This window comes from Castanea sativa, chromosome 4 (assembly GCF_040712315.1).
Source record: "Castanea sativa cultivar Marrone di Chiusa Pesio chromosome 4, ASM4071231v1".
Classification (NCBI taxonomy): Eukaryota; Viridiplantae; Streptophyta; class Magnoliopsida; order Fagales; family Fagaceae; genus Castanea; species Castanea sativa.
The window spans coordinates 9,523,598-9,595,686 of NC_134016.1; the positions used below are offsets into that span (position 1 = coordinate 9,523,598).

The following is a 72,089-nucleotide window of genomic DNA, read 5'->3' on the forward strand; positions in this document are numbered from 1 at the left end:
GATGGTACACGACAAAGACATTCATAAATTTGTGTACTATTACATACTAAATATGAAATGCTAATACTCACATCTATCCATAAACGTTAGACGTTGTTGTTAATGTCTACGCATTGTGTACAATACAGAATGTTGTTGTTGTTAATGTCTGACAAATGATGATTATGTATGTTCAACTTTTACAAATCTAAAGATTAACTGTTCATTAGTTTTAGCAAATCTAAAGATTTTTATTTTTTATCAATAAAATTTACACCACCAAAGACCCAATATAAACCAATGTACACCCATAACACTCATTGAAGAAAATACCAAAGCACAAGTAATACAAATTATCAAACGAAAATTTTCCTCTAACAAACACATAAATTATGGATGATAAACTTTTGTAATGTCTAAAACTACTCTTTACCTACACCATAAAATTATCTATGTACTTCAAAAAAGAAAATCAATTTCTCACCTGAGATGATAGAGACAAAACACCAACTTCCGGGGGGAGGTTCTGAAAATGAGGAGAAGCTGATCTGAAAATGAGGAGATTTTATTCTGTGTAATAGAAGTATAACTCGATTATTCCAGAGTTGAGTATTGGTTAATAAACTCGATCTTTCCTTCATCGGGTTAAGCACACGACAAGAACACTTCATGTGCAAACAGGAAATTTGAATTCTCTCAGTAACTTGGTTTCCTCATTGCTGATTTTGAGGAAATATTTTATTGCCCAAAAGCCATGTTGGATCACCACCATGGCAAGAACCTGCCCAGAATTCAACTTTCTAATAGTCAAGTTATTTAAGTAACTCAATTTTATGGAGATCAAGTATCAAAACAGAGACATGCCCCTAAATAGTTTTGAAATAGGGACATATTGCCAAATATTTTGCTCATTAGGGGCAAAAGGCTAGAATCTCCCTCATTTTTATAAGCATTTGTGATTGACTATTTCTCATTTTTACATAGAATCCATCTATACTGAACGTCAGCCACATCTTTAAAGATATTTACTTTAGTTCTATAATTTTTCATTTACTTTAAGTTAAAATATCTCTAAAGTAAATATCAAAATATTGATTTTCTTCTTCGGAATGATATTTCTCGCCCTCTATTAACATTGTTAGCAGTAGGACTTGTTGGTTTTTGTTTTTTCGTGGGTTTAGGGAAACACTTTCTTTCTATTTCTTTTATTCCTTTCTCCATCACTTCTATCCTAGCCTCTCTAGCCTGACTATGGAAGAAGTACTTAGTGAGTGGAAAAAACTATCCCTCACTGTCGAGGAAGACAAAAAACTTAGTCTGACAAAATCCAAGAACCTTAGGAAAAAAGAATATGTTCTGGCAGCGAAGTTTCTAACACAATGTGCCCTGAATGTGGACGCAATTAAGAGGACCTTTAAACCCTTATGGAGGGCCAGGAAACGAGTTTAAGATTAGAGAAGTAGGAGACCACGTTCTTCTATTTGTTTTTGAACTTGAGACAGATGCAGAACGAATATTAGCTCAAGAACCTTGGTCTTTTGATAAGCATCTCGTTCTTCTCCAACGATATGAATACTCTATACAAGCCAAACATTTATGTTTCACAAAGATCATGTTCTGGGTGCGAATACATGGTCTACCCTTAAGAATGTTAGACCCCGAGATAGCCATTGAATTAGGAGAAACCCTTGGAGAAGTATCAACTGAAGAAGCAGAGAAGGAGATGGTAGGGGGTGACTTCATAAGGGTTAGAGTGAGAAAAGATGTCTCCAAACCATTGTGCCGAGGTCGAAGAGTTATGTTGGACAAAGACACTGAGATTTGGGCTTTTTCAGATATGAAAAGCTCACCAATTTCTGTTACTGGTGCAACTTGGTGTCTCATGATGAGAAAGAGTGCAAAAAATGGCTTGCTGGGAAAGATTTGAATACTCAAGTGAAGTAGGAATATGGGGCATGGTTGAGGGCTATTTCATTCAATCCGAGAAAGTCTCTGTACACGATGGTGTCAGGCCTTGGAGATGGGCTTGGAGGGGGCACTACGCAGACTTCAGGAAACAAGAACAAGGTGACAGAGGAGTTACCGCCGGTGAGCTCGCAAGGCAGACCAGTGCTGGAAGAAATCAGTAATGCTCCTTCCAACGGGGATTTCCCTCAATCTTCTCATATGGATAATGTGTATTTCATGGAGGATTTGGTGCAAATTTCATGCCCAACATTATCTCCAATTAAACGAGCAATAAATTCCATTCCAAACTCTTCTCCCCCTCATACCTGGTCACAAGATTTTGAAATTCAAATAGAGGAGACTGACCTGGCGATGAAGAAGTTTGACTCCCATACACCCCCAAATATTAATTAGGAAACTATCAAGTATCAATCCCACTCAATCAAATCCTGTTGGAGACCAATCAGGGATAATAACCAATATTTTAGGAGATGAGGTACAAATCAACCCCCCTCACGTGATCAATCAAAACATCCCACATGATACCATTGCTCTTCGCACGTGGAAGAGGTTAGCACAAAATAACTTACCCCCAGAGAACCCTATGCTTCACCCTGTAGCACACAAAAGAAATAGAGAACTTGAAGAGGGAACCCATCCAGAGTTACTAGCAAAAAAGGTTTTGGTTTCTAAAGAAGATGATATGAATATTTTATGGGTGGAGGCTGCAATGCAGCCCCACCAAGAACCATGAGCATTATAGTTTGGAACTGCCATAGGCTTGGGTGTAGGAAAAAACAGGTTTTGTATCTCGTACAAAACACATAGCGGAAGCAACAAAAAAGGATCTAGTTCAATCATGATTGATAACATGCACTATGTAAATTTCAGAATTTAAGAACAAGATAGCGTACCTTGGTGCGGAGAAATTCAAAACAAATATTGGAAGCACTTGGGAACACTTTTAATCTTCACTCCAATTCCACTTTACGCCCAAGATATGTGGTCTCTTAATCAGTTTTCAAAGGGAGAATGAAAGTGTGTCTCACTCTCACATACACACCGTTTCTTATTCCCTAATAAAAATTATGTATATTTTTCCCTTTATAACTAACTGATTATCTAATTGGGCTGGCCTATTGGGCCTTTCCAATTGCGCTTTAGTGTGTGGCTTGGAGTGGGACCAAAAGGGACCAATAAGACACTAGTTCCAATGGGCTTTGGGCTTTTTCGTCAACTCTTGACAAGTCCAAAATTACCATTAATTATATTTAATACCACTATATAAATATAATTGCACTCTAGGCCTTATTAATAAATTATAACCTCAGACTTTATTATACATCCAACTCCTTCATTAAAATATTCGTAGTAATACAAAGTCATGAATATAGACTGCCACTTTGAAGATTACTACATCTTAATCCTTGAGTACCCAGTTTAATCATTTATGTTATTCATCATATATTTATGAAATCCAATTTCATAAATATATAATTTAGTAACTCCTTACTAAAGTGGTTGGGCCCAACACTCTGAATAACTAAACCCATTAAACTTATCTCAAGGCAATATTTTGTATCTCCGTTAAGAGACTATGAATTCCATCTTGAGAATATATGTTCCATCAACACTAAATGCGGGTGCCCAACGTACTGAGGTTTTGACCGTAACTAATAAATTTCACTCCTGATATATCAAAGCAACCTACATCTCATGATCAGGTCCATTATTCTCTCAGAATTTAGAGATGATGTTAATAGAAGTCGTGAGATTTATTATTCAATTGACAGTCGTTAGGAGAATAATAAATCTCACAGCGGTCCAGTTCAATATGTCTTAACTTCTTAAAACATATCAACATACCAACTAGAAGTCTTCACTTCCATGATCAAAACAAATCATCTTAGTTGATATATTATAGTCTTCGCAGATGAAAGGCCCAATTTCATCACCGACTACGAACTACATTTTGAGTTTACAAGGAACTTGTGATTTACATCGAACTTGTGATTTACATCTTCTATGACTAAATCACATACAATGCATCTCATGAACTATGATAATATCCCATTAGTTCATTTATAGATAGTCTCATATAATTAAAATTTTTAATTATTTATGACATGCCAATAAATTGGATTTTAGAGCATAAACCCCAACAATCTCCCACTTGCACTCAAAGACAATTTACTATATATCCAAAACTTATCTCCCTTTAGAGTAATTCATAGTCACTTTAAGGCAAGTTTTGAAAACAAGTTTCAACCAAATTTATTGCATAAATTATCTTTTATACTACTACTTAAGTACTCATATCTCTCTAATGAGATAATACCTACATTTAATGTGTATGTTCACCACCTAGGATGCACACATATCTTGAAGTCCAACTTCATGAAACACAATCAAGCTACAAGTCAGTATTTGTACATCCAGTAACTATCAAAAGCTTACTTTTGTGGACAATCATATAATCCCTCATTCTCCTAAGATGTTTGAGTATATTCTTTACTCCCACTAAATTAAGTGAGCTTTGATTCAAATGATATTTGCTTACCATGCCCACCGCAAAATAGATATTTAGCCTAGTATTTAGCATAGCATAAAGACTTTCTATTAGTATAGTATTAGGAACCGTCTTAATATGTTCTTCCTTTTATATGTCTTAGGACCACAGTTCTATATATAAAGGAATTTCAAACTTAAAAGGAAAGAATTATTTCTTGAAGTATTATATGCTATACTTGGCTATAATCTAATCATTTAAGCAGATTGAGATAGACTCAACATCCTAATTTCTGAATTATAACAAAGTTAAATTCTTAGGATAACTAGTCTTTCCAAAGTACTTTATATCAATCTGGATTAGACAACAAAAATTCTATTGATGACAATAACTCTATTGATGACAATGTCATCAACATACATTAAGAAATTTATTATTCTATATAGCTTTTACACATAAGGTCTTTTAATACTTGATCAAAATCAAACAATTTGATTTCTTGATCAAAGATGATATTTTATGATTAATATGCTTGCTTTAGTCCATAAATGGAATTTAAGCAATTTACAAACTAAACACTACTGGTTCTTTGTTATGTACAAGTCTAGTTACATCATATAGATGTCTTTCTCAAGATTGCTACTAAAAGAAGCTTTCTTAACATCCATTGCCATATTACATCCAAATGAAATATAATGGATAAGAGAATCTAGATAGTGTCAAACTTGACTATTAGTGAAAAAATCTTTTCATGGTCGAACTATTTCTTTCTGAATAAATGTTTTCGCCATTAGTCTTGACTTTGAAGGTTTGCACCTTCAAATCTATCAATCTCAATTTTTCTTGTGGACCTATTTGAGAATAATAGACTTAATGCCATTAAGCTCCTCTACAAGTTCTAGACTTTAAATAGAATCTAATTCTATTTACATAACCTTGATCCAGTAATCCATAATTATATCATCTATTGCCTCTACGTAGGACCGAGGATCAAATTCATATCCTTGTGGAATGACTTCAAAAGTTTATTCCAAAAGTATGAATTTATTTGATAATTGATAATACTCCCACTACGATATTGTATCGGTGTATTAGCTATATATCTAGAATAATTCCTTGTGATGTATCTAATACAACCATCTCATTTCTAAATGTATTTCATAGTTCTCTTACAACAAATTCTGACATTTTTCTTCTAGAACGATTCTATGCATAGCTTTAAGATTATTCATATAGTCATCATCAGGAACTTTGTATTTGTACTTTACAAACATCTTATCTTCTTTATGACTACCAAAATAATCTTTTGAAATTCCTTTTGGATACCCAACATAAACACACATTTTTCTACATTTTGATTTCAATTTGTTAGACTTCCTTTCTAGCACAAGTGTTGGACATCCCTAAAAGTGGAAGTATCATATACTAGGTTTTCACCCAATTCACAATTTGACAAATGTCCTAGGAACAAACTTTTGAAATCAATTTTAGAAAATGTATAGTAATGCATAGAGTATATCTCCAAAAGAAATAAGCAAAGGGAAATACTTATCATGCACTTTACTATTTCTAAAAGAGTCTTATTCCTCCTTCATGTATGCGTTGGCTTAAAGAAGTCATTGAAACTATATTCCTTTACAATAAAGGAACCCTAGATCATATTATCCTCTTAAATAGAATTCATAGATTGAGAATTTAACAAATAATGGTTCTAAAAGCCCATCTTTCACCAATCTTGAATACCATTTAGATTAATACGATCTAGACATAAGTGCCAAACATACAATACCAAAGGTCGGAAATTTCGTATTTAAAAAGTAAAACATGTAAATCTCCATCTAGAAAACAATCATGGACAAATCTTAGCATTACCAAACCAGAAACACTTTCCTTTGGTAATACTTTTGAGTCTAATTTCCTTTTGGCAACTACTAGGGCAAATAGCTTGCCTAACTGTTTGGTATTTTAATTCATCTTCTTACCACCTTTTCCTTTCAGTCTAGACTAAGAATTTGAATTAAATCATATTGATCTTAGCCTTAGCTTTTAGGATGTCTTCCGCTGTGTAGAACTTACTCATCAATTCAGATAATATAAAAGAAATTTATTTTCAAAACAATCTGAATTGGTCAAATGATTCTAACATGGACTTATGGATCATATCCATATGAGATTAACATTTAATCTCTACATCCAAGAATTCCAATTCATTTTAAAAATATAAAACATTCTTATAAATGATATAGAATTGGAACTCCTTAAGCCTTTCTTAGCACTCAATATGATTCATACCAAACATCTCATTTAGACTTAATATGAAGTCTAAAACTAGTACTAAATCTTGCATCTCATGCTGTAGCACATTTGAGATAAAAGCCAATGTAACATATTAGCATTTCAATGGAGATTATGATCATATCATAGGCTATCTTCCATTAATGCATCATGCGTAGGAAATCATGACAATGCTAAATGGAAACATAAATACGTACTTCAGTTCCTTTAAGTACCATGTCCAAAATTATATCTTGGTTAATGTGATTCAATAAAAATAGTAGCTAGAGAACAAAATTATGACAACTTTATTTTGAGACTATGAACATAATTACAGCGACATTATATTTTGCATCCATAACTATATAGTATAAAACCCGAAAAACATACTATACTAGGTGCAACGACAATCCAATCCCGCAATTAATATTCCTCAGCATAGAGTGAATACCAACCACTATGATCAGGCGAGAAATATTTTCATTATTAATGCTATCATGGTAACTCTTACCAAACAAAAATAATTTGATTCTTTTCCTTTAGCCTCTAAGTAATAATAGTAAAAACTCAACATAAAGGATACTATCAAACTTAGTCTAGTGTATACCATTGTCTAGAATCATGTGTAGCCACATTTCATCCCTTTAACAGGCTTATTGTGTAGTGTCATGATACAAAACACCCTCCGCATGGAATGCAAAGCTCGAGGCTAAGACAAGGTGTTTGATCAAACTACTATAAACCAAGAAATTCAATCCTGTATTACCATGAAATAAATACTTTCTGCATGGAATGCTAAGCTCGAAGTAATGACAAAGTCTATATTTCACACTACTATGAACCAACAATGGAGGCCATGAGATCCAACCCTTATATCTCTCTCCCACTAGAAATTTTAAAACAAGTGGATTGTTTTGAAATCATTGTGATCTAATCACAATTTTAACCTTACACATCAAATGTGTTTAATTGTTTAAGTTCAATGTGATGTAACTAAGTCACGTGACAATAGCATAACGAACTTTTGCGCAGTCACAAAGAAGTTTAACCTTGTAACTCGTGAAGCAAATACCCTCCGCATGGAATGCAAGACTCAAAGTCAAGACAAGGTATCTATTCACGTTACAATAAACTTAACAAAAGAGTTATTTCAGAACTCCCACTCGTTATTTGGGTTTTTCTTAAATAATAGTGATCCCATCATAACTAATAACCTTGCACTTGTTCATGACTCTAATCTCATTAGAATTACTAACTAAAATGGAAGTCCTAAACTATTTAGGATTCCTTAAACACTAATGAATCAAAAATTAGTTATATAGAACTCTATCCTTAATTTATTAGATAAAGTATTCTAACCTCATTAGAAACTATATAACTTTAATTAGAATTTTAATCTCATTAAAAACCTCTAATTAAAATAAATTAAGGACTTTATCATACAACAATTTAGGACTAAGAGTTCTATTTAACTAATATCTTTGATCTCATTAGGTCTTTTAGTTAGATAATGATTTATAAATATCCTTAACTTTTAAGGACTATAAAATTAATCACATAGCCTTGCTTTTAATCAAAGTTTTAATATTTAGTCAAAAACAAGTGAAAATTCAAAATTCAGTGCCTTCGATCGGTCAAAAGGAATTCTCGATAGATAGAAACTCGCAAAACTGATTTTTTTCAGAATTTTCGGGTAACCGTTTTTGGCATCTTCATTGTTCTTCCATCAAAAACACTTTTGATTTTATCAACTAAGATTTACAGATCAAACTTTAAGGTTTTCAAGATCATTATCAAGAACCCTAATAATGCTAGACACTTTGAAAACATAATCTTAATCTCATTAGGAATAAATTTCATTAAACTAGCATTAACATATATAAAAATATATATAATGTAATTAAAACCCTTATTACATATAAAAATCCATATTATATTATACATAATATAATATACAAATTAATATATGTAATATATAATTATTACATTATATATATATATATATATATATATATATATATATAAAACTTACAGCTATCAAGAGCCATAATATGAGAACTACATGCCATATAATACACGGCCAAACCATGCAATAATAGTCCAAGCCATGAAAGAAATTCCAGCGAATCACGTTCAAGCCATGCAAACCATGCATGAAGTCCAAGCCGTGCATTGATGATTCACAAAAATGGAAGTTACAAAACAGTTATTTGAACAATCAATAACTACCATAAACAATGCAATCCGTACAGATTCATGGCAATCTATGATATAACATTCAATGATATATCATTGATGAATAACTACCAAAAAGCATTGCAATCCGTGGGCCATGAAACAAAAAACTTCCAAATCCGAAACAATGACTTTACAAACAATTGCATTGTAAACTCATATATATTTATACACAGATTGGATGAAGCTTTATAATTTCCATTCAATCCCATTTGCAATATATATATATATATATATATAAAAACTAATATATATTACAAACTAAGGTTTCCATTCCATCCGTGCACTCTTGGTGTATTGCAAAACAATATATCGCATATATTGATCAATGCACGCAAGGTTTATGGAACAGTATCTTTATGCAGAAATTTGAAAACACAAAGATAACGGTTTTCTGAAATTCTAAAATTTAATCACACGCTATACAATCATGATATGAAAACCTAGCTCTGATACCAATTGTAGGAAAAAACTAGTTTTGTATCTCATATAAAACACATAACGGAAGCAACAAATAAGGATCTATTTCATTCATGATTGATAATATGCACTATGTAAATTTCAGAATTTAAGAACAAGATAGCATACCTTGGTGCGGAGAAATTCAAAACAAAGATTAGAAGCACTTGAGAACACTTTTAATCTTCACTCCAATTCCACTTTACGCCCAAGATGTGTGGTTTCTCAATCAGTTTTCAAAGGGAGAATGAAAGTGTGTCTCACTCTCACATACACACCGTTTCTTATTTTCTAATAAAAATTATGTATGTTTCTCCCTTTATAACTAACTGATTATCTAATTGGGCTGGCCTATTGGGCCTTTCCAATTGGGTTTTAGTGTGTGGCTTGGAGTGGGACCAAAAGGGACCAATAAGACACTAGCTGCAATGGGTCTTGGGCTTTTCCGTCAACTCTTAACAAGTTCAAAATTACCATTAATTATATTTAATACCACTATATAAATATAAATGTACTCTAAGCCTTATTAATAAATTATATCCCAAGACTTTATTATACATCCAACCCCTTCATTAAAATATTCGTAGTAATACAAAGTCATGAATATAGACTGTCACTTTAAAGATTACTACATCTTAATCCTTGAGTACCCAGTTTAATCCTTTATGTTATTCATCATATATTTATAAAATCCAATTTTATAAATATAGACTTTAGTAACTCTTTACTAAAGCGGTTGGGCTCAACACTCTGAATAACTAAATTCATTAAACTTATCTCAAGGGAATATTTTGTATCTCCGTTAAGAGACTATCAACTCCATCTTGAGAATATATGTTCCATCAACACTAAATGCGACTGCCCAACATACTGAGGTTTTGACCGTAACTAATAGATCTCACTCCTGATATATCAAAGTAACCTACATCTCATGATCAAATCCATTATTCTCTCAGAATTTAGAGTTGAAGTTAATAGAAGTCGTGAGATTTATTATTCAATTGACAGTCGTTAGGAGAATAATAAATCTCACAGCGGTCCAGTTCAATATGTCTTAACTTCTTAAAACATATCAACATACCAATTACAAGTCTCCACCTCTATGATCAAGACAAATCATCTTAGTTGATATGTTATAGTCTTCGTAGATGAAACGCCCAATTTCATCACCGACTACGAACTACATTTTGAGTTTATAAGGAACTTGTGATTTACATCTTCTGTGACTAAATCACATAAATCACATACAATGCATATCATGGACTATGATAATGTCTCATTAGTTCATTTATAGATAGTCTCATATAATTAAAAATTTTAATTATTTATAACATGCCAATAAATTAGATTTTAGGGCGTAAACCCCAACATTGGGAACCTGTGAACAAGAAAAGAGCTTGAAGTAGTGGTTTGAGCAAAAGTTCCCTCCGTCATGTTTATAGCCGAAATGTGGGTGAATGAAGCAAGGCTACAAGAGATCAAACGCAAAATTGAATTTGATAATTTATTTTTTGTTGAGAGAAATAATAAGGGTGGGGGTCTAGCACTCTTTTGGCGAAATTCGATCGACTTGCACGTTGATTCTTTCTCTCCAAATCATATAGACTCAATCATCAATAAAGAGAAGGAGGGGGTGTGGAGATTCACAGGTGTTTATGGCGAACCAATGACGCATAAAAAAATTGAGACATGGAATAAGCTTCGATACCTTAATAACAAATTTAATCTCCCTTGGCTGTGTGCCGGGGATTTTAACGAGATCATGAGAAGCTCTGAGAAATTGGGAGGAAGTAGTAGAAGCCAAACACAGATGCAATTATTCTAGGATGTAGTGGATGAGTGTGGATTCATCAATCTTGGCTTCTCAGCCCCCTGGTATACATGGCAGAAATAATTCTCTACGGGTCACTTGATATGGGAGAGACTTGATCGTGGCCTGGTTACTAAGATTGGCTATTGAGATTTGCAGGTACAAAGGTGCACCACCTCAAGTCAGAATCTTTGGACCACAGCCCACTATGGATTGATACGGTGGGGTTAGAAATTCAAGCCATCTCCAAGCCATTTAGGTTCGAAGAGGTTTGGTTGTCTGGCCACATATGTTTAGAAATTGTTGAAGCTATACGGGAAGCAAAGGAAGTGGATGACCCAGCAACTAAAGTCATTTGGAAAATTGATAAATGTGGCTAAGAATTGAAAAGATGGGAGAGGGATCATTTCAGAAATATAAGGAAAACGTTGAAGGAAAAGAGGAAAGAGTTGGCTGACGCTGAAATGAAGGCACTGTGCACTGGACAAAATTTCAAAATACAGTAACTTAAGAAGGAGATTTTGGTCTTGGTGGACAAGGAGTACAGATTAAGGTTTCAAAGATCAAAGGTGCTTTGGGCTACACAGGGTGATCGAAACTCTAAGTATTTTCACAGCCGAGCTATGCAACGATAGCAAAAGAATACCATTCAGAGACTTCAGTCAGCAAGTGGACAATGGAGTGCTAGTAATGATGAGGTAGCTGAAATACTCACAGGTTATTTCCAGGAGCTGTACACTTCAGCCAAGCAACCTCCATGTGATGAAGCTACAATGTCCATTGAAAAAGTCCTTAGTCTAGAATTAAACAACTAGCTTGCACAGGAATTTGCTGCATGGGAGGTTTAGAAAGCAATAAAAGAAATGGCCCCTCTCAAAGCCCCAGGACCGGACAAAATGCCTCCATTGTTTTACCAACATTATTGGGGCACAATCGGTAACGATGTAACTCAATCTATTTTACATTTCCTTAATTCAACAACTCTTCCTGAAAATTTGAACCACACTTTCATTACCCTCATTCCCAAAAAATATTCTCCAGAATATGCTTCAGATTTTAGACCCATCAGCCTTTGTAATGTTTGATATAAAATATTTTCAAAGGTCCTGGCGAATAGAATTAAGAAAATTCTCCCAAAGATTATCTCTGAACACCAAAGTGCATTTACTAAAAGTAGATTAATTTTTGATAATATTTTAGTTGCTTCCGAATCTCTCCATAGCATGCAGAAACATGTGGGCAAGGAAGCTTACATGGCCATCAAACTAGACATGAGCAAAGCATATGACGGGGTACAATGGTCATATCTTGAATCAGTAATGAGACGTGTGGGATTTACTGAAAAATGGATAAAACTATTGATGCTATGTGTCAAGACAATATCTTATTCTGTATTGGTGAATGGAGAGCTCAAAGGGAAGATATATCCTACCCGAGGTATCCGTCAAGGATATTTATTGTCACCGTTCCTATTCCTACTCTATACGGAAGGATTAAATGGTCTCATCAATAAAGCAGCAGAGAAAGGCGATATTAAGGACTATACCCTATGTAAAAATAGCCCCAAACTAACCCATCTTTTTTTTGCAGATGATAGTCTCTTATTTTACAGGGCAACAATCTAGGAATGCCAACAAGTTTTGAATGTACTAAAGACTTATGGTAGATGCTCAGGTTAGCAAATCAACAAAGCAAAAACCACCATCTTTTTCAACAAGTCCACCTCAAAGGAAGTCAAAAACCACATCAAATCTGCATTGGATGTGCCAGTGATTTTGCAATATGAGAAGTACTTGGGGTTACCATCCTTGGTGGGGAAAAATAAAAAGACCAGCTTCAATTACCTTCAGGAGAAAGTCTAGAAAAAGATCCAAGGGTGGAATGAAAAACTTCTATCTCAAGCAGGTAGAGAAATCCTTATCAAGGCTGTAGCTCAAGCAATCCCAACCTACACAATGAGCTGCTTTAAGCTCCCCTTGGGACTTTGTGGAGATATCGAGAGTCTCATAAGAAAATTTTGGTGGGATCAAAAAGGTAACCAAAGAAAGGTACATTGGATAAAGTGGGACACCCTTTGTAAACTCAAGTCGGAAGGGGGCATGGGGTTTAAAGACTTGGCCAATTTCAATGATGCTTTCCTAGCCAAGCAAGCATGGCGATTACTTCACCAAAAAAATTCTCTATTTTATAGTGTTTAAAGCGAAGTTTTTTCCAAATTGCTCTATCCGAGAAGCTCCTTATTCCAGTTCGGGGTCATATGCATGGCATAGCATATTGAAGGGGCGAGATCTACTGTTGAAGGGAGTCCGATGGAGAGCGGGATGTGGTGATGCCATAAGTGTGTGGAACGATGCTTGGCTGCCATCAAATGCTCATCCGAGAATTGAATCTCAAGTGGTTCTGGGTTTTGAGGATATGAGAGTTTCTGCCCTCATAGACCCAACCACAAAGAAGTGGGACTTCAACATGCTGAATGGACTCTTTACTACCCAGGAGGCAGAGTTGATTTCAAGCATTCCACTATGCCCAAATGTAGTGGAGGATGTTATGGTTTGACCTTTTACCCCATCAGGTACTTACAAGGTGAGATTAGGTACAAGATTCCTCACCTCAACCCGACCTCCATGTCAACCCATTGTGTCAGCCCCGCCCGATAATGAAGTGTGGAAGATAATATGGAGTCTCAAGGTGCCAAGCAAGGTACGAAATTTCTTATGGAGGTCCTGCCACAATGCTTTACCGGTGAAACAGAATTTAAGACGAAGGCATATATTAAATGAAGATATCTGTGAGCTTTGTAAGCTTGAGACCGAATCAGTACTCCATGCTCTCTGGGGATGATCGCAGCTCACACAGGTTTGGAGCTCAATTCCATCATTTTCGTTCCGACAAACAAAGGTGTTTCTTCCATTCAAGAAGTACTCACCTACACAAACAATGAGCAGAGAAATCCGGAGTTGCTGGCTTCAATTATGTGGACCTTGTGGCACCGCAGAAACCAGGTTCGGACCTCAACTAAGGACTATCCTCTCACGCAGTTGGCTCCAACAGCGCTTCAAGCACTGACAGACTTTCAGCAGGCTAACGCCACTGATGCAGCACGAAACAGAGGCCCTACTAAATGTAGGAGTAGGTGGTCACCACCGGCGGATGGAAATTTTAAAGTTAATTTTGATGGAGCTCAATTCAGTGATATGGGCAAAGCAGGATTGGGAGTTATTATCCGAGACAGTAAGGGACAAGCAATTGCCTCTCTATCCGAGCAAGCAAGTCTCCCTTTCTCTCCAGAAATCGTTGAAGCTATGGCAGCAGCTAGAGCAATTTCTTTTGCACAGGGGCTTGGCTTTACATCCTTCATACTTGAGGGGGACTCAACAAATATTATAGAAGCTCTAAAGTCGATGATGAATCTCTTTCCCCATTTGGTCATATCATAAGCTCGGCAAAATCCATGGTGGTGGCAGGCAGCGGCATAAGATATTCTCATGTTGGTAGAATGGGTAATATTGTAGCACATAACCTAGCTCAACATGCTAGACATGTTAGAGGTTTTTCGGTGTGGACAGAAAATGTTCCTTCACATCTTTCTCATGTACTTTGTGCCGATCACGGCTGATTTTTTAATGAAATTTCAAGGTCTTGGTTCTCAAAAAAAATTAAAGAAAAAGGGTATGATCAATTTATTTCGTTGTGTATACTCCATATGGATTTTTTAGTATGGACTAATAATTTTGATTTGTGTAGCCAAGATTTTTATGATATTGTGGCACTGTTCAACTACGTCCTCAAGGGAATCATCCCTCACTTGTTAAAAAGAGATTAAAAAGAGAGAGGAAAAAGTACTGCCTTGGTGTCTATGTTTTGAGCGTGAAAGTTAAGTTAGAAAGATACATGTGACAATGTGAACATCAGAAATTTGGTTTATCACTCGGATAAATTTGCAATGTACGATTCTGCTGATTGCATTTACATGAACGAAGACCTTGTCAGAACTTAATTATAAGAGACTTTGAAGACTCAAGAGTCAAGACATTTCAGCGTCTGTAATGGTTCATGGTCTGGAATTTTTTTGGGAATTAAATTTGTTACATTGGTGTTGGCTTGCTTCTTGCCGTCTTCCCATTAATGGCGGTCTTGGACTTCAATCAAGGACCATCACACTTAATTCCAGTAGCTTGATAATTTTACCTTTATGGCTTCACTAGTTACTTTCTATATATACAAAGGAAATGAATTGAAGTCTCCAAGAAATGTAGGGACAAGCTAGTGATAACAAAGAAATTAAAAGCTCTCAATAAATGCCTTAAATTTATAAGGGCAATCTTTTAAAAATTCCAAGATGAACAAATCCATTATCAAATAGAAGTTAAAAGATTGAATAACTCTATTCTTCGTAAACTTAACTACAATTAACAAATTGAGCTCTAAAATCCGAAGTTTGTGATATGCATGTGTTCTAAACATGAACCTCCCATCTATCAATCCTACACCACCTTTGAAGGTTTGCTCTAACATAGACCTCCAATCTGCTATTTCAATATCACACTTGAAGGTTTAGATCCAACACTCTCTTGATGATTGGTTTGCAATAACTTTAGATTTATCGGTTTAAATTGTATGTAAATTGATTTTCAGTAGTGACTTTGAAAGGAGAAGGAACATAACTTTTTAGATCTCAAAAACAAGCTCCAAGGTCTTAAAGAAAACGAGTTTTATGGTTTCCTTTATATACTAAGTGAATAGATCTTAAACCCTAATCACTTGATGGGTTGGCGGGTTGAAAATCTGTTTTAGTGAAAACGCATTTCCATTGGTTGAGGTTAATTTTGTTCAGTCAAAAATGTACATTCTTGGTCAGTTGAAATGAATCAAATTTATGTTCTTGCACACTGAAGACCAAAACCTTGAGCACTTGTCTTGACATTCCTAGTGACTCTAAAGACTATAACAAAACAAGTTTTTCGTTACGTGCTTGTCAACAAAAACCTAGATATTTAAATCCTAACAAGAGCTTTAAGAAATTAAAGTGCACATTGTCATAAAAAAAAAGGTAATATTATCTTACAAAGCTCATTGTTAATTAATAAGACATTTGAGAAATGAATCTAAATGGAGAAGATTATAATCCATATGGTGATTGATTAGTTAGTTAGCCCAACTGATAAAAGAAAATTTACATGAATTGGCATATTATTTTGTTGTGCAAAAAATTTACACAAATTTCTTTCTACCCCTCAAATTGTTCAGACTTTAGACGCCACTCAGTTAGCATGATACTGAGGTGAAATACAAAACAGAAATATAGGTTAGAATTCAACTATCTCCTCCTTTATGGTTTGTCCCGCCATTCAACCAGTTCTTTCTTCCATGATTTTACATTTCCACTCATAGCCATGGTTGTTAAACCCGGACCAGACCGTACAGTCCGACTGGGTTAACCAAGAACTGTTCATCAAGAGGGTTCTTTAAACTCCAAGAACCGGCCTATGCAAAAAAGTCAGTGAATCGTGCCAACCGCAGTTGAACCTTCCAGGTTTCAAAATCATAAATAGTTCTTACTAGTCAGACTGTTAAGAGTTTTTTTCTGAAAAAATTTTGGTACTTACAGGCTTACCGCCATTGTTGAAGGCTGAAACTTCAACCACTGAGAGACGCTATCAGACTTGAGATCGCACCCCCATCTTCCTGTTCTTCTTTCTGCTCTCTCCCTCTGTGTTTTTGACAATACTGTTTCAGCCTTTTTCCCACTAGAGTCTTCTTCTTTTTTGGTAAATGGAGTCTCCTTTTTTGCTGCTTTCAACTCAGCCCCTAATATCTGCTTTACTGTCAACCACCAATGCTTTATTGTCAAGCACTTCTAGCTTTTGTATTTAACCCATTTTTAAATAGGCAGGCATCCTACAGGATTCCTATAGTTTCTTTTTTTCTTTTTCTTTTTTTTTTTTAATTCATAAATGGTTGACTATTCAAATGGGCTTAGGCATAAAAAAAAATTTTGATTAGGTTGTCAAATAGGCTTGGCCATGGGCAGACAGACCAATTTCTCTCTTAACCATTTTATGGGTCTCATAAAATTAAAAATAAAAATTATTGGGTACTCAAATGAGATTTGTCATGACTTAAGAGCTCCAACAAAAATGTTAAGTTTATATACATATAAATTTATTTCTCTTTATTTTAGTTAAAATTTCAATTTTTACTAATTTAATATGTTTGTTTATTTTTTAAATAATTATTTAAATTAATTATAACGTCATCATGGTTCAACCTCAGTCCAACTTTAAAAACCTTGAATCTCTTCTTTTTACAGTTCATTAAACGATCCGGGTTTCAAAACAATGCTCACAGCTTGAACCGGTTCACCTTAGAAGGCTCTAGTTTAGCTCTTCTTTTATTAGTCAACTTTTGTTTTTGTTTTTGTTTTTTTCTAAAAAGAGATTTATTAATCAACTCAAGCCTTGTGATCTTAAATTCCAATAAGCAAAGTTGAGTTCACAACACATATATCAATATCACAATTGCTAGGCCCAATAGAGAAAAGAAATTTTACATGAATTGGGCTATTATTTTGTTGAGCTGAAACTTTAGCCCATTATCTCTATGCATCTTCATTTCTTTCTTCCCCAAGTTGTTCAGCCGCCACTCGGTTAGCACGATTCAGTGGGTGAAATTCAACTATCTCTTCCTTTACGGTTTGTCCCACCATTCAACCCCTTGTTTTCTTTCTTTTGATTAATGGCCTGAATGAAATTCCTTACCATGGCATTTCTGCTTTACTTCATGGCAACTCTATTTGTCTATTTCGATTGCCCTTTTGGTCATACTTCAAATAAGTAAATATTTATTACTTATATTGTTAGCTTGATGTTCTTCAATACGGCTAATTTGGAGTATCAATATTGTTAGCTTGAGAAAGGTTTTTCATTTACTTTAAGTTAAACCATTTCTAAAGTAAATATCAAGATATTGATTTTCTTGTCAAAATACTTGAACGAAAAGGTATGATCAGTTTATTCCGTTGTGTATACTCCATATGGATTTTTATTATGGACTAATAATTTTGATTTGTGTAGCCAAGATTTTTATGATTTAGTGGCACTGTTCGACTCCGTCCTCAAGGGAATCATCCCTCACTTGTTAAAAAGAGAGGAAAAAGTACTGCCTTGGTGTCTATGTGTTGAGCGTGAAAGTTAAGTTAGAAAGATGCATGTGACAATGTGAACATCAGAAATTTGGTTTATCACTCGGATAAATTTTCAGTGTACGATTCTGCTGATTGCATTTACATGATCGAAGACCTTGTCAAAACTTAATTATAAGAGACTTTGAAGACTCAAGACATCAAGTTTCAGCGTCTGTGCTGCGAAAAAAAAAAGTTTCGACGTCTGTAATGGTTCATTGTCTGGAATCTTGACTAAATTAATGAAAGCTCTTCAATTTTTTTTGGGAATCTTGACTATATTTGTTACGTTGGTGTTGGCTTGCTTCTTGCTGTCTTCCCATTAAAGGCGGTCTTGGTCTTCCCATTAAGAGCTATGCTGGTGCCACAACTTGCGGCACAACTTGTGCTACAACTCGAGTTGTGGCACCAGCATTAGTCTCCCATTAATGACGGTCTTGCTTCTTAGGTTGGTGTTAGCTTGCCTCTTGCTTAAAACTTTTTGTTAAAAATATTGTAGTTAAAGATAAAAACTAGCTGAAATAGTACAGTGAAACTTATAAATAATACCAAAAAGTATAGTGAGACCTATAAATAAAAGTAAAAATAAACTAAATAGTAAAATAAGCTGACTTTAAACTCACTTCCCAAATTATGCATATTACTTCCCAAATTATGCATATTTAAAAGTGTGTTGGGAGACCTGGTTTTGTAGGAAGAACTTGGTAGGTTTATTTACAGATGAGCATGTTCGAAATTCATTTCACAAGTATTATGCACTAATTGTTCTTATCTAATATAACAATATAAAATGATAATCCAGTTGATGATGGTGCTGCTGATACTAAGTGATGTCAGTATTGGGTGAGGTATATTCTATGGGGACGGATAAGGGAGTTAAAATTTTCAGCTTTTAGAAACTAAAAAACAGTTATTTTATTTATTTTAATACCTTATTTTACAATACACTCTACATTAAAAAAAAAAAAAATTCTTATAAATTTTTTTTTTTACCACTTTTTTTAAAATAATACAAACAACTCATAAAAGTAATTAAAAAATTTCCACAAACATCAAATGCAATCCGTCACTTCATCTACGGAATATAAAAATATTTTTTTTAATAAGCTTTGAGATAATTTGCCCAAATTTTTAGGAATAGAAATGTGGGGAATAAAAGGACCTAAGTAAGTATTTGGGTCTTGAGCTTTATTGATGGGCGCTAGTTCGTTTTAGACTAAAAGCCTCTAAAGCTGCAGGTCGGCCCATAGGTCGAGAGTCCGAGGATTCGTCCAAGGACGAATCTCTCCTCGGAAAGACTCGCGAAGACCCTGGAATTCGCCAAAAAGATCAAGGCAGTGTTCTGGACAAACTGTTGGTTAAGAGGGGGATCTAAATACCCTTTAGACACTACGGAGTGAAAGAAATATCTTAGAAAAAGGCTGCTACCTCCACATTAAAGACCCTGCACCTACCTCCCTAGCCGCATTAATGGGAAAATGACCCCTGAATAGTGGAAGTCAGCCTTCTTGCTATCATTTGAAGACTTCCAGAGAGTGGTGGATGGGACAGGTGTCTAATAGGGTGATTTGCGTTACACGTGGATAAAGAGGAAAGAAGAAGAAGTATTTAAGGAGGGAAGAGGGTAAAGAAAAAGGGGTGGTGGCTAGACAAATACTAAGAATTGTAACCTTTGAAAGAAAGAAAAGAGAAATAATAAATAAATCGTCATCGGCTTACGTCTGAGGAGGTTTATTTGCCTTATTCATCCGTTGTTTGCAAATACTGTAACATTCTAGCCTGTTCATCAAGTTTCGAATATCACAAAACTAGATTGCGAGCCCACACTCTACAAATTTCATTGTTTAAGGCTCATTGGGCCTGAGCCCACGTGTGTTTTTGGGTCCAGGCGCAATTGTGCACTTACAATTAGCGCCGTCTGTGGGAATCTAGTGTTGAAGGAACTGGAACACCATGGCAGGCTTAGGCTCACACCATGCAGAATCTCAGGGATCGCAACTTGAGAATCTTTTCGAGCGTCTTGAGCGCCGGAGGGATCGAGAGGGTAGCGTTCACACCGAGTATCCTAGAGCGAGTCATACTCACAGTGGAGGAGACAATACCACCCATGAAGATGGTGCCAAAGCCATGCAGAAGGAGATCAATCATCTTAAGAGGAAGTTACGCCGCGTCAAACGGAGGCATTCGCCATCCTCATCTAGTCCTTCTTCAGGGAGATCCCGGGGAAGTAGTTACAGTTCAAGATCATGGTCGCCCCTCAGCAAAACATCCTCTTGTGAAGAGAATGGCTCACCAAGTCATAGGCACAGGAAGCTCCCCTCCAGGGGCTTGGGGAACAATGCTATGAGCGGGGCGTTGCACCAACTCTCCAAATCACCATTCTCATGTAGGATTGAGAATGGAAGACTCCCCCAGAAGATTCACCCAGCCCACCTTTACCATTTATAACAGCCGGACTGACTCGGTGGAACATGTGAGCCACTTTAACCAGAGAATGGCAGTGCATTCTCACAATGAGACCCTGATGTACAAAGTCTTCCCTTCTAGCTTGGGACCTGTTGCTATAAGGTGGTTCAACGGTCTTAAATCTGGGTCTGTAGGTTCGTTCGGGAACTGACTAGAGCATTCGCGTCACGGTTTATTACATGCAAGTAGAGTTCCTCGACCGTTGGACTCGCTGTTGTTTATGGCTATGAAGGAGGGCGAGACGTTAAAAGCGTACTCCGACAAGTATTGGGAGATGTTTAACGAGATAGACGGTGATTTTGACGAGGTGGCGATCAATACTTTTAAAGTAGGCCTTCCAACCGATCATGACTTGAGGAAGTCCTTGACCAAGAAACCCGTACGGAGTGTATGTCGCCTCATGGACTGTATTGACGAATACAAAAGGGTCGAGGAAGACCAACAGCAGGGGAAGGGTAAGGTGAAGGTTATCTCGCAAGAGAGAAGGGATTTCAGGTCGGACAGATATCACAACAACAAGCCGAGGAGAGATTACTCCGTGCAGTCGGGCTCGGCAGCACCTCAGACAGTTAATACTGTATTCCGAGAACCGGTGCACCAGCTACTAGAGAAGGTCCGTAAGGAACCCTACTTTAGATGGCCCAGTAAGATGGCGGGGGATTTTGCTAGGAGGAATCAAAATCTCTTTTGTCAGTACCATCAAGACGTGGGTCATACTACCGAGAACTGTCGGACCCTCTAGAACCACTTGGAGCAGCTTGTCAGCGAAGGAAAATTAAACCAGCACCTGTACCAACCTAGCGGACAGGGCAGTCAATCTGGCTCGAATAATCAGAGGAATAATTCATCTCGGCCTCTTTTGGGAACGATCAACGTTATCTTCGCTACACCTGGCAGGACTGGTTCATGTCCCACCAGGGTGATGGCAGTTTCGCACTCCCAAGCCGAGGAGGGGGGCTCCAAGCCGAAGAGATTGAAGTTGAATGTGCCTGTCTTGGGATTTTCAGAGGAAGATAAGGCTGGGACCATCCAACCCCATGACGACGCCCTAGTGGTCACTCTGAGGATAGGGAATTATGATGTAAAAAGGGTGATGATTGATCAAGGCAGCGGCACGGATATCATGTATCCTGACTTGTTTAAGGGGCTGAAGTTGAAATTGGAGGACCTCACCCCTTACGACTCACCGTTAATAAGTTTTGAAGAAAAGACCATTATACCAAAGGGACAGATTCGGTTGCCCGTACAATTTGGCTCAGAGACGGTTGAGGTGGATTTTATTATGGTCAATTCATATTCCCTATACACAGCCATCCTTGCCCGGCCCTAGCTGCACGCTCTGGGGGCTGTTTCCTCCACCTTGCATGTTAAGGTTAAGTTCCCTTCGGGGGAGTGCATTGAAGAGATTCTCGGCAGCCAATTGGTGGCCAGGCAATGCATATCGGCCGCAGTGCTGCATCAGACTGAAACACAGTCCTCGACCTCGGCTGTGAAAGACTTATAGCAATTAACGACTCTGGATGCGCCCGACGTGGTGACAGCAGAGGAGGCCATATGCGAAGACCTGGAGAAGTTTCTGATATCGGATGATCCCGAAAGGTTCTTCCAGGTTGGGGTATGTTTACCACACCAAGAGAAGATGGAATTGGTGGAGTTTCTAAAGAACAATATTGATGTTTTTGCCTGGGACCGCTATGAGGCTCCGGGTGTTGACCCAAGCTTCATTTGTCATCATTTGAACGTTAATCCTGCTATTTCTCCTAGAAGGCAGCCCCCTCGGTGTTCCTCCAAGGAGCATTCCGAAGCCGTTAAAGAGGAGATGCTCAAGCTCAAGAAGGCTGGGGCTATTAAGGAAGTTTTTTATCCGGAGTGGTTGGCGCATACGGTTGTGGTCAAAAAGAAGAATGAAAAATGGCGAGTATGTGTAGACTTCACAGATTTAAACAAAGCCTGCCCAAAGGACTCGTTCCCGATGCCACGCATCGACCAGCTAGTGGACGCCACCGTCGGACATCCTCGGATGAGTTTTTTGGATGCCTTTTAGGGTTATCACCAAATTCCACTAGCGGCAGAAGATCAGGAGAAAACTGCCTTTATTACTCCAACAGGGAATTATCACTATAAAGTGATGCCGTTCGGGTTGAAGAATGCTGGGGCTACTTACCAAAGGATGATGACCAGAATGTTTGAATTGCAGCTTGGAAAGACCATTGAGATATACGTGGATGACATGGTAGTGAAGAGTACGATGATATCTGCGCACGTGAAAGATTTGGACGACACTTTTCAAGTACTTAGAAAGTACAGGTTGCGTCTTAATGCCTCGAAGTGTTCTTTTGGTGTGAGTTCTGGGAAGTTCTTGGGTTATATGGTTACTCATAGAGGGATAGAGGTGAATTCGACACAGGTCAGAGCCATTCAAACCTTACAGCCACCTCGGAATCCAAAGGAAGTTCAGAAATTAACCGGAATGATCGCTGCTCTCAGCAGGTTCATCTCGCAGTCAGCTAACCGATGCAGGCCTTTCTTCCAATTGTTGAATAAGTGGAGGGGATTCCAATGGTCCGAGGAGTGCATTGTAGCCTTCCAACAACTTAAGGAATACCTTTCCTGGCCACCCATTATGTCTCGGCCTGAAGTAGATGAGGTCCTATTTGCCTATTTGGCAGTGGCCGTCCATGCGGTCAGCCTGGTCCTCATAAGGGACGATGGTGGGGTGCAAAGACCGGTCTACTACGTCAGCAAAATGCTGAATGATGCCGAGGTGCGTTATCTACTTTTGGAGAAAGCACTTCTAGCCGTATTTCATGCCACGCGGAGGCTTCCTCATTATTTCCAGTCCCACACCGTTGTAGTTTTGACCCAACTGCCTCTCAAGTCAGTGTTGCGTAGTGTCGACTACTCTGGAAGGGTAGCTAAATGGGGAACTATTTTGGGAGCCTTTGACATCAAATACATGCCACGTACCTCGGTGAAGGGCTAGGTTCTTGCAGATTTGGTAGCAGAGTTTGCTGAACCATTGTTGGAAGAAACTTTGAAGGAATCACACATGGATGAGAAATCAGTTGGCATGATTATGAACGAAATACCTTTGACTTGGAACGTATCCGTTGATAGGGCAGCTAACCAGAGAGGGTCTGGCATTGGACTCATCCTGGTATCCCCCGAAGGGATTGTCTTCGAAAAATCCCTAAGGTTGGCGTTCTCAGCTACTAATAACAAGGCCGAGTACGAAGCAGTCTTGGTCGGCATGAACATGGTACATAGGATGGACGGAAAGGAAGTTCACATGCTTTCGGATTCTCAGTTAGTGGTCGGCCAGGTGGCGGGGACCATGGAGGCTAGGGATCCAAGAATGCAAGAATACTTGACCCAGGTCAAACGTTTACAATCTAAATTCGATTCCTTTATCTTGTCTCACGTTTCTAGAAGTGGAAATACACATGCAGACTCTTTGGCTACCTTAGCGACGTCATCGGCTCAGGGTTTGCTTAGGATTATCCTTGTCAAAGATTTGCTAGAGCCAGCTCTTACCACTGTTGGTGCAGCCCAAATCCATTTGATAAGGCCTGGACCTAGTTGGATCGACCCTGTGATATCTTTTCTAAAAAATGACGTTCTCCCGGAGGATAAGTCTGAAGCAGACAAGATTCGTTGAAAGGCACCGCGTTTCTGGTTGTCCGAGGATCAGAAATTGTACAAACGATCCTTCTCCGGACCATATTTGTTATGCGTGCACCCCAAATCAACAGAGGCGCTTTTGGAAGAACTGCATAAGGGAATTTGTGGGAGCCATACTAGGGGAAGGTCCCTAGCTCATAGGGCCCTGATTCAAGGATATTGGTGGCCCAATATGCAGAGAGAAACTCAGGATTATGCAAGAAAATTTGACCAATGCCAGAGGTTTGCTCCTAACATTCATCAGCCTGGAGGAGTCCTTAATCCTCTCTCCATTCCTTGGCCTTTCGCTCAATGGGGATTGGACATAGTAGGACCATTTTCGAGGGCTGTAGGAAATAAAAGGTGGCTACTTGTGGGGACCAACTACTTCACCAAATGGGTAGAGGCTGAGCCCTTGGCAAATATTAGGGACGTTGATTCCAAGAAATTCATCTGGAAAAACATCATCACTAGATTTGGGGTCACATACACTCATTTCGGACAATGGCGTTCAATTTGATAGTAGAGCTTTTAGAAAATATTGTGGTGACATGGGCATCATAAATAGATACTCCACTCTAGCTTATCCTCAGGGAAACAGGCAAGCCAAGGCCGTTAACAAGGTTATAGTTAGTGGACTCAAAAAAAGGTTGGACGATGCGAAGGGCAGATAGGTAGAAGAACTACCACACGTTCTATGGACGTATCGAACTACGCCGCGTAGATCCATAAGAGAAACGCCATTCTCTATGACTTATGGGGCTGAGGCAGTGATACCTTTAGAGTCTAGTTTCCCCGCACTAAGGACATGTACTTTTAGCCCAGAAAATAACAACGGCCTCCTGGAGAAAAGCCTAAATTTAGTTGAGGAACGGTGAGAGACATCTATGGTCCAAATGGCTTATTATCAGCAGAAGCTTAAACGAGGGTATGATGCCCATGTGAAGCTCAAGCCACTTGAGCCTGGGGATTTGGTTTTGAGAAAAGTTGTAGGTACTGCTAGAAACCCAGCTTGGGGTAAACTAAGACCGAACTGGGAAGGACCATATCGGATTATTTTTGTAGCAGGCATAGGGTCATATCGACTAGCTGATCTAGATGAAAAAGTTGTACAACGCCCGTGGAATGTAAACAACCTCCGAAGGTATTATTATTAATAAAAGGCACTTTTGTCGTTTGTGGTTTAAATTATAAATGTATATGGGCTTATTAATTACAACTCTCAAAATATCAAACAGAAACTTGGTAATGCATGGTCCTCGGACCACATACCTTGTGGAAATTGATATGTTCTAAAATATCAAACAGAAACTTGGTAATGCATGGTCCTCGGACCACATACCTTGTGGAAATTGATATGTTCTTAAATATCAAACAGAAACTTGGTAATGCATGGTCCTCGGACCACATACCTTGTGGAAATTGATGCCTTATCATTTGTTAAACAGAACCTTAGTTATGCCGGGTCTACAGACCTTCTACTCTGGGGAAATTAACATCTTAAGTTACTATCACTAAATGTCAAACAGAAATTTGGTTAAGTATGGTCCTCGGACCACATATCTTGTGGAAATTGATGTCTTATCATTTGTTAAACAGAATCATGTTTAAATAGAATTTTAAGTCATACATCTTTAAGTATCAAGCAGAAATTTGATCAGGTAGGGTCCTCGGACCCCACACTTTACTAAAATTAGTGTTCCAGGTTACAAATCCTAAGTATCATGTGGATTTGTAAAGTGTGGCACTCTTTACCATCTAAACCAAATTTGTTTTTGGTAGGTTCTTGAACACTTTACTTTTCAAATGTTTGCAAAAAGTTAAGTTAGCCCGTTAGGCGTTCGTTATTATTTCGTGCTTGATATACTCAGGAGATGTAGTTTGAGAGGAATTCTTATGGCAAACGCAAAGATAAAATAAATACAAGTCAAATGAAAATCAAACGAAACTGTCTTTCATTAATTAGTCTGACATACATTACATGCAAAATCTTAATTACAAAGAGAAAGAAGCCCTAGGCTCGGCCCTAATTTTTTGGAGGGGGGTCTTATTGAGAAATGCTGGTAGCCTCAGTGTTTTTTAGCTCCAACTCAAAGGAAGACAGGACTTGTTTCCCTTTGTCTGCTGTAGTTGTTGGAGGGACGGTGGGCTCCACACTTTGGCTTGGGTCTTTCTCGACACCTTCATACCCTTCCTTCTCTTTATGGGAACCTGTATGTTCTGTAGGATCCGAAATGGGTTCAGGAATCGCAGGAGGGAGAGCATAAGTGGCTGTCTCAGGGGCAGGTGCGACAATAGGAGCCTCATCTATCTCCTATATGTCAAGGGAAGCCAAACGTTCTCAGGCTTCCTCAGCTCGGAAGCTGAAGGAACCCCTGCTGCATTTAAGGCTTCGCCCCAGACCTGTAGACAGTATTCTCGGCACAAGGCCGCGAACGCCTCTATCAACTGATCTTCTATCGCCGTTACCCCTTCCTTTTAGCTAGCCTTCTTCACAGCCTCTAGTGAATCCTTGAAGGTGCGAGCTTCCTTCTTCATCTGCGCCAGCTCCTTCTCCAAGTCAGAGCGTTCCTTCTGTGCGTTGGTGAGCTCATCGTCTTTTGATGGAGAAGCTTGCGCTGCCCCTCCACTTGAGTCCTCATCGTTCTCAGGCTAGCCTCGGCACCGTCTCTTTCTCTTTTTAGGTTGGCCAGCTGAGAGGAGGAGAGTTTCTCGTTTTCTGCAAGGGCCTGGCCCAGGGACTTCTCAATCTCCAGCCGAATCTCCTACTCCATTCCGGCCTTCTTCTGAGAATCCTCCACAAATTTCTCGATAGCAAAGACCTCTTGAATGGCCTGTGACAAAGTATCAGAGAGTTAGATGCAGGAAAACACTTACTAATAATCCGATATCATGAAAAATGAAATATTCATAAGAAGTGAAACTTACCAAGGCTAATTCCCTTTTCAAAGAAAGGAATAACTGAGGCTGGCTCATTTTTTCCAAGGCTTCCATATCCTTGGGCAGCAGAAGGGGACGTTCCAACGCCTCGGCCAGGTGGTGGGTGTGGCCTTGTTGGAATGCCCTAATGCTGGATTGGCAAGAGATTAGTGCTCCGTCCAATCTCAAATTGGGAGACCAAGTAGCCGATGCTCGGCGCACTTCGGCCATGTCCCTGATTTTCCTGCTTTCAACTGAACGAGCACGTCCCTTGCCTTTGTCCAGTTTCTGCTGCTGAGCTTGCTGTGATTGCTGTCAGGGCTTCTTCTGTTTTTCGCCACTAGCCTCCTCGACCTCCCCCTTTCTTTTCTTCTTGGGCTCCTCAACCAGAGGTTTAGGATCGGCTGGAAGAGGGGGTGGTGGCAAGGACGGAGGAACTTGGGACCCTCCCGCTCTTTTTTGGGCGACTTTCTCGCCTCTCTTAGCCAGAAGGCCTTGGAGCACATCCATTTCCTCCTCCTCGGAATCGTCGTCAAGTCGGGCAACTATTAAACCTGCAACTCCAGAGGCCTCGGTGAGCTCATCTTCCTCGTCAGTGAGTACGACAAACTGGCTTCCTCGGGGTCTTTCGATGTCCACGAGCTGGAATTGGTCTATCTCCTCGTCCAACGAGTGCGATGAGGACACTTGCTCCTCCAGGGCAGCGGTTGTCTGAGAGTGCGTTGAGAGAGGTATCGCCGCGATGGGTCGCATGTATAGGATGGTGTTGGGCTCGTCAAGAATGTCGTGGTTGGCAAGAAAGTGCAGCCTTGCTACGTTTATTCTCTTGCGCCTCCTATCCCCCGCGATAATCGCGTTCTCTATCTCCTGGAAATCCAAGGATATAGGGTCATACCCTAGTATTAGGTGAGCCGCTCTAAGTTGCAGGTCTTCACTCACAAACACTTCTGAGCACAGTACGCGGTTTAGGTCAGCAACGTTGCAGTGGCTCAGACTTGGGCGCACGAGTTGTTTATTTACGAGAAAGGATACCAAAGAAGCCAAGTATGGTCAGATCTGTAATGCATATGAGAAATCGAAATCGGCAGTGTGCAAAAGGAAATAAATATTAGAAGATTTTGAGATTAAAGTTCGGGGTAGAGAAATTAACTCCTAAGGAGTCACACCTAGGTCTCCCCATACGACTAGGCAGTGAGGGCCGTCGTGCCAGTTGCCTGAGGCGATGAGGTAGTCATCCTTCATGCCTTTATTGGACTTGGGCAGACAAGAAATTAATCTAACTACACTAGACCGTGATTTAATGTAATAACCTACTTTTGTAAGTTTGTGGCATTCATACATAAAGGCAACATCGTGCCATGTGAGGTTCAAGCCCATCTGCTCATTTAGAGTGTCGACACTTCTTAGGACTCTAAATACGTTGGGTGCGCATTGGTCGGGGCATAACCTATGGCTGCGAATGTATTCCCTAGTTACACTTCTCATAGGGAGGGTCATCCCACCTTCTATGAAGGCAATCATAGGGATGATAACCTCTCCCGTCTTCCTAGAACCACCTATGGCTTCCGCCGGACAGTACTTCAAGCCTATGTCACTGGGAATCTGATACTTGGCCCTAAAGCCTTCCATCCCAGTGGCGGTATCAACTAAGCACTTAAATCTACCCATCTAAGAGAAAGGAAAGGGCAAGTTTCAAGAGGAAAGTGGTTAAGGAGAAAGCCGAGGATAGAATCCAAGGAGAAAGGAGTAGAGTAAGTAAGAACTTACAAGTTTGTAGTTATGCGAAGTTCCACGGGTTTCTAGAGAGAAAAGATGATGATTGACGCTCTGATGTGATTGAATTCTGAAGAAATGAATGAAGGCGCAGATTTCCAAACGTCATGACGTGCGGGAGGCGGCCTCAAAATTGGATTCTTCCCACCCAAATTTTTAGGGGGGGACACGGGCCGTTGGATGTTCATCTCACCGTTGAACGTGGGGAACAGGGTGTAACTTGCGGTCATAAATGCGCGCATTCTGGAATTCGAAGCGCCAAACGGCATTTTCTAGGAACGAAACGGTCTCCACACGCGTGTTGATCTAAGAAATGTGTGGAGGGAGCTCTAGTCGGATCTAAACTCTATTTTTCTCCTCGGATGAGGAAAAATAAAGTTTTGAGGGGCTATTGTGGGGAATAAAAGGACCTAAATAAGTATTTGGGCCTTGGGCTTTATTGATGGGCGCTAGTTCGTTTTAGACTAAAAGCCTCTAGAGCTGCAGGTCGGCCCATAGGTCGAGAGTCCGAGGACGAATCTCTCCTCGGAAAGACCCACGAAGACCCTGGGATTCGCCAAAAAGATCAAGGCAGTGTTTTGGACGAACTGTTGGTTAAAAGGGGGATCTAAATACCCTTTAGACACTACGAAGTGAAAGAAATATCTTAGAAAAATGCTGCTACCTCCACATTAAAGACCCTGCACCTACCTCCCTAGCCGCATTAATGGGGAAATGACCCCTGAATAGTGGAAGTCAGCCTTCTTACTATCATTTGAAGACTTCCAGAGGGTGGTGGATAAGACAAGTGTCTAATAAGGTGATTTGCGTTACACGTGGATAAAGAGGAAAGAAGAAGAAGTATTTAAGGAGGGAAGAGGGTAAAGAAAAAGGGGCGGTGGCTAGACAAATACTAAGAACTGTAACCTTTGAAAGAAAGAAAAGAGAAATAATAAATAAATCGTCCTCGGCTTACGTCCGAGGAGGTTCATTTGCCTTCTTTGTCCGTTGTTTGCAAATACTGTAACATTCTAGCATGTTCATCAAGTTTCGAATATCACTAAACTAGATTGCGAGTCCACACTCTACAAATTTCATTGTTTAAGGCTCATTGGGCCTGAGCCCACGTGTGTTTTTGGGTCCAGGTGCAATTGTGCACTTACAAGAAACAACGTTGTAGTGTGTTTTATTTTATTTTATTTTATTATTATTATTTTTTTTTTTTGGAATGAGTTCTTAAAATTGGAGTTTTTAGCTTTTAAGATCTTTATTGTGAATGCTCTTCTATTTTAGTCATTGGCTTGCATTGGAGGTTGTACTCTTTTGTTAAGTGCTGTTAATTTTGTTATTAGTTACAATATTCAGTATTCTATTTTTATAGACAACATATAAAAAGAAAATAATAGTTTAATGATTTCATCATACTTGCATAATATAGTGATCAATATAGATAGTCATCTTTCATGCCTACTTAAGAATGCAAATATCGTTTTGATAAATAAAAATACAAATATCCTTTAATAATTTTTTTATACTTTTAACGCACCACTTAAAAGTGGAAATATAGTTAAATAATTAATGCACCACTTAAAATACTTAACGTAAAAACTAAATGTATATATCCTATTAGTAATCTTTTTAATTATATAGAATCATATTTTTAATATATAACAGCGTCATTTTCCAAATCAACTATTGTTATTACTAGTTTCTCAACAACAAAAAAAAAACTATTGTTATTACTAATATTATTATTATTATTCCAAATAAAGATTTTTTTAAAATAAAGTTTATAAATGTAATCATATAAGTCCATCTAATAAAAATAATTAATGCACAATTATAAATATAAAAACTTTGTTGATCTAATATATACATTTACTCCATTGACTAATTTAATGAAGTAATACTTTGATATAAATAGAAACTTTGTTGATCTAAAAGTTTAAATAAGGAAAATTTCAAGGATACACCCATGACAAAAATTCATACTCTCCATGTCTTTGTTTATGTATATATTGATTGATTGGATTTCATCCCATACTTTTTCATAGAGTTATTATTTGAGTAATATCAGTTATAATTATATGATAAGTATTTATTATAATAATGATAATCTTCTTAAAAGAATGATAAATTTGAATAATAAATTTTGAAATTTTAAAAATATTAATAAAAAAACAAAAAAAATGATAAAACTATATATTTGTTAAAAAAAAAAGATAAAAATTATTTTTTAAAATTGTATAATTTTAATGAAAATTAAATTATTTATTATAAAATTTTAAATTTTAAAAATAAATTATAAATTATATTACATTTCAAAGTAATTATATATTCTCATGTGGTAATTCATTTTTATAACTAGGTTCTTTTTTTTTATTTTTGGTTAATGAAAATGGGGGCTTTTATGGCTATATTACTCTCCCGGGCAGGGTGTCAGTAGGTCTGACTTAAGCTTTGGCCGTTTTCACCAGACCATGTGGGGGTCAACCCTACCAAGGATGCCCACTAACAATTGGCTATGGAGGGATTCGAATCCAAGCCTGACAAGCAAGGCCACGAACTCCTTACCATTAAACCAACCAACGTGTTGGCATTCTTATAACTGGGTTCATTCTCATCACTATGGCACTTATCCGCCAGCTGTGAATATAATAAATATTAAGCTGACTCATTCAAAATTTCAGCTTCGTAAAACCCAATCTGAATGGTGAGTTTCCAATGGTTTTTTAGAAGTACATTCGTGTCTCAAATGCTAAACGTTGTGTGAATCTAGACTGTAGTCTCTGGAATTGCTTCGGTTTGGTACACTATCTGAAGACGCGCTGGGATTGTGTGGGACAACCGGACAAGACACTTCTTCAGAAGAGATGTGGAATGCGCTGTTTGAATCTTTTGCACGTGCAGATCATGGTTCACAAATATTTAAATTGATTTAACGTCAAAAAATGATGTAGAAATCCATCAAAAAAAGAAATGAAAAGAAATGATGCGGTAATATTTTAATAATTCATCTAATAATGATATGCTAACCATATCCACTAACACTATACAATCTGATCAGTTTTTATTTGGATTTAGCAATTGTACCGTGCAATTCACCTAAGTTTCACAATTTTTTTAACTTTTTTATTTTTATTTTTTTTACTTTATCCCATTTTTTTATTTAGTAGTTGAGATTTAAATCTCAACCATCCATACTAATTACACCTGATCTCAATTCCAAGTCGTGCAAACCCACTTGCATAAATAAAAGAACCGGGTCTATATTAGCATATTATACAATATCCTATGTTAAAAGAAAAAAAATTATCTAGTTAATGTATGTTCGGCATACATTAATAATCAATTTTAGAAAAAAATTTATGAAAAGTTGAAAAAATAGTGAAAAAAGTCTACAACATTTTCCTTTTTTCATAAAAAAAAAAAAATTAATTTACTAATAAATGCTCTAAGTCTATACGTTAGTAAAATCAATATAACAAAGTAACAAAATTGGGTCATATCACATCAACCCACCTAATACCTAAAGCTAACATCAAAAAATTACTAGAGGCCAAACTATAAATGTGTGTTAGTGTGTGCAAAAGAGGTACATTTATATTGGTTGAAATACACACATCTTATTCATTATTACATAAGTTTTTATATAGTAAAATTTGTAATAATTTTTTTTTAATTTTTAATTTTTTTCTTTGATAAATTTTTTTTTTTTTTTTTTATCTACTGACTAATATTTAAGATTCTATTGGTTAAAATTTGGGGTTTTTTTTTTTCTATTTGGGAGCCTTCGACAATTGCCTAATTCACATAATAGGTTGAGTCGACCCTAATGAGAATGAGGTCAAAGATCTAAGAGAGATAAAGAGGTCTATAATTTGTGTTGTTGTTTAATTAATTTTGGAATGAGCTGATTTGTGTGACTTTAGGCTGAGCTGATATATGATCAAAGTGTGCAAATTAAGTTAGAGTGTGCTTTTACACTCGTCGGAGAAGTTGAGTATTCACTCGCCACCAGTAAAACAAATGGAGGATTTTGGGGCTGCTTTGGAGGCTTGTCATTTGATGGATTTGGGATTTCATGGATATAAATTTACTTGGAATAACAAGCGTACAGGTGCAGCAAATGCTAGAGAAAGGCTTGATCGAGTGGTTGCGAATAAGGAGTGGACTGATATGTTTTCGGCAAGCACTGTGTCACATAAATTCTCACATGCTTCAGACCACTTGCCAATACTATTACAGACCGGGAGGGATAACAGGTTTCATGGGAGAATTGCACGGGGTTTTAAGTTTGAAGAAGTGTGGTTGTTAGATGAGGATTGTGAGAAGGTGGTTGAAGATGCATGGGACCGAATGGGGTGTGGAGGTTTGTCAATGGCCAGTGTTAATGCAAAAATAAAGCAATGTGGGGATGATTTACATGCATGGGGCTCATCTAGGACAAATCCTCAGGTGGCCGAAATAAAAAGATTAAAGAAGATGCTTGAGAGGTTAAATGAGAGTGATCAAAATGTGGAAACCAGGTTTGACTTTGTGGCAGCTAGTAAACAACTTGATGATCTTCTTCTTAAGCAAGAAATATTTTGGGCACAATGCTCTCGGTTGTCTTGGCTAAAGTCTGGGGATAAAAACACTAAATTTTTTCACTCAAAGGCTTCGCAACGGCGTCGTAGGAATTTTATACAGGGCATTAAAAATTCTGAAGGGGTGTGGGTTGATGAGATTGAGGATGTAGCGGAGGTGGCAGTCCACTATTTTGAAAATATATTTTCTTCAGGTGTATGTGACCGGATGGATGAATGTCTTAATGCAGTCAATCACAAGATGTCTTCAGATATGCTTCATATTTTATCCAGTGAGTTTAGTGCTGATGAGGTAAAGTTGGCGTTGTTTCAAATGGGACCAACTAAAGCGCCTGGACCGGATGGTATGAATGCCATTTTCTATCAAAAATTTTGGCATATTGTTGGTAATGATGTGACTAATGCTGTTTTGGAATTTTTGAATACTAATAATATGTTGCCTGAAATAAATTACACCCATATCGTGCTCATTCCTAAGGTGAAGTCTCCAGAAAAAATGTCAGATTTTAGACCTATTAGCCTGTGCAACGTTATTCATAAAATTATTTCTAAGGTACTGGCTAACAGATTGAAGTTGATCTTGCCCCAATTAATTTCACCTACTTAAAGTGTTTTTGTTCCAGGACGATTGATAATTGATAATGTGCTTGTGGCCTATGAAACTTTGCATGCTATGCATGGCAGGAAAAAGGGTAAAAAAAGGTGCTCTTGCATTAAAGCTGGATATTAGCAAGGCGTATGACAGGGTTGAGTGGTCTTTTTTGAAAGGAATGATGATAAAATTGGGCTTTCCTCAAGGATGGGTTGACCGGATTATGAGTTGTGTCACTACTTCCTCTTTCTCAGTCCGTATTAATGGCAAAGCATATGGTAATTTCAGGCCTACTAGAGGGATTCGCCAGGGTGATCCCTTATCCCCCTATTTATTTTTGATTTGTGCTGAGGCCTTTACATCTCTGTTGGCTAGGGAGGAGGAGAATGGTCGGCTGCATGGCGTGTCTATTAGTCAGAATGCCCCCACCATTTCCCACTTGCTTTTTGCTAATGACTCTCTTCTGTTTTGTCAAACTAAACAGGAGGAAGTGCATGTGATCTCTGAAGTCTTGGAGTTGTATGTTGTGGCTTCTGGCCAATGCATCAATTTAGAAAAATCCTCAGTGTTTTTTAGTAGCAATACAACAGAGGTGCAAAGGGTTTTAATAACCGATGCATTGGGGGTGAAGGAGGTGGACAAATTTGAATCCTATCTGGGACTACCCACATTGATTGGCAAATCAAAATATCAAGCTTTCTCTTTTCTCAAAGAGAGGGTTTGGAAGAAGATTCAGGGGTGGAAAGGGAAGTTGTTATCTAAAGCTGGGAAGGAAGTCCTCATCAAAGCTGTGGCTCAATCAATTCCTACATATACGATGGGAGTTTTTCAACTTCCAGAAAAACTTTGTCATGAATTAAATATGATGTGTGCAAGGTTTTGGTGGGGTCAATGTGGGGATGATAAGAAGATTCATTGGAAGAGTTGGGATTCACTTGTTCAGCCAAAAAAGGAGGGAGGTATAGGTTTTAGAGACATTCGAAGTTTCAATCTAGCGACGTTGGCAAAGCAAGGGTGGAGAATGTTAACTGATCATAATTCTCTTCTTTACCGATGCTTTAAGGTTAAATATTTCCCTCGTTGCACCTTTTTGGAGGCGGTTGATCATCCACACAGCTCCTATGTTTGGAAGAGCTTACTTGCAGCTCAGCCGATTTTGAGAAAAGGATGTTGCTGACGTGTGGGTACAGGCTCTTCTATTCGGGCTTTGTCAGACAAGTGGATTCCAAACCATCCAACTAATAAAATTCTGGTTCCACCCAATGAAATAGATGAAAGTTGGCATGTGTCGGAGTTGATAGATTGGGCAAATTTTCAATGGAATCGTGGCTTCATCGATGCGGTTTATAATAGGTATGATGCTTAGGCCATTTATCGGATTCCGCTAAGTCGACGGTGTGTACCAAATGTGATGGTTTCTCTTCACAATAAAAATGGAAGATACTCAGTGAAGTCTAGTTACCATACGGCAAGGATTTTGATGAAAGAGGCAAGCCAGAAGGGAGAAGGGTCTAATATGATGTCTAGCAGCAAAGTTTGGACAAGAATTTGGCAGCTTCACATCCCAAATAAGATTAAAGTCTTTGCGTGGCAACTATTTCACAATATTCTTCCTACTTATGACAGGTTACGGCAGCGGCGGATTTTAGAGAATAATATGTGCCCCATTTGCAACCGATTTCCTGAAACTACAATACATGCACTGTGTGAGTGTGGAGCAGCTCAGGATGTGTGGGCTAGATGTGCACACCGAATCTTGTAGAAAGGGCTGACTGATCAGGATGATATAATACATTTATTTGAGAATCTTATGCAAAAGGTTTCTGAGGACGTGCTTGAGCTTTTCTTGGTGCAAGGGTGGCTAATTTGGCATCAACGTAATCGGGTTGTGCATGGAGGTAGTTTGCAAGAACCGGGTAGGTTCAATGTGCGGGCTAGCAGCTTTTTAGAGGAGTATAAGGAGGCACAGTCACAATTAGCGGTCCCTGTTACTATTGGTCACTTACAGTCATGGCTGCCACCTGAAGGTATGATATTTAAACTAAATTTTGATGCAGCGATCTTCATGGATGCTTTAGCTTCAGGTGTTGGTGTGATTATTTGGAATGAAATGGGTGAGGTTATGGCAGTGTTGTCATCAAGGGGCAATGCAGTGATGGATAGTGAAGAGGCAGAGGTTTTGGCGTGTAGACAAGCTATGGAATTTGCGATAGATGCTGGGTTTGCAGATTTAATTGTGGAGGGAGATAATTCAACTGTGATGAAGTCTATTGTCTCAGCTTAGACAGATTGGTCTCGCTTGGGAAATCTTTATGATGATATTCGTTGCTCGGCTGGAAGGATGCGACATGTGGAATTTCGGGGCATTCGACGTAGCGCCAATGGGGTAGCACATTCTTTAGCTCGTTTTGCTAAGCATATTAGTGAGGATATTGTTTAATTGGAGGATTCTCCTCCACCGACTTTAGAAGCTTTGTATTTGGACTCGATTGCTATTGGTAATTAAATGATATTGGTTTTGCCTTCAAAAAAAGAAAGTTAGAGTGTGCAAAAATATTTTGAGGGTAAATTAAAGTAATAAAAAATATTATATATATATGTATTAAAAAAGAAATTCAAAGCCGGGTTCAATTGAATATATATTAAAAAAGAAATTGAAAGTCGGGTTCAATTGAACCCAGAACATAAGCTATAAAAAAAAACATAGTCCCACTAGTCAGTAGGGACTTGGCTTCTTATCCCTAGAAAGATATATGCATACTTTTTATTTTATTTTTTGTTTTCTTGTTAGTATTTATATACTTGTAATAAATTCACTTATTTAGTGTATATTTGACTCCAAATTAAAAAGTCATTTTATTTTATTATTTAACTTATTTTTATTATTATTCATGAGCTCCACTACACTTTTTGGTATTATTTATTAGTCTTATTATCGTATTTCAACTAATTTTTACATTTATCTATAGCACTTTTAGTAAAAAAAATTTAATTTCAACCAAATAAGCTGATCTAAACATCTTTATTATTAATTTATTTTTTGTCAGCATTGACTTTTCTTCAAATCTCCGACCCGAGAAAGAAATTGGCATACTTGTTTTTTTATTTTTGTTATCTAGAACGAAAGTAATTGGCGTAATGGTTACTCTTTCAGTCTTTTGTATTGTATTGACCCAAAAAAGAAAAGAAAAACTTGTTTTATTGCTTTGTGCACGTTTTATTGGCCATATATACGAAGCTGGATATCTTAATTAGTTCAACCAGGCAAAAACACACATAGAAGTATTCCATTCTTCAATGATGACTCCTATTTTCCTTTCTTTTTCTCCTCTCATCCATTTTCATAGTAGAAGCTCAACAAGGGCAATCTATTGTGAAGCCAGGCTCTATTTTAACACCTACCACTAACTCTTCATGGCTATCACCTTCTGGTCTATATGCCTTTGGATTCTACAAACAAGGCAATGGCTATGCTGTAGGAGTTTTTCTTGCTGGGATTCCTCAAGAGACTGTAGTCTGGACAGCCAACGGAGACAATCCTCCAGTTTCTGCTCAAGTCACATTGAATTTCACAAGTGATGGACGTTTGGTTCTGCAATCAGCGCAAGGAGCAGAGACAAGCGTGGCAAATTTTAGTTCTGCTAGTTCAGCTTCCATACTTGATACAGGCAACTTTGTTGTCTATAATTCAAGTAACCTTTCAATATGGGAGAGTTTCCAACATCCAACAGATACCCTTTTACCAACTCAGCGACTACTTGTGACGATTTCGTTGTGTTGAAGTCCAGTGTGTCTGAGTCTAACCAATCAACGGGTAGATTTCGTGCCGTCATGCAACAAGATGGATATGTCGCGCTATACCCAGTTGGAACCAATTAACAATAGAATATGGCTATTGGTCAACAAGTAGTGGTATACCGAATGGGAGTCTAAACCTTGATGATCATGGTTTTCTTTACGTGACCAACAGCAGTTTCAATTTGACTATATCTCCATCAAAAAATTCTGCTAAGGGTACCGTACTCTACCGTCTGAGAATGGAGGATGACGGATTCTTGCGGCTATACTCATACAATCTTCAGGAACAGAATGGTAGTTGGTCAATTATATGGTCACCTTTAACTGAACCAGGCGTTAACATATGTTTTCCTAGGGGTTTATGTGGTGGTAATAATATAAATTGCACATGTCTTCCTGGTTTTGTATTTATTGATGAGAGCAAAAGAACTTTAGGCTGTGAAAGGAATTCCACCACAGAAAATTGCAATGAAAAAGGCATGAATACCACCATGGAAGAAGTGCCTGGTATCATATGGGAGAATGTTACTTATTCTCAGTCATTATTGTCAACCAAACAGGATTGCGAGGATGCATGTTTGCAGGACTGTAGCTGTGAAGCTGCGCTATTCAATGACAGAGTATGCAGAAAACAAAAGCTTCCTTTGAGATTTGTGAACATCAAAATCCCTGCTGACTCAAACGCAACCTTAGCACGTACACCTTAGCCTTTTGGTTTTGCATTCATTGTGTTGGCCATTTCTGTAATTGCTATTTACAGATCCCGTCTTTTCGTTGGAAGTGGTAAACCAAAAAGTGCCTCTTGGTATTTTATAATAATTTATGTCTTTTGTTTTTTCATAACTGTTTGTGTCTATTGTTATTCCATAACGTTTGTATCTTTGAGTCTTTCACATTCTAGAATTTTTTGTTATTAAACAAAGCGTAATGACAATAACGACAACTTTTGTAGCTTCACCCTATAAAAGGGGATGGATGTATGATGTGAAAGTGTTGTGAGAGAAAAAGTTGTAGTATGCTCTCAAGACAGTAGCCTAATCTCTTTGTTTGTGAGTTTGAAGTACTCTAATAAAATTTTCATTCCTATCTTTTTTATGAGTACCTTGTTAAATTTTAAGTTTGTTGGGAAATCAGATCCTAGTTACTAGAATTAATAGGTTTTAAACCCAAATTGTTAATTAAATTTATTATGAATAAACCTTGTTAAAACAAACTAACATCAATATATATCATGTCAATATCATGCACAGTGAAATAATAAATAAGACAAGATATGATGATCCAAGAAAACCAATGAAATAAACTAGTGTCATAGTAAAAAACTTGGGAGGAAACCTTCCCGAAAAGCAATCCATTATAATAAAGAGAAGTTTCAAATCTAGTACAAAATATTTGTCCCTAAACTCTACAATTCCCGTAGATGAATTTACTATTAAATCCTTCTACCGCTTCAGAACCTCTGAAATATTCAATATATGAACGCCACCCTTTTGCACGGATTCCAGTACGTGACTAACCAATGATGCAAGGCTCTTAATACGTGACTAACTCCAGCAACTTGAAGATGTTGCTGGCTACAAAGTTCTTCACTTTATCAACAATGAAGATCAAGAAGCACTTCATTACAATACTCTAAGGCGCAAAGGCGCAGTAGCTTCTTTTAGAGAGAATAGGGCACTCGGTCACTTTTGTGCATGTGTTTTCCTCGTATTCTCTTATGTGACGACCTTTAAAATAAGCCTTATATATGTCTAGGGTTGTGAGAAAAGAACCCTATAAAAGCTCGGATTTGTATCAAACACACAAGAGCTGTTCAGACCCTAAATTAAAAGATTACGGTTCGGTTGATTTTACTCTAACTTAACTAAGTGCGGAATAGAGTAAATACGAGCAAAGAAACAATAAAACTACTCTAAGCCATATTCATCATATAACAACAGTAAAATAAAAGGTAAAAGAGTAGGGAAGGAAAATGCAAACACAAGACAACATGGCGATGTGTTATCGAAGTAGAAACCGAAGAACTCGGCGAAAAACCTCTCTACCGCCCTCTAAGCGGTAAATTGATCCACTAGACATTAAGTTGAGATACACGAATAGCAAGAGATCCTCCAAGCCTAATCTACCCAATGCATCTAAGCCCTCCAAGCTCCAACTCCAACAACGCTTCTCCGAACCGTGTCTTGTCTAACTTTTTGGATCCCGCAATATGCCTGATTGCATCCACCAAAGCTTAGCTCCTTTCAATGTTCCAATGCTTCCCAGCAGCACCAAAACCTTACTTGACACTCAAAATGGGTGTGGTAAGTATTTGGGCTATCTACCTCTCAAGGATATAGATATGGAGAGGTAAAAGTATGAGGAAAACCATTAAGGATTGTGTAGAGGATTATAGGTACAGCGATCTCTAACTCTCAAGTGTGTTTGCTAGGATTTTCTCTTTGAAAAGCACTCCTTACAATATGTGGGTATATATAGTATGGGTGAAGACATGGTGGAGTAGATAAGCCAAAACAGCAAAACAAAATGTTTCGTGGGTATTTCTCGGGAAGGCCTTACCCGCAAAATACTCTAAAAAACCAGCTATCCTCATTTGTCATAACTCTTCGCAAAATCCACTCTTTCTTCACCAGCTGTCACCTTATCCGCAAAATACCTGCGAAATCCAATCTTTTTTCAATACAAGCTTGAGTCTTCATACTCTCTCTAACACACAACCCATACAAAGAAATCCCACATATAATACAGGGTAAACATGATTGAATAAAATTACAATCAAATTTGGCACAGAATTAAAGCCAACACAAAATAGTTATAAATAACAACTTTACACCATACACATACATGTCAGCATAAGCCGAAAATCAGATCTGAAAATTTGATTTCGTAGATCTCGATAGATTTTCTGTCGAGCTTATGTCTAGCTTCTATCGAGCTTTAATAGATCTCAATAGATTTTCTGTCGAAATTTTGTCAAGATTCTATTCAGCTTCTGTCGAGCTATAATAAACAGCTTTTCTTCACTTATTTCTTGGTCCAATCTTCATAACTTTAATACTTGGCTTGAACATGTTTCTTGAAATACTAAACACATCCTAGATCTACCTAATTACAAGTAAAATGCATTTTGTCAAAGAATTAACCAATGTACACAACATATGTTTCTAACAAGTCTCACATGTCTTAACAATCTCCCCCTTTGGCAATCCGTGACAAAACCACAACAAACAAATGAATCATGAGAGAAGTCTTAAATCACTAAACTCATAATCACTTGTTAAATACAATAAAATCTAACCTTAGCATAAACTCTTGAAAAACTTTACAATAAGAGAGTTCATGGCATAATAGATTTTGACATCCTATCTTTCTGAAACACTTTAAACAAAACTCATCAAGGCATCTTAGTGTGAAACAAAAATAAAGATTGCATACATAAAGAAACATTTGTATAAAGAGAGAAGAAACAATACATGTAGAGGTAGGTGAAGAAAACATACATCATCTATTCACGAACACACATTGTTTTTGTATTTTTTTTTTTTCTTTTTTATTTTGAAAAACAACAAAACAAACTAATCAACCAAACAAAAATAGACAAACAACATGAAAGCATGAAAGAAATGTGCAAATACATGAAAGCATGATTCCAAAAGTAGATAAGAAATCAAGCAAAGAGAATTCTACTTTAGATAGAAAGAATTAAAGTAGAGGACAAACAAAAAGACAATTAAGTATTAGGCTTCTTTCTCACCCAAACAGCACGAGTCTTTGACCGTGAAGATGAAAAGGCACATGCCTTAGTATGTTTACTAAAGGAAATAGAAGAATTAGAATTCTCCTGAAATTGAGTTAAAAGGATCAAAACTTTTTATAACTCTACAAACAAAGATATAGGTCCTTGAGAGAAAATATGTTACCGTTTAGACACTTACTTTTGATGATACAACTTAAAACAATTAGGACGAATGTGTCTAGAAACACCACAGTGGTGACAAATATGAGGTCTAAGAAAGGATTTAGAATTAGTCAAATCAGTTTTGAATTTCATACCTTTATCACATTTCTCAAATTGGGGCACAAAGATAGCCTTTGATCCAGAAGCCATGGAGAAGGAGTGGCCAGAGGAAAAAGCATATCCTAAGCCAGTCTTATCAGAACTAGGCTTTTAAGCACTCAATACCTCATCAAGCTTTGCACTAGACATCCTCTTTATTTGAGTTATAGCTTGACTAAGCTCAACCTCGAGATTCTTGACCTTCTGTTCTAATGAGATGTTCTCTATAACAAAAGTCTCAACTACCTTGTAGTCTCATCTAGTTTGACTAACAGATCAGTTTTTTCAGTTTTTACCTTATTAAGTTCTTTTCTACAAAGATGAGAAGTCTTTTCAGATTTTATAAATTCAATGTATAGCTTATCATAGACTTCCTAAAGGGTAAATTTCTTGGGTACTTCATCATCAGAAGAATCCTCACTGTCACTAGCACTCTCCACAATCACCTTATCGATTGTTGCACCAAAAGCCATAAAGTGACCACATTCATCCCCATACTCATCAGAAGAGTCATTCTCAATATCACTCCAACTAGCAACCAACCATTTATGTTTTGACTTCTTGGTCCTTTCCTTCATAAGGTAGTTTGGGCACTCTATCCTCATTTGACTAAAACCTTTACACTCATGGCACTAGATGAGGGGTTTCTCACTCTTACCCTTCCTAGAGAATTTAGATTTTCTAGGAGGTTTACCCTTATTCTTTTTCCTGTATTGAAGAAGCTTGATAATCTCATTAGCTATGAATGTTAGATCCTTATCCTCATCATCATCTTCATCTTCATCTTCGCTTTCATCTTCATCTTCAGAGTCATCAATCTCTTCCTCTATACCCTTAAGAGCCAAGTTTCTACTCTTTCCACCTTTTCCCATTAAACCTAATCTCATCTCATAGGTTTGAAGGTTCCCTACAAACTTAGTCCAAGGAATTTGATCAATGTATTTCACTTCTTCGGTGGCAGTGATCAATGTCTTTCACTTGTTGAACTCTTTTGCCATGGTGGGATACACGAAACAAGTACTAAAAGGGAATCCCATCTCATAGGTGAATCGCATTATGAATTGATTTTTTATTTTTTGTATCGTGTATCGTAAGATATGTAAACTTCTAATAAAATTTATAACAAAATTATATATATATATATATATATATATATATATATATATATATATATATATATATATATATCTGTGTGTGTGTGTGTGTGTGTGTGTGTGTGTGTAAGCCAAAACCTTAATTGGATTTGTAATTTTGTGTCACGTGTTCTATTTAAATTTTTAAATTTTTGTGCCAAGTAAGTTATTAGAGAAAAACCCGAAGAGTTTATATAAAAACTACACAAATGCTATGAAAAACCTATAGGGTTTATATTAAAAATTATATAAATGCTGCAATGGAGAAACTGGATTGTTACAAAAGCTATACTCTTTGAATTCTCTCTCTTTAATGGAAACCATGAAATTATTGATGAAACTTTAGAGAAAAAAAAAAATCAAAGCAAGTGACTTCGTTATTACTCAAAGGTTTTAGAGAAGCATGTTGTCTTCATTGTGCCATCATTCTCTACCTTAGGTCTATTCCTTCTCTCTCCAAGTAAATAGTTCTTTATGTTCAATTATTTTCTCTAGATTTGTTTGTTTCATTCTTTCAATTTTTTTTTATCATTCTCACCAAGGTTCATCTCTCTCTAACTCTTTGCAAATTTCCCATTTAGCTTTGATTCTCTTATTTGGAATAATGATGGGTTTGTGTCAATTTAGGAATTTTACAACATTAACAGTTTAATTTTTTTATTGTTTTTCATTATTTTCTTATCACCATTGTTTAATGTTCATGTGCGTAAGCACATGTTACAATCTAGTACATATAAAATTTATATTCATTATAAATTTGAAATAAATTCAACTAATAACTTATTTTATCATTACTATATGAGCCGAAAAACCAAATTGCCCTAACAATGGGCTAAGGATGGATCTTGGGCCCAATGCAATTTATTTATAGAGATGAGTGTACAAGCCAACACTTGGGCTTCTTGACTTAACAAATTGAAGGATAAAAGAAAAGGGGTGAATCCATAATTTATAAACAACAAGTGTGTGGAAAAAGATCAACTTTCTTATTATTCTTTCTCCTCAGGTTTGTCGAGGATCACTTGGTAAGCTATTACACTTGACAGAAAACAACAACTTATGTTCTGTTAGGTATTGTTCTTTTTTTCTCACCACCCCTATTCATGTGGGATCTCTCCCCCTTCATAGCCATTTGATTTTCATCTCAACCCTCCACTTGGAGGATTGCTAATCCTCTCCTAGATACTTGTTCCATCATTGCATGGCTAGCAGTGGTAAAGTAGGTTACAGGCTGTATTGACATTGTTTAGGTGTCATTCTACCATTAATGTGGCAAGCTAAGTTGTTGCACTGCATTTTATGCGAAGATGATAATTGCTTTACTTGTAAGTTTCCTTTCCCGGCCTCTCGCCTGCATCTAAGACTATGGCCAAATTAGGTTCTCTATTTTTCAACTATGGTGGCTTCCTCCTCATGGGGCACCCTTTGTGAAGCCTCCTCGGGTGGAGTGTACTCCTCAGGTTTTCCAGTTCGTTGGATACATTGAGTATCTCGGTTGGGTTGGCCCAATTCAATAATTGCTTTACTTGTAAGTTTCCTTTCCCTCTCGCCTGCATCTGGGACTATGGCCAACTTCAGTTCTCTATTTTTCAACTATGGTGGCTTCCTCCTCATGGGGCACCCTTTGTGAAACCTCTTCAGGTGGAGTGTATGCCTCGGGTTTTCCAGTTTGTCGGATACGTTGAATATCTCGGTCGGTTTGGGCCTAGTTTAACAGTGAATTAGGCCCAAGGTCTCTTTGGACCTATCCTGGCATGGATGCCTCTCTCGAACCCCCCTCCCCCCCCTCCCCCCCCACAATTATTTATATAATAATATTTAAAAAAAATAAAAATTAGTAAATTAAATAACATTTGTTCATAACATACACATTCAAATTGATTGAACTCAAAAGTAATAATACATGGCATATGAGCCATAGTAATAATAATTTTTTTTCATCATATTCATCATCTTGTTTAATCAACTCCATTTAATTCTATGTTATCATGTTCATCTTGTGAAATTATTTCTTCATTGACACTTTTTAACATCATCATTAGCATTTACTATCTCTCTTTTGTTTTTTTTTTAAATAATTTTTTCTTTATATTTATTTTTGGCATTATTGATTAATAGACTTATAAAAATAATAGCAAAAGTAAAAATGATAATCTATTCATACTTAGAAAATAAATTTGCAAATATGAAAGTGAAATGTCAAGTGTGTAATTTTAAATTTTAGGAGAAAAGGAAAAAGAAAAAAAACTCATGGACATGTTATTTTATTGGGCTCAACGAAGTAACCTAATAATTTTGTGTTAAAAATAAGTCTAATAACTAGTTGGACTCAAATAAATTCATAAATATAAACAAAACAAATATATATATATATATATATCAATTTTAGACCACAAAAAAAAAAAAAAAAATCAATTTCGACCCACATGTCTATGTATTATACAATACATACAATTTTAGGATATCATACGATTCATACAATACGCACCTATTTATCATACAACTTATGAGCACAGAACCTTTTGTACAAGATATACGTATCGCGTATCATACTATACTGACAACTATGGTCTTAAGTTTAAACTCTATCTCCTATTTTAAAAGTCAAAATTCCATATTTCTCATTTTCACATTTTGAACTCCCTCACACTCCATATGTGAGGAATGTTGTTGACCCATGTAAACCCCATGTTACACCCATCTTCCTTATACTACGTATGTAAGTAATGTTATTGATCCATGTAAACCCCATGTCCCCTAGTGGCACCCACACCACAAACATAAGTATTGTAGTTGAATCACTTAAACCAAATTAGTTAATACAATATTGGTAACAATTACTAAACCAGTATTAATGCCCCCAGAAATGTAATGGATATAATACCGACTTGTATCGACTGTACTTGTAATTTTTTAGGTATTTTGGTTGGTATAACAAAAATAATTAATATATATATATATATTTTAATGGGTTATAAAATACATGGATGGTTTTATCAATCACCATGTAGTAGGTTGGATGAATTTCCCTCCAAAACAGTTTGGAGGTAAAAATTTTCCAAAATAAAATATCCAAACATGGGTGAGTGACAAGTGGAAACCCCACCTACTTCCCCCTCACTCCCTTTTAGTCTTCTCTCTTTTCATTGAACCAATAGTGTGTGTGAGAAGAATTTATAGATCTGTCGGCCTAGATGAAATTTTGTTTGTGAATATTGGAAAAAATTCTTAATAAGATGATCCTAAATTCCAATAAGCAACTTTGAGTTCACAATGCTTATAACAATATCATAATTTTTAGGAATCAACACAAATTCGCTTGAAATCTTCACTTTCTATGTTGATGCAGGCTTGCAGCATCATTAAAAAAAAAAAAAAAAAGAATTAAAATTCATACTTGCCTTGACAAAGTAATTGTAACATCCTTCAATTTTGACATAATATTAAAAATTTTCATATTTAATTATTTGCTGTGCACATCATAAAAGAAGAAATTATAATTTTATGAGAGCTTTAAGAAGTCTAACTGCACATTAACTTAAAAATGTGATATTATCTTACAAAGTCCATTGTTAATTAGTTTGGATAAGGTATTATACTAAAGAATCTATATGGTGGGTGCTTAGTTAGTTAAGCCCAATAGAGAAAAGAAAATTTACTTGAATTGGGCTATTATTTATTTGGGCCGACATCTTAACTCTATCTATCTGTGTGCTTCTTAATTTCTTTCTTCCCCAAATTGTTCAGCCGCCACTCGGTTAGCATGACACAAAGGTGAAATATAAAAAAGAAATACAGGTGAGGCTGAATAGAACTTATTGCTGAAAATTAAAAACTGAAAATTAAAAATATTGTAACAAAATAATTTTTAAATATGTGAATAGTATTGTGAGACTTATTTTTAATAAAAAGTGGCTGAAAAGTGCATGAACAGTATATGAACAGTGCATGAACAGTAACCGCACAGTGGTGAACAGTAACCCTGTCCCCCAGAAAAGTGTGCAGAAAAAAAAATGCGTTGAAGAAAACGCGAACGTGTATCCAAACGGATACTTAGTCCCACAATTCAACCACTTTTTCCTTTTATGATCTTACATTTCCACTCATAGCTTCGGAAAATTTAATTAATGGGTATAATTGAGAGCCAGGAGATTTCTCATTGGCGAGTTTCCAATGCCTTAAAAAATACATTCTTTTTGATGAAAAAATACGTTCTTGCCTCAAATGTTAAAACGTTCTGTGAATCCAGACGGCCAAATACTACTGTTGGCTGAAATTTTTTGCAAACTGCCATAGTTTGGAAATATTTAGGAATATATCACTTTTTTAGAACTTGAACTTGTAAAAATCAAGTTTTCTGTGTAACTCGAGTTTCAAGAACTCAAGTTCTATAAAAATAGCCATCGTAGCACTCGCTAAGGTGGATTTTTTTAATTAAAAAAGGTCATGTGGAACTCAAATTTTGTAAAATCGAGTTCCTTGTAAACAAAACTCAAGTTTTGGAAAATTGAGTTCCTTGTAAATGAAACTCGAGTTCTTTAAGCTCAAGGAATTTAAAATTTTGAATATGGAAGTTGAGTTTTTTAGAGTAAATTTTTGATACATACTTGAGTTTTCAAAACTCGAGTACTGTGTATGTCATTGTGGACTGAAGAAAAAGAGATTTGAGTTGGAGAAACAGATAAAGACAGAGAGAGGTCTAGAAAGTTGGAGATATTGCACAGGTGGATTGGGTTATGAGGAAAGAGTGAGATCCCATGGGAAATATATATGTGAAGGAATTGGAACCGGGTGGTTGATATATGCATTACTTGACGTTTTGAAGCATGAGTAGCATATACATAGTACTCAAGTTTACGACACGAGTAACATATTCACAATACTCCCCCCCCCCCCCCCCTCAACAACTCCAGTTCCAAGTGGCATTTTTAAATTAAAAGTCCACCTTAGCGGATGCCATAGTGGCTATTTTTAATAGAACTTGAGTTTCTGGAACTTGAGTAATGTGCCAAACTCGAGTTTCTCGCACTCGAGTTCTAAAAAAGTGATATTTTCCTATATATTTTTAAAACAATGGTAAATTGATATATATATATATATATATATATATATATATATATATATATATATATATATATATATTTCGGTAAATTGTGGTATTTGGCAATTTTGGCCGAATCCAAACTAATATAGTCTTTGAATTGCTTCGCGGTGGTACTATTGAGCCTGTTTGTTAGTGTTGTTTTTGTTTAAATAACACTATACGTATTTCAATAATACTTTTTCATCCGTGCATATTTCAACATCACTTAAACAATATTATTATAACAACGCAATGAAATGTGCTTGGATTGTGTGTGGGACAAGACACTTTAGCAGAGGCTGAGGGCTCATTTGGTAAATAATCTTAAACACACATTTTTCAGTTTTTAAACAATATTTCACATATTTTCACATACTTTTTCCCCCACGTGTATTTTTAAAAACTACAAAAAATTATAAAAATTTCATTTCAAACTACTCTACCAAACATCCCTGAATCTTTTGCATATGCAGCACGCCCATGGTTCACAAGCATATCTTTTAGTCAACTTCAATGAAATCTTTGATTGGCTTTTCTACTACTCCACTTGAAGATGAAGTTACTTTTGAAAGGGAAATGAGAAAGAGAGGATTTTATGTTGGAGCATCATCTTGCGGTTATACTCTACTCTTTACATCTTAGAGAGACTGTTGAAGCATTATTTTGTAATCATACTCTCTAAAATTGAGATGATTTTGTGTTTACATATGCTGTCAAAGATGCTTGAATAATAGTTTACCAAAAAAGATGCTTGAATAATTTGTTAACACTGTGCATAAACCTCAAATTCTATCCTACAAACAAATATTTATATTGATTCAACGTTATGAAATGATGTACTAATATTTTAATAATTCATCTAATAATGATATGCTAACCACGTCCACATCCACATCCACATCTACATCCACTGACCCTAGACAATCTGATGCAGTTATGCAGATCCACTTGCTTATCTTTATTACCTGTTTTGTCTTTATTAACTTTTTTATGATAAACTTTTGTGTTTATCAACTTATTCGTATAGTTGTCGGCAAGAAGAAGAGAACAAATTTCTGAAGTTTTGTCACAAAGGCCTTCTAACCATTAAAGCTTTGCAAGCAAGCAATAATAGTTTCCATTCATCCATTTTCTCTCTTTCTCAACCAAATGCTGCAATGACTTCCGACACCAAAGAAGTAGCCATAGAGCTTCTTCCTTTGATCCGGGTCTACAAGGACGGCGCAGTGGAACGCCTCGAAGGCACACCGATTGTTCCACCATCACCTGATCAAGATCCAGAAACTGGAGTTTCATCCAAAGACGTAACCATTTCAGAGAACCCTTCCATCTCAGCTCGCCTTTACCTCCCAAAACTCACTTCCCACAACCAAAACCAAAAGTTCCCCATCTTAGTCTACTTCCATGGCGGTGGCTTTTGCATTGAATCCGCCTTCTCAAGCCTCTACCACTGCTACCTCGGCAATTTAGTCTCCCAAATCAATGTAGTTGTTGTCTCGGTCGAGTACAGACTTGCACCAGAGCACCCTCTTCCAGCTGCTTATGAAGACTGCTGGGCTGCACTTCAATGGGTTGCCTCTCAATCAGCTGGTAACGATAAAGAGCCATGGTTAATCAATAACGGTGACTTTGAAAGAATTTTTATAGGGGGTGACAGTGCTGGTGGCAATATAGTACATAATATAGCTATGAGAGCAGGGGTTGAGAGCTTGCCCTGTGGTGTTAAAGTTTTAGGTGCTTATCTTGTCCATCCTTATTTTTGGAGTTCTAAGCCAATTGGCTCAGAGTCTAAGGAAGTACACGAGAAGAGCTTGCCAAGTTTAGTTTGGAACTTTGCGTATCCCTCAGTAACTGGTGGTGTTGACAATCCAATGATCAATCCAGAAGGGCCAGGTGCACCGAGCTTGGCTGGGCTTGGCTGTGATCGGTTGCTTGTGTGTGTGGCTGGGAAGGATTTGATAAGGGACAGAGGTGTTTGGTATGTTGATATGGTGAGGAAGAGTGAGTGGAAAGGCGAAATAGAATTGTTTGAAGTGGAGGGTGAAGACCATGTTTTCCATATCTTCAATTTTGAGACTGAGAATGCCAAGGCTATGGCCAAACGCTTGGCTTCTTTTATCTTCAAGTAAAAAAAAAAAAAAACTCTGGTACAAGGTACGTAAGAAGGAATTCTGCTTGGGAGCAATAATAATCATAATGGTAGTAGATGCTTCATCATGATGAGTCCCACTTGCTTCCTTCCATTGTTTTAGTTTAACTTATGCTGTTTGATTGAGATCAATAAGGCAAATTTCTTCAATCAAAGATGGCTTGTGGTGAAGTTGGTTTTCTTTTTTTTTTTACTTCTATTGTGTTCATGCTTAATTTGGTGACCATGATTTTCGGGGTTTATTCAATATATGTCCTTACTTTCCATATATGCATATACATCTTTATTTTCTATCAAGAGTTCTTGTATACACTTGTTGAGCTCTTTGGCATAATTTCAGAGCTAAGTCGGACCGCTCTCTCTATTTCGGAGGTGGTATTTTGTATCATGGGGATGTATAAAACTCCGCTTACATGAAGGTTGGTCCGCTATAATCGGTCTCATTCTATCCTAATCTTGATCAGACCTTACATTGGTTTTGCTCATTTTTGCTTATCCTCTTCTCTCGCCTTCGATCATCTCACTTATAGAGAGAGATTCTTTGGAACCACTACTCCTCAAGGATGCTATGTAACATTCCCGAACAATGGTATGGTTTAATTCCCTCGACTTCCCCTATCTTATGTTCCATGGAGAACCACACCATCTTGCTATAAGTTGCGGTGACAACTACAGTTTTGAAACTCGGATCGAACCTTACTGTCCGACCTAGTTAACCGTGAACCCCTCATTTTTGCGGTTGTTTTAACCTTAAGAACTTCTTTTTGCGGCTGCACTTTATATTTTTTTCAGATCTTGAACAAAAGAATTTGTAAGAGAAAAACATAAAACAGAGAAGAAAGAAGACAACGAAGCAGGGCTGCGCCAAGTTGAGAGAGCAGGTTGTCAACACAGTCGCTGGTCAGTGGTCACGCCTTCGTCCTTTACTCTCTTTTTAGTTGAATACTGCTATGTTTCTACTCTCTCACTTTCTTTTCTTTTGTCTTCTTTTTGAATTCCTAAGCTTCTCACGTGGCTTACATTGGAAATGATGAACGGTTCTAATTTTTGAATAAAAGCAAAACATTTTCAGCCGTTAGATTTAGCTCTTTTTTCAGCTTAGCTCAATTTGACGTGACGTATGCAACAAATATCTTAAGTATATATATATATATATATATATATATATATATTAGAGGAAGTTGCAAGGTGGCGTCAGCTGGCTCTTTTTATTATCGTTAAGTTACTAATTAGTTTTTGGTGTAGAGAAAAATTAAACTTTAGATTTTTTATATAATTATTAAAAATTTTATCAGTTGAGCTAATTAGAACCTACTATTTTAAGTATTTTTTAGATTAAAGTTGTTGCTATAATGTTTATACAAATTTTTTTTCATAATTTGCCACCGAGATGAGTAGTTAAAATAGGTAAAAATTGTGTAAGATATGCAAGGGATAGCATTTCTCAATTTTTAATTAATATTTACCGTTTTTTAAAATGAAATAAATAAAATTAAGTATATAATAATTATTAAATTATTATTTAATTTAATATTATTAAATAATTTTAAAAATATTTTATTTAATGTAAGTGTCCTTCTAATAATAATAATAATTATTATTATTATTATTATTATTATCACAAGTTTAATTAATCAGCATATAAATAAATATATAAATACTATATTTTAGTTTGCTTAGAATTTGATATTTTTTATTTGTCTTGTGAAAGTTATGAAAAAAAATATTTAGATTTCTATATTTAATTGGATTATTTTAGTTAATTTTTTTATTTATATTAGTTTTATTTATTTAAATAATTATTAAATTAATTATGATATCATCACGGTTTAATCTCTGGTCTCAAAAAACATGAACTTTCCTCTTTTCCGGTTCATTGAACGGTCCGATGTGAAAACAAGTCAACTTTATTTTTTGCTTGAGAGTTATCTTGCCTAGAATGACATTATAATTTGATGGATGGTCCATGTTGGGTCTTGTTTTGGTCTTGACTCATAAAGGCTTATTTTCTTATTTTTGGCCCAAGCTCTCTTAAGGGAGTTTCCAGCATACACATAGAGGACAATATATAAAAAAATAAAATTAACACTCAAGTTGGGTACTTGGGTCTTGTTTGGTCTCGACTCATAAAAGGCTTACTTTCTTTTTGTTTCTTTTTTGGCCCAACCTCTTTCAACTCTCAAGACAGCTTCTAGCGTACACATAGAGGACCATACATACAAAAACAAAAAGAACACAGGTGTGAGAGACAAGGTCTAGTTTTGAGCTTTCCTTCCTCTTATCATGGCCATTGAAACGTATTAAAGCAAAGTGTATCAAAGGTGCGTTGGATTTCTTTCAACAAGTTGGTGAAGTTGGGTTTTGTAAAGCTCCTTGAGGTAACCTTGTATTTCTTAAAGTTGCTTGCGTAAGCCCAAGTTGTGTGATAAAATTTGAGTTGAAGACCATTATAACTTGTTCTTTATCATGGATTGCCCGAAGCACAACCTGTAGATATAGATTTAGTGTGCGTTTGGAAAGTAATGTCGAAGCTGGCTTTAGGGTTTGACCCCAACCTGTAACATCATGTGGTTTAATTTAATAATGCCAGGTGGTTTGGGGGGAACAATACAGTGTAAAATGCACTTTGATGAGAATGTCAAAGACTTAAATGGGAGAGATTATTGGGATGAGCCACATGAAGCTCCTTGTCACATAAAAGTATGTATATATATATATATATATATATATATATATATATATATATATATATGTATATATATATATAAATGGAAAATTCTTAGTTTATACCGTACTAGCAATGTAAATCCAACTCAACAAATGTGTACAATTGTACAAGTTTGTTGAGTTTAGTATAATGTAAACTTATAATTATCTTAAAAAGGTGAAAACACTTTTATTGTTAAAATTCCTTATGTGCCTCTGGCACCAAAAAATCTAGGCGATTTGGTGTGGTGTGGTAATGCATGAGCTACAAAGTTACATTTTTTATGAACTTTTTTTTAAAGACCATATACAAAGGTTTGGATCAAATTTTTTGTCTCATCCCAAAGTCTAGAGTTCCCAAGGGAGTTGTTAAGTGATTGAGAGATTGAAAAAGGAGTCAGGGATGGAACCAGTACTTGGAGTTAGGGGGCCAAAAATATAAATAAATAAAAAATTTGAAACTCCAAATAAACATTCATTTAATAAACCATCAACAAAGAAAAATACACAAAATTATTGTTTTTTAAGATATTACAATACAATTATTTATAAAAATGGGCCGTTAGATTTTCCTCAACATTAGTAGTCGGCAATGTTGCACCACTAGTATTAGCTTTTAAATTATTTGAAACTTTTCTTTGAAAAAATCAAACATTGTAGTTGATTTTTTCATAATCTACAAATAAAATATAATATAAAATTATCATGTCATTATATGGTCAATAATCTACAATCATTACACATAATAGACAAGTACTATACACACAAGCAGTCAACAACTAGCCAACAAATTTTAAAGTTGTAAATAATCCCTTTACCAAAAAAAAATCTTTTTAATTTTTTAAAAGACACTAATAGATAAAAACAAGGAATTTACTAACGTGTCTACACTAAAATGCATAGAATTGTCTAAACATCACATGGGCATCATGTTGTTTTACATTAGGGGTGTGCTCAAAATCAAGAGACCAAAAAAACCGGCCGAACCATGTCCAAAATTTTGGTTTAGTTTTGACTTGTAGAAATGAAAACCGAAAATTTTGGTTTCGATTTCAGAAAATAAAAGTCTGAACTAAATTGAAACCGACTAATATGTATTAAATATTACTTTGTACAAAATATTTCAAGTTGAGTACCACTCGTTTAGTGGTAAGACACGCATGCGACTATAATTGGCCAAGGTTTGAACCCTACTAAAAATATTTTAATTTTTTTTCTCTCCTTATAAAACAAAACTCCGTTGTTTTATACATCAAATTAAAACATTAAAAAAAAAAAAAAAAAAAAAAAAAAAAAAAAACCCTACTCTCTACATTTCACTTCAACCGCTTCACACCCTCACCCTCATTCTTTTCTTCTCTCTAAGTTCCATGCCTCTCTCTTCCCTCTTCACCACCTCAATTGTCCTTAGCTTTGTTTCTTCCAACATTGATGCGCTCTCTCTCTCTCTCTCTCTCTCTCTCTCTCTCCTTCAGGTGTTGCTATTATGGTTTGTCTTCTTGCTATGAGTTTGTCTTCTATTTTTATTCTTGATTTTGTTTCTCTCATCCCAAACCACCCATCTTCTTCTTCTTCTTTTCTTGCTTTTGTTTCTCACATCCCAAACACCTAAACCCGACCAAACTAAATTGACACCAAATGCAATCGGTTGGTACGGTGTTCTTCCCTTACAAATAGGTTTCAGTGTTGAATATGTTAAAATCGAAATTCTCGATTTGGTGCAAAAACTGCCTCCAACACCGACCGACCCGAATCGATTACACTCCTATTTTACATAGTTCACAGTTGTTAGTCACTAAACTAGAGATAAGACATCACCTGACCACTGTTTATTAATATATATATATATATATATATATATATATATATATATATATATATATATATATATAACTTTGGCCTTATTAAAGATTGAAAGAGAAAGATCAAAGATGGAGTCAGAGTTTACCTCTCTCTCTTTGACTCTTTTTTTCTAGTCTCTTCTTCTATCTTTGGATGTGGTGGAGTCTTTCAATTCTGCCTCTCTTTCAATTTTCTTTGCAACGTTGTGAACACATATGATAAAATCTAAGTTAATCAACCAACTAACCAAGCCTTAGAGATTCATATATGAGAGCGGTATAAAATGTTACCAGGTTTGGGGCCTTTGGGTGGTGCTGATTGCTACGGTGGACTGGTGGTGGCCAGTGGCATCAGGTGTGGTGCACTGGTCTGCCTTTGCTGCTGCTACACTGCTATTCTGCTGTAGTGCCACTGCCCAACTCCTCAATTCTAAGGTCTTCTGCCATAAGTTAGGTTTTCTCTTCTTCCTCTTCTTCTTCTTCTTCTTCTTCTTCTTCTTGGTAGTGGCTTAGAAATCCCATTCTTTTTCCCTTTTATTATATATGTGTCTTGTTAGGATGTGTGCCCTTAAATCTTATTGTATGATGCTATGTATGACATTATGTATGACTTAATGTTGTGTTTAATAAAGTTGTTTTATTATTATCTAAAAAATAATGGTAACATGAATATTATGACATTATCATATAGTTCATGAGATGCATAGTATGTGATTTATATGATTTAGTTACAGAAAATATAAGTCACAAGTTCTTTGTAAACTCATAATTTTAGTTCGTAGTCGGTGATGAAATTGGGCATTTCATTTGCAAAGACTATAATATATCAATTAAGATGATTTGTCTTGATCATGGAAATAGAGATTTCTAGTTGGTATGTTAATATGTTTTAAGAGTTAAGACATATTGAACTGGAACGTTGTGAGATTTATTATTCTCCTAATGACTGTTAAATGAATAATAAATTCATGACTTCTATTTGCATGATCTCTTAATCCTGAGAGGATAATTGAATTGATCATGAGATGTAGGTTGCTTTGATATATTAGGTGTGAAATCTAAATTAACAGTCAAAATCTCCATGTGTTGGGTAACCACATTTAATGTTAATGAAACATATATTCTCAAGATGAAATTCATAGTCTCTTAACGGAGATATAAAATAGTTCATTGAGATAAGTTTACTGGGTTTGATTATTCAGAGAGTTAGGCCTAACCACTTTAGTAAGGAGTTACTAAAGTATATATTTATGAAATTGGATTTCATAAATATATGATGAATAATTTTAAAGGATTAAACCGGGTACTCAAGGAATTAAGATGTAGTAATTTACAAAGTAGTAGTCTACTTTCATGACTTTGTATTACTACGAATATATTATGAAGGGCTTGCATGTACAATAAAGTCTTGGGATATAATTTATTAATAAGGCCTAGAGTGCAATTATATTTATATAGTGGTATTAAATATAATTAATGGTAACTTTGAACTTGTCAAGAGTTGACAGAAAAGCCCAAGGCCCATTGGAGCTAGTGTCTTATTGGTTTCTTTTGGTCCCACTCCAAGTCACATACTTAAGCCCAATTGGAAAGGCCCAATTGGAAAGGCCCAAAAGGATAGCCCAATTAGATAATCAGTTAGATACAAAGGGAAAAACATATAGAATTTTAAAGATGAAGAGAAATAACATTATTGTGAAGTAGTGTATATGAAGTGTTAGACACTTTGACATTCTCCATTTGAAAACTGATTGAGAGATCAAATATCTTGGGCGTTAGTGGAATTAGAGTGAAGATTGAAAGTGTTCCCAAGTGCTTCTGATCTTCGGTTTTGAAATTTACCGCTCCAAGGTACACTCTCTTGTTCTCAAATTCTAAAACTTATATAGTACATGTTAACATTTATGAATGAAGTAGATTCGTTATTTTTCCGCTGTGTATGTTTTGTATGCGATATAAACATGTTATTTTCCATCATGTCTTGCCATAAGTTGGCATAGAAATCCCCTTCTAGTTAGAATCGGCTTTGAGTTTTTTTTTTTTTGGTTAGACTAATATATTTTTTTTATAGCTTTTAATAATATCAATAATATTGTTGAGGGGGAAAAGCGTAATTTTATTGAAATAAATTGCTAAAAATAATATATTGTATATATACTTTTTTTTTAAAGTCTGGGGGGTCACTGCCCCCCAGGTCCAACAATAGCTCCGTCCCTAGAAAGAGCAAAAGTTGAGAGAATCGTAATATCTTTTTATTAGAAATCAACTAATGATTCTCCAACCATTGTCTCATATATGATGAATGAAGTTTCTCTCCAAACTCTTCACATATTTTTATATTGAATGTGAATCTTGAAAATCTAATCGTTGAATTGCATGCTTATTATATCCTTCATGCTTACAAAATTTCAAGAAGATCAAAGATTATTAATTTGTCATCAAACAAATATTAAAATTTCAAGTTTTTGTGATTTAAAATTGTGTATTAAAAAAAAAAGTTTATTGATTTAATAGTAAATGTTTGTTTGTTTAGACCCTTTAAACTAGATTGTTTAACCTAATATATTAGCCAAGTGATTACTTAGGTTAATTATTTAGATCTAGATTAAAAAAATAATAAATCATATCATGCACAACAGCGAAAAAGTAAATAACACCATGATATGATGACCTAATAAAACCAACAAAATGAATCGTTTCAAGATAAAAATTTGGAGAGGATTTGACTTAGCAATCCTTAAGGTAAAACAAATCCACTATAAGAGAATTGAAGTTTTTACAATTTAAATTTAATCCTAAATCTATTACTACCTTAAGTAGTAACTTACTGACACGACTTCGTGCAAACTCCAAATCCACATATTTCTTCTCTTCTTGGACTTATTGCAATACAAACACCCACGCTTGTGACTTTGAGATCCCACTTAAAGGTTTTAGATCATCACACTAGTTGATCTTGTATGCAGCAACTTCTACGACGCTGAATCTTGAGATTCTTCAAGGAATATTGCTAGTAGAAGACTTTAGCGAGTTTTGGGTACAAAAACCCTGGAGGCGCAAGAGACACTCTTTTCTCTTTTAAAACCTCTGAAAACTCAATCTAGGGTTAGCTTATAATGTCCTTTAGATACTGGAAAAAAATAGATTGCGATTGGGTTTCAAACGGACAAGTTATGAGCTTTTTACATTTGTTGATTTTTGTTAATCTGCAACTTCCAGTTGATTGAAAATTCTCTTGATAAATTGAACCAGTCTAATTTTGACTTTCTGAACCAGCAGCTTGCATGTTCTTTGAATTTTGACTTGCAACACTTTGAGCATTGTCTAATATGGCTTCATAAACTCTAAGATTTATATCCAGACAAGTTTATATTTACGGTTTGCCAATTGTTCTAAACTTTTAGAACTTAACATTATATAATATTTGATTTAATTGAAATTTGATATGCATATTAAAAACTTAAGGAACGTAAAATTTAATAGTTATGTTTTCAAAATTCATACCCTAAAAAAAGATATATGAGAGAAACTTTGCTCATATACGATTCAAGTCATATTACGGGTTCTCTCCGATCTATTTAGATGGGTTTCCAACAGTAGTAGTCTTAGGAGGTACCTCCTTTATAATTGACCCTGCACCAATGAGAGAATATTGATTGATCATCAAACTAGTGGTTTATCCCAAGTGTGAACATCATGTGGGGCGATAGTTGTTTTTAAAAAGTCACATCAAATATCAACCAATAACCAACCCTTTGATGGAAGGGATTATAAAGTGTTGGAGCATTTTAATGTTAAATAATTAAAATAAATAAATTTTACAATATGAATGTAAGAGATATGTGAGTGAATATGGAAGATGAGGAGTTAGTGAAAATGTTTAATCTCACATTGAAAGGAGAGAGACTATTTTGTTCTTTTTAATTGTGTTGATTAATGAGCTAACATGAATTGTCTTATATATTGGGCTAGATACGTGCACAAGGGGGAGGTGAAGGGTGGAGGTATCAAAAATGGAAATGAATCAGCCTCTTGGATCCTCCTACTTGACAGCCCATTTAGAATAATTACTATATCTGTTGGTGAGTAAATAACCCGAATTAATACTCCATTTTTATTATGGAAATTGAAGAGCCATTAACCTACTTAATGGACTATCCGTTTGAGCCTTTTCATTCTTCGGAAACTCCTTATCTCACCATTAATTGTGTAATTCCAACCTATCAGATTAATATCTAACAATTAATCTTGTAACACCTACTACATCAGAATAATGGACCTAATTAATCAGATTAATTTGGATAATAATTTCGTGAGACCCATTGAGCCTATAAATAGACTCATTCAGACCCAATCCAAGTTACTGCAATATACACACAAAAAAAAATAGAGAGATTTTTGGCAAGGAATGGTGTTCTTTCTAGTGGAGATTTGGGCTTGAACACTTTGTGCGGAGGTTGTTCTATCCATATGACACTTGTTGGGCTGTTGTATCCTAGGGTAGACAAATCAGAGACTGTCTGCACCAGTTACAAAGTTTAGTCAACCAAGGGCTTGAATCTCCTTAAAGAGAGCGAGTGTCGTGCCTTAGTTCAAATAATGTTGTGTAATTTCTCTCTTTAAATTAATAAATTCAAAAGTATTATTAAGTTTCTCTTTGTGTTATTTTCATTATTATTGTGTTTGTACCAACAATTTTAAGGAGATTCAACACATGAAGCTTTAACAAGAGAAACCAAATGAGCATGTTGTAAATCTCAACAGGCCCTTTCACTTTAAGGGAGCCCACTTCAAGAGGTGGAAAGGGAAGGTCCTCTTCTACTTAAGTCTTTTCAAAGTTGCCTACATCCTCACTAACAATAATTCGTCAAAGGTTTCTACCGATGAGATGAGTGAGAAAGAATATATTCTACATCAAGAAAAAATAAATAAGTATACAAAAGATGAATATAATTGTCGCTCTTATCTATTGAATTATTTTGCCAATCATTTCTATAATTATTATGATACAACTTACAATTTTATCAAAAACATTTGGAAAGCTTTACAAAGCAAGTATGATACCGAGGAAGCAGGTGCAAAGAAGTATACTGCTAGTAGATTTTTTCGTTACCAAATGGTGGATGGAAAATCAGTGGTGGATCAAGCACAAGACTTCCAAATGATTGTGGTAGAATTGAGATTCAAAGGAATAAAGATTGGAGACAATTTGGTGGTAGCTAGCATAATTGACAAACTACCACAATCTTTTAGAGAGTTCCAAAAGACTTTGCGGCACAAACAAAAGGAGACATCCTTGGAGACTTTGATCACATGCATCTGTGTGGAGGAGAAGGCTAGAGGACAAGATGCACTCATGAAACAAGAGAGCAATAGTAATTCCACCACAAAGGTAAACCTTATTTCAGCCAATAATAATATGCCCAAAAATCATTTTCTTAGAAATGGTCAATTGAAGCCTAAAAAGAGAGCTTTTAAAAATAATAATAGACCTTAAGGAAGGGAAAACTCAAATAAAAATTACAAAAAGAACCAAGGACCCCCTTCACAAGATTAATTTAATAGATCCGGTTTTGTCTGTAGCAAGAGTGGGCATATGGTTCGATTTTACAAATTTCGAAAATGTGAATTTGTCCCATAGACTAACATAATTGAAAAGCCTTTAGTGGCTATGATTACAGACGTCAATATGGTGCAATATGTTGAAGGGTGGTGGGCAAATTTTGGTGCTAATAGGCACGTCTGCTATGACAAAAATTGGTTCAAGTTGTACACTCCTTTTGAAGAGAAAAAAATAGTTATGCTTGGTGACTCTAGCAAAACCAAGGTTCTTGGGAGTAGTGAGGTTGGATTGAAATTCACTTCTGGACGCGTGCTAACATTAAAAGATGTTCTTTACACTCTTTCCATGAGGAAGAAGTTGATGTTTAGTTTTTTGCTTAACAAGGCTGGCTTCAAGCAAACTATGGAATCTGATAATTATGTAATCATTAAAAAGGAACTATTTGTAGGCAAGGGTTATGCTTATGATGGAATGTTTAAATTGAATGTTGAGAATTATAAAGCATCTATCAGTTCAGTTTATATGCTTTCTTTTATTAATTTTTGGCATGCTCGTTTGTGTCATATAAATAGTAGATATGTGGGAATTATGAGTAGTTTAGGATTAATTTCAAGACTGTCAAAAGATTTTGAAAAATGTGAAACTTGTAGTCAAGCTAAGATTACAAAAAGACCTCATAAAAGTGTTGTAAGAAATACCGAATTGCTTAAATTAATTCACTCCGATTTATGTGAATTTGAGAGAATTTTAACTCGTGAAGGAAATAGATATATTATCACTTTTATTGATGATTTCTCAAAATATACAACTATTTATTTGTTGAAAAATAAAAGTGATGCTTTTGAAAAATTTCAAGATTTTTTAAAAGTAGTTGAAAATCAATTCGGTAGAAAAAATGAAAAGAATAAGAAGTGATAGAAGCCATGAGTATGAATCGAGTGCATTCAACTCATTTGTTTAGTCTTTGGGAATTATCCATGAAACTATTGCACTATATTCACCTACTTCTAATGGTGTGGGTGAAAGAAAAAATAAAACTTTAATTGAGTTAATAAATGCCATATTAATTGAATTTGGTTCACTTTTACAGTTTTGGGGTGAAGCTATTTTAATTGCATGTGATGTTTTGAATAAGGTGCCACATAAAAATTCATACACCACACCTTTTGAGATGTGGAAAGGACATAAGCCAAATTTGGGATATTTAAGAGTATGAGGTTGTCTTACTTATGTAAGGCTTATTGACCCTAAAATGCCTAAATTAGATATAAGAGCTACTACTTGTACTTTTCTTGGTTATGCGATTAATAGTACAACCTATAGATTTTTTGATCTTGAAAACAAAATAATTTTTGAATCTGGTGATGCAATTTTTCATGAAGAAAAATTTCCCTTTAAATTGAAAAATAGTGGGGGTGAAAAAAATATTTTGACACAACCTAGTTCTTCTACTTCACATCTACAAAATCAAGAAAATTTTGAAATGGAACCTAGAAAAAGTAAAAGAGCTAGAATTGAAAAGGATTTTGGTCCTAATTATTTTTTTTTAACATTGAGGAAAATTGCCAAAATTTAAAAGAGGCATTAAGATCACCTGATGCTACATTTTGGAAAGAAGCTGTAAATGATGAGATGAAATCTTTAATTTCTAATAGAATTTGGAAATTAGTAGATCTTCCTCTAGGTTGTAAGACCATAGATTGTAAATGGGTCCTAAGAAAAAAGTTGAAACCGGATGGATCAATAGATAAGTTTAAAGCTAAACTTATTGCAAAAGGTTTTAAACAGAAAGCTAATTTTGATTTCTTTGATAATTTTCTCCGGTAACAAGAATTACATTTATTAGATTGTTAATTGCTATTGCTGCAATTTTTGATTTGAAAATTCATCAAATGGATGTAAAATTGCTTTTCTAAATGGGGATCTAGAGGAAGAGATTTATATGGATCAACCCGAAGGCTTTGTAGAGCCTGGACAAGAAAGCAATGTATGTAAGCTAACTAAATCCCTATATAACTTAAAACAAGCACCTAAGCAGTGGCATGAAAAGTTTGATTCTTGCATGATTGAGAATTGTTATAAATTATATGAATGTGATAAATGTATTTATTCTAAATCATGGAATAATTTACATGTAATTATTAGCCTCTATGTGAATGATATGTTGATTTTTGGCTCAAATATGCATGTTAAAAATGAGACAAAAAATATGCTTAAAAGCTATTTTGATATGAAGGATCTTAGTGACGCTAATTTTATTTTGGGCATGAAAATTACAAAAGCATGTGATGGAATATATTTTGATCAATCATATTATGTTGAGAAAATATTGAGAAAATATAATTTTCATGATCACAAAAGTGTAGATACTCTTTTTGATTCTAGTGTTCATTTATTTCCTATAGATAATGATAATGAGATTTTTAATCAAAAGGATTATGCTAGCATCATTAGTAGTTTGCTTTATGCTACTGATTGTACTAGACCTGACATTGCATTTGTAGTAGGAGTACTTAACAAATTTATTAGCAAGCTTAGTAGAGATCATTGGCTAGCTATTGAGCGAGTCATGAGATATTTAATTGGTACTAAAAGGTATGACTTATTTTATAAAAAATACCCTGATGTGATTGAAACTTTTAGTGATGTCGATTGGAATACCTTGGTAGGTGATTCTCTCTCTACCACTGGTTATATTTTTACCTTAAGTAGTGGTGCTATTTGTTGGAAATTTAAAAAGAAAACAATAATTGCTAATTCAACAATGGAAGCTGAATTAATAGCATTAGCTTCAGCTAGTGAAGAGGCAAATCCGCTTAGAGATTTGTTATATGAAATTCCATTTTGGGAAAAACCAATTCTACCTATATTAATTCATTGTAATAGCACTGCCGCAATTGGTAGAGTTAAAAACCGTTATTACAATGGTAAATCCAGATCTATAAAAAGAAAGCACAGTACCATGCGATCTTATTTGAGTTGTGGCATCATACTTGTGAATTATATTAAATCTAATGATAATCTTGCAGATCCATTTACCAAGGCTTTGGCAAAAAATAGCGTTTGGAATACATTGAGGAGAATGGGACTAAAGTTCATAGAATCATGAGTCATATAAGGATACCCAACCCAAGGACCAGAGATCCTTAGAATTGAGTTCAATGGGAAAAACGAATCATACGATGGTCGTAAGAAATACACAATTTATTTTTTTAATTATTTATTTTGTAAATAATTTTTTAATTGTTCATCCCTATAATGTAAGTGCATTTATTCTGTAATGTGAAGAGGTTGAGTAAAAAAATCTTAATGAAATTTGTAACTCATATGAGTGGGGTGTCAGAATTACAGGAGCACCCTTAACAAAATTTCACCTATGTGAGTGTGGGAGTGGGGCTGCTCTCTATGGGATCTGGACTTAATCTCAAATACACTCATGAAATCGGGATCAGCACATGGCTGTAAAATGCTAGCTATAAAAGCTCATGTCAACACCTAGGTTGTTATGTGTAAGCAATGACGCTTAATTTCCCTAAAGTAGTCCTAGTTCAAGTTGGAGACCACTATGACTCTGGAGTTGAGATCGTTATTTTACTAAGTGAAGGTTCAAAGCAGAGCACATCTTCATGATGCATAGTGATCCGTCTTTGCCCGGTAATATCTCTTTAACTAAAAAATTTAATATTAAAATGAGTGAGAGATTGTTAGAGCATTTTAATATTAAATAATTAAAATGAATAAATGTTACAATATAAATGTAAAGATATGGAAGTGAATATGGAAGATAAGAAGTTAGTGAAAATGTTTAATCTCACGTTGAAAAAGAGAGGGACTATTTTGTTCTTTTTAATTGTCGTGATCAATGTGCTAACATGAATTGTCTCAGATATTAGTTTAGATACGTGCACAGAGAGGGGTGAAGGGTGGAAGTATCAAAAATGGAAATGAATCAGCCTCTTAGATCCTCTTACATAACAGCCCATTCAAAATAATTACCATATATGTTGGTGAGTAAATGACTCGAATTAATACTTCATTTTTATTAGGGAAAATGAAGAGCCATTAACCCACTTAATGGACTATCCATTTGGGCATTTTCATTCTTTAGAAACTTCTTATCTCACCATTAATTGTGTAACTCCATCCCATCAGATTAATATCCAACAATTAATCTTATAACACCCACTACATCAAAATAATGGACCTAATTAATCAGATTAATTTGGGTAATAATTTCGTGAGGCTGATTGAGCTTATAAATAGACTCATTCAGATCCAATCCAAGTTACTGCAATATACACTAAAAAAATAGAGAGACTCTTGGCAAGGAAGGGTGTTCTTTCTAGTGAAGTTTTGGGCTTGAACACTTTGTGCAGGGGTTGTTCTAGCCATACGACATTTGTTGGACTGTTGTATCCTGGGGATGACAAGTCAGAGACGGTCTGCACTGGTTACAAAGTTTAGTCAACCAATGGCTTGAATCTCCTTAAAGAGAGCGAATGACTCGCCTTAGTCCAAATAGTATTATGTAATTTCTCTCTTTAAATTAGTAAAATTCAGAAGTATTATTCAGTTTCTTTTTGTGTTATTTCCATTATCATTGTGTTTACACCAACATAAAAGACTAACATTAAAACCTAGGATGTTATCCTAGTTTCATACTGGATACTCTTAGATATGTACTGTTTTTTTTTTTTTTTTGGGTGAAAAAAAAGTGTCAATACGTACAAGATACAACTTTGATATGAATTGGATATTGTTGTAATCCAGCCCCCAATAGTTAGAGATAGGCCAAACTTGTAACAATTTTTATTTGTAATTTTTATATATTAGTTTAGTGTATAACACTTATCTAGTTATCTTAAATTTACTTTTTTGGATCTTAGTTTGTATTCTAAACATCATTTGATGGCCATGGATTCAATTTATTATTCATTATTGTTTTTAAATTCATATATACTTAATAATATATGAAAATAAATGCTTAACAATATATATAAAAATATTTAACAAGTAATTAATACACGTAGGGCTAGCCCCACAAATTTGGAGGCCTAAGAAAATATATTAAAATGAGGTCTTTTTGTTATTACTTAAATAATATCTAACATTTTTTCCAAAAAATAAAAAATTACCAGTGTTTAATATCATAATTTTTTTGATAGAAAAATACAATCTTTTTATTTTATATTATTTTTTTGTGAAAAAAATGTTAAAGTAGTAAGAACTTTTACTACAAAAGCACTTACAAATAATGTAGTAACAAATGTAATCTGTGACACTTCAAGAAGATAGAGATATTGTAAATTTTATAACATGAGGCTAACAAAAATGTATCATCAATCACAAAATGTAATTTGAAATTGAATCTAGTAGGTTGTTGAAGTCCACAAACTATGTTAATTGTCACATCAATTTATAAGGGTTATGAATAAAATTTATAATATTTCTAGCATTTTCCTATATGAATTACTTATGATTAGTGGTACATATATTTGTAAGACCTATGCATTTAAAGTTATTTTATTTATAACATTACTCAATTCTTTGGAATTTCTTAAAGTTAGAGGAAAAATGTAAAACTACTTTTTTTTTTTTTTTTTCTAAATCTCAAAAAAAAAAAAAAAATCAAATCAAATCAAATTTTGCCCCAAAATTTGGGCCTTTTTCTAGTAGGAATCCCTAGGCAATAGCCTAAGTGGCCTAGACCTAAAGCTGGCCCTAAATGCACATATCCTCTGTTATAAATATTAAATTCAATTGTATTGTATTTCTCACTGAAAGAATATACATAAGTGCCTTTATATAGTAGGCATATGAGTGCAGTACAAGTAAGAGTGCTATACAAGTAAACTAGTTGGGCCTAAAGCCCACAACACTATATATGTTAACAGCCCCCCTCAAACTCAAGGTGGATGTGAGACCAACTTGAGGTTGTCAACCAAAGTACGAAGGCGTCCCTTAGGATGTGACTTGGTGAAGATATCTGCAAGTTGATCTGTAGCTTGAGAGCACCATGGACAAGATAATAACGGATAAAATGACAATCGATCTCAATGTGTTTAGTCCGTTCATGGAAGACATCATTGTGAGCAATATGAATGGCACTCTTGTTATCACAATAAAGAGGAGTAGCAGAGGATGTAGACATACCTAAGTCTTTGAGAAGCCATCATAGCCAAAGAAGCTCAGATGTGGTATCAGCAAGGGCACGATATTCTGCTTTAGTACTAGAACGGGCCACATGAGTTTGTTTCTTGCTTCGCCAAGAAATCAGAGAAGAACCAAGAAGAAAGCAATAACCAATGGTGGACCTGCGATCAGTGGGATCTCCTGCCCAATCAGCATCAGAAAATGCACGGAGAACAAGAGGAGACCGAGCAGAGTAGAAAAGACCATAGAAGAGAGTGTCCTTTAGGTACCAAAGAATGGGCAGAACAGCAGCATAGTGAGTCGATCGTGGAGCAGACAGATATTGGCTCACCTAGTGAACAATATAGGAAATGTCTGGACGAGTAACAGTGAGATAAACTAGGCTGCCAACTAAGCGTCTGTAAAGAGAGGGATTAGACAATGGTTTCCCCCTTGAGGGAGTCAGATGCTCATTAAGCTCGACTGGAGTGTCAACAGTCTTGTTATCAGTGAGTCCAGCTCTAGACAAGAGTTTAGAGGCATACTTGGCTTGAGTAATGTAAAGTCCATCGGTAGAATGAGTGATTTCAAGACCCAAGAAGTAACTGAGATGTTCAAGATCTTTCATCCCAAACTACTGACTGAGAAAATCCTTAAGTTCTTGAATGCCACTGAGGTCATCACCAGTTATAATCATATCATCCACATACAGGAGAAGTAAAATAGTGCATTTGTTAGTGCGACGAATAAATAAGGCAGAATCATAATGACTGGCCATGTAACCCAAGCGAGAGATGGTAGAGCTGAATTTGGCAAACCAAGCTCGTGGAGCTTATTTAAGGCCATAAAGTGCACGTCGAAGGTGACAAACCTTATTTGATTCAACAAAGAGACCAGGAAGAAGTTGCATATAAACTTCTTCACTTAAATCCCCATTAAGGAATGCATTTTTGACATCTATCTGAAAAATGTCTCATTTACTGGCAGCAGCAACAGCTAAGAGGGCACGAACAGATGAGATACGAGCAACCGGAGCAAAAGTCTCTTTATAATCAATCCCATACTCCTGTGTAAAACCTTTTGCAACAAGACGAGCTTTGTAGCGCTCAATGGACCCATCAGAGCGAGTCTTAATCTTGTAGATCCACTTACAACCAACCACAGATTTCCCAGGGGGGAGAGTGACCAAGTCCCAAGTATGGTTTTTAGACAATGCATCAAGTTCCTCTTTCATTGCAATCTGCCATAAAGGGTCAGTGGAAGCCTCACGATAGGTGTGAGGTTCGTGCAGTGTAGCAAGGGCAGTGTAACAATGATAGTCAAGTAAATGTGCAGGAATGGACCTTACCCGAGTTGAGTGACGAGGTGGAATGTCTTGTGCATGATCTTCAGGCGAAGCAGGAGCAGGGGAACCAAGATCAGGGTTGGGTAGCTCGTCTTCGACTTGTTCATCTTCCACCTGTTCATTAAAGAGGGAACTAGGAAAGGGAACAAGGATTTCTGGTGGTTGGACAGAGAAGTCAATAGGAGAATCAGGAGTAGCTACAGGAGGATCAGGATCAGCTATAGGAGGGTCAGGAGCAGTTACAGAAGGAATTTGTGTCTCATCTGGAAATAGATCTAAGACAGAAGAGGAAGATAGAGAAGCACGGAAGTAAGAGAGCTCGACAAAGAGACGATGTTCCCAAAAGACAACATTGCGAGAGATACGAAGACGATGAGAAATAGGATCATAACACCGATACCCCTTTTGAGTTTCACCATAACCAAGAAAACAACAAAGTCTTGACCTAGGCTCAAGTTTGTTATGCTCATGTGGCTGAAGAAGAACGAAACAAGCAGAGCCGAATGAGCGTAGGTGGTGATAGACTGGAGGTGACCCAAAAAGGCGCTCATATGGAGTTTGATTTTGGATGACAGGACTGGGAATGCGATTAATAGCATGAACAGCATGAAGAGCAGCTTCACCCTAAAAAGGAGCAGGAACTTTGGCAGAGAGAAGAAGAGCACGAACAGTGTCAAGAATATGACGAAGTTTTCGTTCGGCTCTACCATTTTGTTGAGAGATAGCTGGACAAGTTAGTTGATGAACAGTGCCATAGGAATGCAAAACAGCTTGGAAAGCATATTGAGTGTACTCAAGAGCATTATCAAATTGAAAAATTTTGATACGTTTAGAAAATTGAGTTTCAACCATTTTTGCAAAATTAGAATACACTTGCAATAACTCAGAACGATGTTTCATATTAAAGATCCAGCTATAGCGAAAGTAATCATCAACAAAGACAACAAAATATCGAGATCTACCAATACTAGAGATAGAGGAAGGTCCCCAAATATCAGAATGAATAAGGTCAAAGATATCAGTGGATATAGATTCACTAGAATTGAAAGGCAAAGTTGGTTGCTATCCTAATTGACATGAAACACAATCAAAATTTTCTGCAGACACTGAACCTAACAAACCTCTAGAAGCCAATTGTTGTACACGGGAAGAAGATGCGTGACCAAGTCGAGCATGCCAAAGAGCAAGAGAAGGAATAGAAGAAACTGTAGCAGTTGCGGCAATAGAAACAGGAGCAATAAGTGGAAGACGAAGGTTGTCCACGGGAAACATACGCCCAACTATGGGACCAGTCCTTAGCTCCTGTCCCGTCCTTGGATCCTGCACAATACACCCAGAATAATCAAATATAATTCGATAACCCAACTCAGCTAATTGTCCCACAGAAAACAAATTGTAAGAAAGGTTAAGAACATTAAAGACCCTAGAAACGGAGAGGTTGGAGGTTGAAACGGAACCTATATTATGACCAGACATTGTGGAACCATTTGCTGTGTGAATAGTAAGAGGGTGTGGTGCAGGTTTAAGTTCAGAAAATAAGGACGAGTGAGGTGTCATGTGATTGCAACAAGCAGAATCCATAAGCCAAGAGGAAGGAGACATACCGGATAAAACTGAGAGAGAAGAGGAATAAGATGCATTACCAACCATACGAATGACATTGGCGATGATGTTTTTAAGGTCATCTGTGGTCATGGTGAAAGTGCGGCCTGAAGACTTAGACTATGCAGAGACGGGAGCCATTGGTTGGACACTCTCAATGTTAGCAATAGTGGCAGCAGAAATTGAAACAGTTGATTTATTGCGCGGAAAGCAAGTCTCAATATTATGGCTAAAACGTTTGCAAAAATTGCAAAAACGTTTGCTGGATTGTTGGCGACGATTGTTGCAAAAGGAAGAAGACCTGTCCTTATTCTTCATTTAGAAGTAAAATATGCAAAAATGAAATTTACGCGAAAAACTGGTAAGGAGCACCTGGACTGAAAAATATTTATTGGAGCAAGATGCACAACGGAGATAGTAAGTGCAGTGGTCTATGTGGTGCGGTACTCCTCAACGACGGCGGCTGCAGGTCCAGAACCCAAGGACAACGACTGGAAGACGTTGGAGGTTCTGCGGCGAAAAACTGCGTCGGCTGCTGTGATTGCGGAAGCGATGTTGAGAATAGAGCACCACCAATAAAGACAAGACTGCTAAGAAAAGGTCAGAGCAGTGGCTCTGATACCATGTTAAAAATAATAAATTCAATTGTATTGTATTTCTCACTGAAAGAATATACATGAGTGCCTTTATATAGTAGGCATATGAGTGCAGTTCAAGTAAATATGAGTGTAGTACAAGTAAGAGTGCTATACAAGTAAACTAGTTGGGCCTAAAGCCCACAACACTATATATGTTAACATCCTCAATGTATCTTATTTGTACCTGCCTCGGCATCCTTGCATCTTAGAATAAAACAGAGACTAACCCTAAGTTACCTCTTATACAAGCCTGTGTTTCTATAAAAAAGAATTTGATAAAGGTAGGCCATAGGTACAAAGAATTCTTTCTAAAATTAATATCAACTCGTGGATTTTTTCTTCAAACACTTGAACAATTATGCCTAAAGGCGTATGGTCCATTTAACCCTGCAGGGCTACCCCACTTGTTGAAAGAAAATGAAAAAGTATTGCCTTTGTGCCAAAGTTTTGAACGTGAAAGTAAGTTGGATGCATTTTATCACTGAATGGCCAAAGCGACCAGCTGAAACTGATAAGTCGTAATCCTTCCTTTTGCTTTATTATGACTATTATTTGCATTGCTGTAGACGTATGAAGAAGACCTAGTCATATGATATAAGAGACTTTTAAGAGGCCAGACACCAAGTTTCAGTCCCTAATAAGATTAATATATGGACAGTTCTTTTTCTCATTAAGATTAAGAGAAGTGGTTGGACATAAGAGTGAAGTAGTACACACGTATACATAATAGTTTTTATTTTTAATAATTTGGTAGTTGCAGAGGTGGGGCGGGCAGAGGAATTTGAACCTTGAATGCGGATATGATAATTTCTATCATTCCTAACTTAGGTTGAGTCTTTAAGATATAGTACTTCAGGTTTTAGGATTAAATTCAAACATATGACAGCAAAATTTAATTGTCTAAAAAAAAATTGTGTTTTATTTTATATTATTTTTTGAGGGAAAAAAAATTGTGTTTTATTGATCAACCATACTATTGAATTTGATTTGAAAATTTTAATGTACAAATATAAGGAGTTGTAGCTAAATTTTTCATGGACTCATTCATGAAAGTGCTTCAATTCTTGGAGTTTGGATATTAAAATGGGGCAAATATGCCTAATGGAAATATAACTTCTGGCCCCACCAGTCATTTTCTATACATATGAAATGAACCAAAGTCTGGAAGAAAATCATAGACAGCAAAGAAATTTAAGGCTCTTAATTAAGTGCCTTAAATTTATCAAGGCAGTTTTATTTTTGAAAAAGGATTAATCCTCACCATTTATTTGAATACATATTGCATATATACCATCTTGCAACAAACTAGCAATAGTTGGGCGATGCTAATTAGAAGAGAGGTGAGTGTAATAACAAAAAAGTGAAAAACTCCAGGAGAAGTTAATTGTAATTTAACTTGAATAAATTTCCTTAATAAACATTTTCTTTGAGCATCTAGCGACAACCTTGAATTGTCACCGCTAATGTTGTTGATAATTTTGTCGCAGAAGTCCAAAATTATTGTAGTATAAGTTAGTCTTAAACTAGCTTGTGTTTCTTCCAAAGGATTTCATAAATTTAGGTCATTGATTAGAAGAATTCTCTCTAAAATTAATATCAAGTTGTGGATTTTCTCTTCAAACACTTGATCACAATTATGCCTGAAGGTGTCTGGTCTAATTCCACAATGTG

The 72,089-nt window shown here is 36.0% G+C and overlaps 3 protein-coding genes and 1 pseudogene across 3 annotated transcripts; all 4 read left to right on the forward strand.

Moving 5' to 3' along the window:
- Positions 1–14,050: 14,050 nt before the first annotated feature.
- On the forward strand, positions 14,051–14,650 carry LOC142632421 (uncharacterized). The gene has a single exon (XM_075806826.1). It carries the CDS (start codon positions 14,051–14,053, stop codon positions 14,648–14,650), a length of 600 nt encoding a protein of 199 aa, XP_075662941.1.
- Positions 14,651–33,219: 18,569 nt separating this feature from the next.
- On the forward strand, positions 33,220–36,655 carry LOC142632422 (uncharacterized). The gene is made up of 5 exons (XM_075806827.1): positions 33,220–34,123; positions 34,464–35,330; positions 35,562–35,724; positions 35,812–36,100; positions 36,191–36,655. Exons 1-5 carry the CDS (start codon positions 33,220–33,222, stop codon positions 36,653–36,655), a joined length of 2,688 nt encoding a protein of 895 aa, XP_075662942.1.
- A 1,013-nt stretch (positions 36,656–37,668) lies between these two features.
- Positions 37,669–38,876, forward strand: LOC142632423 (G-type lectin S-receptor-like serine/threonine-protein kinase LECRK2; annotated as a pseudogene).
- Positions 38,877–49,392: 10,516 nt separating this feature from the next.
- On the forward strand, positions 49,393–50,888 carry LOC142631504 (2-hydroxyisoflavanone dehydratase-like). Its single transcript, XM_075805670.1, has one exon. The coding sequence runs from the start codon at positions 49,600–49,602 to the stop codon at positions 50,569–50,571; it is 972 nt and encodes a 323-aa protein (XP_075661785.1). The 5' UTR covers positions 49,393–49,599; the 3' UTR covers positions 50,572–50,888.
- The last annotated feature ends 21,201 nt before the right edge of the window (positions 50,889–72,089 follow it).

Bases quoted from the DNA above. Each gene is read 5' to 3' on its own strand.
- LOC142632421 (XM_075806826.1), top strand. From the start codon at position 14,051: ATGATCGCAGCTCACACAGGTTTGGAGCTCAATTCCATCATTTTCGTT.
- LOC142632422 (XM_075806827.1), top strand. From the start codon at position 33,220: ATGGAGGATTTTGGGGCTGCTTTGGAGGCTTGTCATTTGATGGATTTG. The intron at 35,331-35,561 runs GTATAGGTTTTA...GTGTGGGTACAG, and splicing joins TCAGCCAAAAAAGGAGGGAG to GCTCTTCTATTCGGGCTTTG. The intron at 35,725-35,811 runs GTATGATGCTTA...TAAAAATGGAAG, and splicing joins ATCGATGCGGTTTATAATAG to ATACTCAGTGAAGTCTAGTT.
- LOC142631504 (XM_075805670.1), top strand. From the start codon at position 49,600: ATGACTTCCGACACCAAAGAAGTAGCCATAGAGCTTCTTCCTTTGATC.